The 72,089-nt window shown below is 36.9% G+C and overlaps 1 protein-coding gene and 1 pseudogene across 2 annotated transcripts; both read right to left on the bottom strand.

Moving 5' to 3' along the window:
* Positions 1–34,251: 34,251 nt before the first annotated feature.
* Positions 34,252–69,088, bottom strand: LOC131073256 (delta(7)-sterol-C5(6)-desaturase-like; annotated as a pseudogene).
* LOC131073255 (uncharacterized) lies at positions 40,827–45,980 on the bottom strand. 2 transcript variants are annotated; one of them, XR_009112857.2, is made up of 3 exons: positions 42,462–45,980; positions 41,636–42,332; positions 40,827–41,511 (listed from the first exon to the last, which is right to left on the bottom strand). XR_009112857.2 is itself a non-coding variant. In XM_058009662.2 (2 exons), the coding sequence occupies exons 1-2, from the start codon at positions 43,647–43,649 to the stop codon at positions 42,054–42,056; spliced, it is 1,467 nt and encodes a 488-aa protein (XP_057865645.1). In that variant the 5' UTR covers positions 43,650–45,980; the 3' UTR covers positions 40,827–42,053. The 2 variants fall into 2 exon arrangements, 1 of the variants encoding a protein (XP_057865645.1); XM_058009662.2 differs by having other exon boundaries at positions 40,827–42,332.
* Positions 69,089–72,089: the final 3,001 nt, after the last annotated feature.

Genomic DNA, 72,089 nt, shown 5'->3' with positions numbered 1-72,089 from the left:
CGATACGAAGGACCAAAGTGGAATAACACATTTTTACCAGTCTTAATTTTTGTCAAACCAGCAACCGGCATTTTGTATGAACCAGTAATACTCTATGATGAGTTAACAACCGGCATTTTGTGATGAGTTACCATCCACCGATTGTTTGACGGTGCCGACACATTAACGGTGCTTTTTGTGTCGTGTTACCAAGCTAGTCCAGGTTCATTGAGCCTAGGAAATTGTAATGTAATCCTATCGGACCGACATGAAATCAGTTTCCTTTATAAGGACATCATGTCTAGGGTTTTATGTTGTTGATGTTGTTGCTGAGATAGTTGATATTGTGGCTAGGGTTTAAGGTGGTTGAGGATTTGGAGAGATTATGAATGTGTAGAAGACTAAAGTAATGTTGGAGTACATTAGGAACGAGCTACCAAGGATCTAACCAAGCAGTCTATGCAACTAGCTTGATCAAACACTTGTTGATTACTCACATCTTTGACAAGTCTATAGCCCTTAACCGGGTAGGCCCAAAAGCCTTTTGTAAATCCTCTAACAAGGTGGTTCACATATGTGGATCTGAAATCCTCTAGAAAGGTAGTCTTTAATCAAACTTATCTCCTAACAGAGATTGAGATTCCTAACAGGATCTATTCTGGTAAAGAACATTGTAAGACCTTAACCGGTTTGGTTCCTATTCTGTAGATAGTTACTTGTGAGTTCCATCTCATCTTGGTTTTTCCCATTTGGGTTTCCACATCAAAATATATTGTGTTATGGTGTTTGTGCTTCTATGGGTGAATGCATTATTAGCTATTTGGTTTGCATGTTTGTTAACTGGTTTGTCTGTTAATGTGTTTTACCGATTTACTGTTAGTCTTGCAAAGTGTTTAAGTGCAAAGATTTTTGGCATACTAATTCACCCCCCCTCTTAGTATTCATCAATTAGTATTAGAGCCTATATTTCTATAAGTTTAACCACTTGGAAAGAGATATGGGGGAATACACTTTGAGGTAACTTACCCACTGGCTCACTCAGTCTGAGCAAGCCTATGATGATCTTATGGTCAAATACAAGGCATCTCAAGAAAAAAGGAGAGAACATGTAGAAAAACTGATGGAGCTATTTGAAAATAGTTCTTTAGATGAAGTAGACATGGAAGCCCTAATTGCTGAAGTAAATAAGTTGAATGAATCAAACTCCAACCTGAGAAAGGAGTTGGAAGGACTGACTATCCGGATGTGTCAAGAGCTTGAGAACCAGAGGAAAGTTGAAGATCTGGTGAAAGAAAGAGATCATGAGATCTCCAAGCTGAAACAAGAGATGAGTGCCCTAAATGCTCAACTCCATGCAAGCAAAGTGGAAAAGGAAGACATGCAAGGAGAACTGAACACTGCCATCTCTAAGAATGAAAACCTGTTGGAAACAAGTGCTACTATTTCCAAAGAACTCTTTGAGTCAAAGGAAATACTTGCTAAGTTCAACAAGAGCATTGTCAAGCTAGAGAAAAAGCTTGAATCTGCCAAACCGGTCAAGAATACCAATGGACTTGGTTATTCCAGTCATGAGGAAGGTGAGACCTCTGGTACAAATGTCAGAACATCAAAGAAACAACTAGCATCAAAGGATAAAGGTAAGCAAAATTTTAAACCTGTTTGCTTTAACTATCTTAAAGAAGGACATACTACAAATGTGTGTAGGAGTAAGGCTTACAACAATTTTCCTTATTTCCTAAATGATAAGCCTAGATCCTATAGATTTGATGGTAACTATTATGTATGCAACAAGTATGGGCATAGAGCATCTGAATGCAGGTCTGTTATGAATAACACTGGAAGATATCCTCATAGGACCCAAGGAGCTAGTCATGAACCTTTTGTGAACCGGAATCACAACCGGTTTAATGCCTTCAATCATTAGCCAAGAAGCGGTGGTTATCAAGTGGCAACCGGATGGAGAGAAAATTGTATGATCTTTCATGGTCATGGTCACACTGCTGCAACATGCAGAAGGAAGAATGGAAACCTGAACAATGGACCTTGGAGAGCACCTGGATTGGTCTGCTATCACTACAACAAACCGGGTCACATTGCCAGATTTTGTAGATCAAGAAGGAACATATCTGATGATATACCGGTCACTCCGGAAGGAAACATTGATGTTGACACTATTCAAGCGGACATGAACAAAATCTGGAAGCAGAAACCAGCAATGTTACAAGAGGAACCGGTTTCTGCACCTAGTGTGGAAATCACGGAACCGGAAAACTAAGCTTCAAAAAGCTTAGGGGGAGCAAACAGCGAAATGTTTCGAACCCCCAGTTTACACCGATAAAATTCCTTAACCGGTATGTGATACCTGTCGTTTGGCAGAAGATCAAAAATAGTAAAAAGGCAAATTAGGGTTTACGCCCTAATGGAGGAGCATTAATGATGGTAGGTGAGGAATATGTTTAAAAGCATTTTTCAAATCATTTCTCACTATCAGTTTTTGAGCACAGAAAAGTTTTTCTAAGAGCGGAGTGACAAAAAGGTGATTTGAGAAGAAATTTTGAGAAATTGAGAAACCGAGAAGGAGATTCAAATTCAAACTGGAAACGGTCAAGTGGAGAACACAAAGCGGTGATTCAGCAACCGACAGAGTGTGAAGTGAAGGAGAATCGGCAAGCCCTAATTTCACGTGTTTCAAAAGATATTTCTCAAGTTCTTAAGATTTCTAACATGGCTTCCACATCTCATACCAGTTCTAGTGCATCTGTCGAGTCTGCAAGTTTTATTCAAAGGAAGTCTAAGTATAATGCCCTATCACAAGTTCTGACTAGTGTGATAGTAGAAGAGGGAATTTCTGACTACATAGATTGCAAGATAGAAGACCTAAGGTCTCTAGCTATCCACACCCAGTTAGGTTTATTCTATGGAAAAGATAAGAAGATCAAATTGGAGTTTAATATTTTGGAGAAGAAAAAGCTCCATAGTGTTGTTTACTTCCTAGAAGATTTCACAGAGGATCATATAAGGATCATTCTGAGCAGAGTCCATGGTGATAAGATGTACCTAGAGAGAACACATGACATCATATCATAGGCAATTCATGTAGTCATTGGATTCTACAACACAGGGGAAGTGCCAGCCTTGAGGATGGTAAGCAAAACTGAAATGTCCAAGCTTACTGGTTTAGTGAGCGACTCATGAGGCATGACAGTAAATTCTATTAAGGATGATCTGGTTAAGTATGCATGTATGGTGATTGGATACTGGACATTCTCAGCTAGCAAAATTAACTCTGTATCTGCTGCAGTGGTAAATGTCGCTTACCGGATGATAAAGGAGAATGCATCATTTGATCTGTGCACTGGTATGCAGAGACAACTCCTGTTGAATCTAAAATCGATCAAACAGGATAATGCACTTTGGTTCAAGTTTGGACAACTACTGGTTGGGTTGTTCTTCTATTTCCAAGGCTACTTTCCAGGAGTAGGATATGTCCAATGGTCTGGTGACCAACCAATGACCAGGTAAATCAAGGAAAGCATTGAAGCAATTGGAACCGGCTACCCTAATGTTCTGAACAAGTACTTTGATGAGTTCAGAAGGAAAATGAGCCAAAGAGTGAGGATATCAGGTGACATCGCCAAGAAATATGAAAATGATATCTGCTTCACCATCCAAGTAGATCAATGCATAATGGAGGTTGTTGAGCCTAGAGAGGAAGAAGTGGAGCCAATGGGCTATGAGGTGATGTACGATATGCTGGAAGGGTATGCCTCTACCCTTATTGCCTCACTGCTTGATCCTAAGGCAAAGAGAACCGGCACCTATCTAGAGAGGATAGCATCGGTTGAGGAACCACCAGCAATGAAAGAAAAAGAACTGGCAGTAAAGAAGGCAAAGGCAATGCCTGCAGCATCTACACCGGTTATTACTGCAACTCCAAAAGTGATCAAGCGGTCACCAGCCAAGAAGAAACCGGAAGTAGCACTGGCTAAAGTGTTCGAGAGGAAGAGGAAGACAAGGAATACCTCTCCAAACTCAGAAGAAACTGTGTTTGCGAAAAAGCCAAAGAAAACACGTCAAGCAAAGAGGAAGACAAAGAATGAACCGACATCTTCTGCACTGGTAAATATAGATATCTCTTCCTACAAACCTTTGACACATTGTTAAAGAACAATAAAGAATATTAGGAGGAAATTGCTAAATGACTTAATTGAGTGTTTTGACGACTTTAATGATGATGAAAAGGAAGCGGTTGAAAAGGAAATAATTCAGTATTTATGTGCTAATGACCGATTGCCCTCAAAGATTAAGTCTCAGACACCAGATTCTTTATATATGTCATTAGATAATAGATGGCACATTTCCATAGAAAAGGAACAGGAAATCAGGGAGAAAGTTTTTGCACAATACTTTCCCAACCTATCAAATTCTGAATTGTTTGATGTTATTGACCAAAATAAAGGACTCTTCATCACTAGAAGAAGAAGACTCTAGTTTTTAGAAGGTAGAGTTGATGATGTCGAAAAAGACACTCATTTGTATATGAGAACTATTGTCCACTCACAAAGCGCATCTAGCCAACTGGCAAGCTGAAGAAGAACTGGTTATATCTAAACCAGACGAAGTATTTGATGATGAAGGAAATCTAGTTGTTGAACCGATCGATACCATTGATGCCGATGCTCTGGACGTTGAGGATGTTACTCGAGAAACACCATCTGAGGCAACAGGGCATGAGCAATAGGCTAAATAGGTTGATAAGCAATCCAAGGACAGACAGGAAGCAAAAAAGGATGAAGAAGAGAAGAAGAAGAAAGATGAAGAGGAGAAGAAGAAGAAAGATGAAGAGGAGAAGAAGAAAGAAGAAAAAGGATGAAGAAGAGAAGCGAAAAAGAGATGAAGAAGAGAAGAAGAAGAAGGATGAAGAAGAGAAAAAGAAGCAAGAAGAAGAAAAGAAGAAGAAGGAAGCAGAAAGGAAGAAGAAGGAAGAGGAAGATAAGGAACAAGAGAAGAAGAAGGAAGCAAAAAGGAAGAAGAAGGAAGAGGAAGATAAGAAACAAGAGAAGAAGAAGGAACAGAAAAGAAAAAGGTTGAGGACAAGGAAGCAGAGAAGAGGAGAGAAGAAGAGAAGAAGAAAGCGAAAGAGGACAAGATAGGAGAAGCGGAGAAGAGCACCTAGATGGAGACTCTGAAGGCAACCGGGAGTCAAGCTAAATCAGCTGATCTCACTAGTCCTATCAATCTCCAGTCTACAAGTGAAACGAAGCTAATGCAGAGCATCAAGGTAGCTCAAGAGCGCCTTGAAATCATTCGATGAAAGAAGGAGCAGGATGTAATTCAAGCGGTTGTGGATATGCTTACCGATTTGATACCCGGCACAAACCTTCCCAACAGTAATTGATCACTTGCTAAACTCAAGCTCCTATGCACAGTAGTGGATGATCAAGTGCAGAGCCTTGAAGAGGCAGCAAAGGCCAATGTCAAGAAGGAGCATCAAAAAGCTCTTAATATAGCTCTGGTGAAGAAATTAAATGAGCTCCGGGCTGAACTGAAGAAAGAACAAAAGGATATAAGGGACACTCTGGATGAGGGGAATCTGCTACTCAGTAAGATTTGCCAACCCCATCTATTCTATGATGATGTGCTAGCTCAAAAGCAAAAACTTGAAAAGGACTTGCAGTCCTACTTGAGCACATTCAAGTTGCCTTATGATTCCTTTACAACTTATGGGCAAACCGTTCACCGGTTTCACATCCAGTCAGCAAAGATGGAGCAAGAGATCAGCACTTAGTCTAGAGATTTGTAGGAGCTACAACTGGTTCTACTCCCATGATTGCAAATTCTTTAGAAGTGCTATCTGAACCTGGATGCCTTAACTATTACACAGGAGATGAGCACAATTGATACCATGGAAGAATAGGTCTCCCATATGCAGACAGAGAAAGAAGTAGCCACCTCCCTACTTGAGTCCTAGTCTTTGTCGATGAAAAAGTTCTTGCAGGACTTTAAATCCATTTTTGACAAGTATCATTCCTTGTTGTCATAAACTTTTATTATTTTTAATATCAAATGAAAACAGGGTTGTTCAGTTGTACTTTGTCATTGTTGGCAAAGGGAGAGAAGAATTCTATTTGGAGAAGTATCTGGTAATCAAAATTTTGATTATATGCTCTGAATATCTCAATGTTTATACTCTATGTTAAAAAATGTTATACATTGTATTGACAAGGGATAGTGTATATGCTTAGGGGAAGCAATTTTGCTAATGGCATGATTTTGTTGTAAAACACTTAGATGTCAAAATTTTATTTTCCTAAGTGTTGCCATCAATGCCAAAGGGGGAGATTGTTGGCATTTTTTATGTTTATGTTGTGATTGTCATTGATGGACACACACTTGCATTGAGATCCCCTTTATATTTATGAGTTAGAGCACAACCGGTATTTGTTCCAACCAGTATGTTGAATTATAGTCTCTAGACTATTATTTTTTTGAGGAATGTGTTTCCCGATCTGAAGTGGCATGTTGACCCCAAGCAGTTCGTGGATCCCAAGCGGTTCGAAGGACCAAAGTGGCATAACACATTTTTACCAGTCTTCATTTTTGTCAAACCAGCAACTGGCATTTTGTATGAACCGGTAATACTCTGTGATGAGTTACCAACCGGCATTTTGTGATGAGTTACCATCCACCGATTGTTTGATGGTGCTAACACATTAACGGTGCTTTTTGTGTCATGTTACCAAGCTGGTCCAGGTTCATTGAACCTAGGAAATTGTAATGTAATCCTATCGGACCGACATGAAATCAGTTTCCTTTATAAGGACATCATGTCTAGGGTTTTATGTTGTTGATGTTGTTGTTGCGATAGTTGATATTGTGGCTAGGGTTTAAGGTGGTTGAGGAGTTGGAGAGATTATGAATGTGTAGAAGAGTGAAGTAATGCTGGAGTGCATTAGGAATGAGCTACCAAGGATCTAACCAAGCAATCTGTGCAACTAGCTAGATCAAACACTTGTTGATTACTCACATCTTTGACAAGTCTGTAGCCCTTAACTGGGTAGGCCCAAAAGCCTTTTGTAAATCCTCTAACAAGGTGGTTCACATCTGTGGATCTGAAATCCTCTAGCAAGGTAGTCTTTAATCAGACTTATCTCCTAACAGAGATTGAGATTCCTAACAGGATTTGTTCTGGTAAAGAACATTGTAAGACCTTAACCGGTCTAGTTCCTATTCTACAAATAGTTACTTGTGAGTTCCATCTCATCGTGGTTTTTCCCATTTGGGTTTCCACATCAAAATCTATTGTGTTATGGTGTTTGTGCTTCTGTGGGTGAATGCATTATTAGCTATTTGATTTGCATGTTTGTTAACCGGTTTGTCTATTAAACTGTTTTACCGGTTTACTGTTAGTCTTGCAAAGTGTTTAAGTGCAAATATTTTTGGCATACTAATTCACCCCCTCCCCTCTTAGTATTCATCATAAGTTACCTCATTGAATGCCTCAATCAAACTAAGTACATGATGTATTGCACCAGCTCTATGGTCATAGTGGACACCATTCATTTTTGGTGTTGTTGCTAGGGATGGTGCTAAGGTTTAGAACACTTAAGTCTAGGTTTTCTTTTTTTATTTACTTTCTACAATTTCCTTTTCATTATTTACTTTTCAGTTAGGTATTTTTTCAACATTATGAATGTTAAATTTTAAGACTAGTATCAACCTCTTTACTAACAAGTACAAGAAGACAACTTATAAGCTCAACACCTTAATTGAATTCATTGTCAAAGGAGTGCTAGAGGAAGGTTTCTTCCCTATACACCAAATGTAGGAGATACCCTGGCTTCACAAGAGGAGAAAAAGGACACATTAGAGTCAACACAAACATCAAAAGATCTCTTTAGCAGACACATAGATTCTATATCTTCTGAGCATACACAAGAATAACCTACTCCAAAGTGTACACAAGAAACAATAGAAAAATTGGGAGATGTTGAAGTTGAAAACCTTGAAGTACCAGTCACCTTTGTATTTCCAATATCAAACCAAGAGAGGGCAACAACATTGAAGAATACGCCCCCATCTGCTCTCCCAAATTTCTATAGACTAGTCGCTAAATAACCTGATACTTTCTTGTTTGAATTTGATGTATTATGTAAAAACTATGATTATTTTACTAGTGCCCATCACATAAAGCTTATTCTAGACACTTTGAAGGATTCTATACTAAGTTGGTTTATGGGGCTCAATAGCAATGCAATCACTAGTTGGGCTACTATGAAAGAGAAATTTATGCAAAAGTATTAGGACTATTGCAGAGATGGGGATACTAAAAAGGAAGATATATTTAGGATATCTTGGAGAGAAGACGGACCCCTCAAAGGTTACATAGACAAATTTTAATAATGTTTGAAGAAATCTAAAAAAAATAGGCTTACTGGACTAAGTCTCTCAAGTTAGTCTTCCTCTGAGGAATTAATGAAGATTGTATTAACCAAACAATATTTGATGATATTTGAAAGTTAGTGAGGAATTACTCCAAGTCTACCTTGAGAAAGAATAGAATCTCAAGGATGCTTCTTACCACCAAGACAACTACCAAAGTCTCAATGGTGGAATTGAGCAACCTCATGAAGGAAGACATAATAAGTCATTTAGCCACCCAATTGGACACTATTCACATTAATAAGAAACAAGAAGAAGCAAAGGTTTCTCTTGTAGAGTATTTCCCTCACTATAGACAGAAGAGGTCTAATTATAAGTGTTAAAATATCGTTGTCATCTTTGAAGAGAAGTTGGTCTATCCAGAGTTTCATGCACTAGAAGATGAGGATGAATAAGTCTTTTTCATATCACAACACAAGCCATCACAACAAAAAATAAGGTATGCCATCAGACCCATTATCTTACAATCCTTAATTTCTTAGAGTTCAACAAAATCTTACAAACTGGAATTTCTAGCCTTGGAATGCCATGCAAAATCCATAATGGAAAGGTAATGCATCAATTTGGATGCCACAGCAAGGCTCATGTCAACCTCAATACTAATACCCAAGCTATAACCAGTGGCAAGGTCCCCAAAACACATGGTCTCAACCATGGCATAGAAAACAATAATGGCAACAGTCCAATGCTAATTACCCATAATAACAACAATATTTATTCCAATGGCCTACACTTATGCCCAATGCACTTCCTCAAGAGCCAACTATTATCCCCAATCAAAATGTGTTTTCCTCTGCCCCACCAAGAGCACCACAGTTGCATGCTCAACCTACACCCACTTCTATCAATAAGCCCGTTCAATAGTCTTACTCTAATCAAGTAGTTCAGTACTCAGCCTCTACAATTTAGATCAATGATGTCCATCTATGCTCAAGTAAGACTCTTCCTAGTCCTCTATATATGCAAGTCACAAAACTATCTAATGAGGAACCAACGATAGACATCACTAACCATGAACCATTGGAGAAGACTCCAACATATGTTGAGTTACCAAATAAGGACCCGCCTTTTTGTAATAGGTTAGCCACACAAAAATATCAACCTGATTATGAGTTTGACCACTTATTGAAGCTAAATAATGTTTGCGTGAAGATCCCTCTTTTACAAACCATCAAATATATCACCATTTATATCAAGGCTATCAGTGAGTTATACCAAGTAAATATCTTGGAATGAAGAAATAGAACCCCAAAATAGTCCATGTCATTGGATAGTTAACTGACATTATGTTAAGCACATCAATAGTTCCTAAGTATTTAGATCCAGGAAGCCAAGTGGTTGACGTAAACATCAATGGAACTCTCATTAAGAATTCACTGATAGACCTTGGGACAACAATTAACATCATGACTAAACATAGAATGAATGATTTGTAGTTAGAAAATATATGGTCTACTGTGAAACTGGATGGAATAACTGAAGATTTGTTAATAACGGTATATTCATGTGTGTGAGATTATGCTTGAAGAAACCAAGATCAAAGAGACCAATAGATAGCACAATAACAAGAGAGACAAAATATTTGATGAGAATAAACTATATTCTAATCAAGATGCAAAAGAGATCAACTAGATCATTACATACAATGAAAGATGAGCCTTCTTATAAAGGAAAGGTTAAGAGACAAGAGAGCACACAATGATGACATGTGTCCCAATGAGATGTAAAGGTAGGTAGGGGTAGGTAGGAGAAATAGTAAAATATTCCACATGAGGTGGATTACCCACCGAAGGTAGAATTATCATCCCACAATAAGTGGATATGATAATGTAACAACAATATCACACCATAAAAGGTGGAAATTCTCCTACATACACACTCCTAATGTATGCACATCTCCCTAAGTGTCTCATATAAAAACTACAATTGTATGCATGTACCTAAGTAAACTTAAGTAAAGTGTAATTATATCCAAGACTAATAAATAATTACACCAACACCCCCTCTTAAGTGCAACTTAAGGGAATGCACTTAATCCTACAATGCAACTAAGCAATGCAAGATGGATCTCAGCTACAAGGCCATGTTAGGTACCCATGTACAAATGCAAATGCAATCTCTCACAAAGCAAGGAAAGAGAGAAAAACCCAATGGCAACACCCCCCCCCCTCCCAAAACAAAAAAGAGAGAGATGAAAACTATACAAAGAACTCTCAAAGAAGCATGTGAAGGACAAAACCCAATGTGAGGAAAATGTCTCCCCCATATGAGAGAAGAAGAGAAAGAAGAGAGACTAAGTGGGCCCCCCTCAATGTAGAATTCGCACTAATGGTAGAAGCTCAAAAACAAATGAAGAAACTACTCCACAATCATCGAACAATATTCCTCCCCTTGGGAAGAAACAAAACCAAAGGTGTATCCATGAACTCTCCCAATCATGAAGGGAAGATGTAGGGAAAAAAACCATGATAAATGAAGTCTCTAAAAACTACTCAAGTGTCCCCATGTCAATGTTGAAAGTTATCCCCTCCAAAGGTGGTGTATTGATCCACACTACGGAAAAGGGCACTCCAAGATCTAGTGGAGAAGAATGTAGAACATGATCCAAAGACTCACATGTCTCCTCTAAGGATAAAGATACCTCTTCCAACTATTGTACATAAGAATCCACAATCATGTCAAAGTTTTTCCTCGCAACAATCAAAGAAGGATCATATTCATCAAAGAGAAGATGAATATCATAAATGATGTCTCCCAAATCTGTAATGTAGGACTCCACAAACAAACCTATAATGTTTGTCAACTAGTCATCCCAACAAACTGAAGTTGGAAGACAAGATATATCTTGTTGCACTAAATCACAAGAAGGCAAAATTGTCATGCTATCTGCATCATCAGGTGCATGAGGTGATGTGATATCAATAGGAGGAGATGAAATGCAAGGCCCAATAATGGGATCATGTGTGAGAATCCCCAAGTTCAAGTACCCAAATTTCTCCTCAAAATCTGAATCATCATAAGAAGTATGATCATCATATGAAGAATCATCATGTGAAGAATTATCCTCATCAATAGGAACAAAATATGCAAAGGAATACAACCAAGATGCATGATCCACCACCCTAGTTGCAATGATATCTCTACTCTCCAAGTATCCAATGATAACTGAATTAGGTGTGAACTCCACAATTTTCCTTTTTGCCTCATGTGTGATTTGATAGATGGAAAGAAGATTGTTTATCAAATCGGGTACACACAACACATCATTGAAGGAGTTATCCCCAATGGAAATAGATCCTTTCCCAATCACATCCATGTATGTATGATTGCCCATCAAAATTTGTAGCGTGGTGCAAGGCTCAAATGAAGAGAACATAGACTTTGAAGATGCCATATGATGAGAAGCGGGCCCTAAATCATGACTTGTAGTAGCACAAAGAGCTTGTCCTTTTCTTGTCCAAAAAGAGTGAGTCTTCCCATTTGTTTCTGCCATAAATGCTTTCCCTTTCCCCTTTTATTGTGAGGAAGTGGAAGGTGATGAATCTTCCTTCTTGTAGGCATTAGGCAAATCGATGTTCTTTTTGAGGATATGTATGAGCTCATCAATCTTCTTAGAATGGCAATGATGCTCCTCATGACCAACCATTTTACAATAGGCACAAGTTGGTCTCTTCTTCTTTAGTGAGTTGTCCTTCTTGGAATAGGATGAATCTCCTTGTTGTGGAGAAGGTGATGCTTTGTCCTTAAGCTTTGATTGCCCTTTCTTCTTGTTTGAGTTGTCCTTTCCTTGATTTCATTTATTCCCTTGATTTGCCACATATGCTTGAGACTTAGAAGTCTTTAAAATGTCCATGCTTATCAACTTAGTTTCTTACATCATCAAAATGTTTGTGAAAGCATAAAATGTAGGCATTTTGTAGCTTGAACCGATTGTCATTCTATGGGTTTGGAAACTAGAAACAAAGGCTGCATAATCTTGTGGAAGCTTGCCCATCAAAGTGTAGATCAATTGAGTATCCTTTTTAGCAATGCCACAATATTTGAGTTGTGCCCTTAACTCATTTGCCTTAGTGACATAATCTTGTATTATATCAAATTTATTGGGATCTAACATGGTGAGATAACTCTCAATTAGATATCCCCTAATCTCAACCATACAAGTCTTGAAACTTTTGCCAAGAATTCTTAATGAAAGTACATTTTTCAATATGAAAGATGAGATCCTTTGATAAATATTTTCTTAAGGTACCAATTTCCATGATGTTCTTAGTGAGCCAATCCAAGTGACCATTGGGATCATCCTTAGGATTAGCGGGAGCAACATAGTTCTGTCAATGTAATGAGTTACTCATTTTTCCATTAGTTTACTCCATGCATCAATTTTTGAAGTAGCATAATTATGTGGAGTTAAGAGAGGAAACTTAGGAGAACCCATAGCACCAAAATGAAACAACACAAGAGCACAAGAGACACCCCCCCCAAATTCACTCAATCAAAGTACCCCCTTCCCCCCAAAATGATGATTTTGGCACTTTATATGTACTGTGTGTACAATAGGCCACTTGCAAACAATGACAAAGTGGACATCTGATTTTGTTTTACAACTTGCCCCAATAGGATAAGAACTAAAATGAAAAAGACCAAAAGGATAGATCTATGCAATACAAGTGCCAAATTGACCAAAAAGGACCATATGTTGAAAGTAGAATTTCCAGTCAAAATCACTACCAACTGATAGTTGATTATGAAAGTAGATGAAAAATCATGCACTTTCAAAAAAATGGCACCTAAAAAGGAGTCTATATGAGCCAAAATGGAGTCTTGGAAGTTGCAAAAATGGGGATTCGACAGGTATAGTCACCAAAAACAGAATTTTTTGAAAAATTTGTCCACCCAAATTAGAAAATAACACCACCATGTGAAAGTACACAAAGCATTAGCCCAAATCAAAAAAATTTGCATTTAAAAAGGAGCCAAAATGAGCAATATATGGGCCTTCAAAGTTAGGCCAAAAATCAAAACTGCTCAATAGAGAGGGGTCTGAAAAATTTTTTAAAATCATGACACAGGATGATGGCATCATTTCACTATCTTAAAATTGACGGTTGTATGACCGTCGCAAAGTTGTCGCACCCCTTTTGGTTGATCGTACGAATGATGACGTCCATGAGTATTGAGGATGATGACAGCAGATGACGTAGTAGAATCTGATTGGCTATGTACATTACGGATTTGTTGACATGTTTGTTGGTTGAGCGTACGGTCAATGAATTGGTTGTTGACTGTGTGGGTGACGTGCCAGCTGACTGGATGCTGATGTGGACATTGAGTCTGTTGTAGGATATATTATGTGGTGTATGTGTGTGTTGCTGACTGTGTAGGCTGACCTGGCATAGTACACTAACATGGACCAAAGAAATGTTGTCAGGTGTCCTCCTGCTTGGCAAAAAATGGCCGCATGGGATAATTGTTGAGCACCGCATGGCATGGTCTGACGAGAGGCAGCGGGGCCACATGGCACAGTCTGAGAAGAATCACATCAGTGGAGGAGGTGACTATCAGTCAAGAAGGACATCGATGGGAGGGGCTGCAGCACATCGGAGAAGATGTTGGCCAAGGAGGTAGGGCGGTCGGGAGGGAACTGGCGCTAGCGACAGAGATGACTGTCGAAGAGACCGAACGCAGACCGGAGGCCGAGGGTGCCTCCGAGAGTAAGGGCATCAGCTCAATAGAGCCTAAAGGTGAGTGGCATCAGAAATAGCTGGTACGGAGGGTGCCATCAAACCGTGCAGTTGTATAACCAAATTGGCTAAAAAAATTCCTCCAAGCCCCAAAATTGATTTTCTCCAAAATAGGCCAAATTTATAGTCAAAAATTATGGAAATGGCCACTCGAACACAATGGTGAGGTCGGATCTAGTCTAGGATGCCTCTATAAGATGTTTCTCCTCAGGTCTACCTTTTGATCTCCTTCAAAGACACAATAAAATATCTCCAAAGGCTATGCAATGGTACTCCAATCACTCTGATACCATGTGAGATTATGCTTGAAGAAACCAAGATCAAAGAGAGACAAAATATCTGATGAGAATAAAGTGTATTCTAATCACTTAGATGCAAAAGAGATCAACTGGATCATTACATATAATGAAAGATGAGCCTGCTTATAAAGGCAAGGCTAACAGACAAGAGAGAACACAATGATGGCATGTGGCTCAATAAGATGCAAGGGTAGGTAGGGGTGGGTAGGGGAAATAGTAAAATTTTCCACATGAGGTGGATTACCCACCGAAGGTGGAATTATCATCCCACAATAAGGGGATATGATAAAGTAACAACAATATCACACCATAAAAGGTGGAAATTCTCCTACATACACACTCCCAATGTATACATATTTCCCTAAATGTCTCATATGCAAACTACAATGTTATGCATGTACCTAAGTAAAATTAAGTAAATTATAATTATATCCAAGATGAATAAATAATTACACCAACAATGTGAATATCTTGTTGATTTTGTAGTTTTACAACCTAAAGCCCACCTGGTGGATATTCACTAATTATAGGAAGACCATGGTTTCTCACTGTTGATGTTTCATTGGTTGTAGGTCAGGAAACATGACAATATCCAATGAGGATATAACTAAGAAACTAGTTCTCTATCCTCCAGCTCAGCCTCATTCAAACTTGGAATAGTCCATCTAGCCTACTTTGGAAAAAGAAGAACAATATTTTTTCCAAACTCTTATGAAAATAGACTAGACTACTATGATGGAAGTGCAAGATGAAGATGTCTTTCTTGCTATAATTATGTAAAATTATTAAATCTTGGACCTACAGTAAGAGGAGTTCTTATCTTGCCTAACTTGTCCATTTCATAGTTTGATGGTTAGTGAAGATCAGTCCATTTCACAAATGTTCATCGATATTTTGCCTAATGCTTGTGGTGTGAATATTACCAATCTAGACCTTGCCTTTGCTTCAATAGCAACCAATCCCTTGGAAGTATCTCTAGGGAAGACACTCAATATTATCAATGAGTTGACAACATAACATGATCAACTGTTGTATATGCTACAAGCACAATCTTCAGTGTTCACATGGGACTACCATGATATGAGAGGTATTGATCCAAACCTCACATGCACAAGATACATCTCAATGAAGGATACAAACTAGTAAGACAACCACATAGGTGAATGAATCCATCACTTAGAGACATAGTTAAAGATAAACTGCAAAAACTCCTTGATGCCAGATTCATATTCCCAATCTTGGATGGTGAATGGGTCTTGTTATTGGTTATTGTGCCTAAGAACGAGGGAAAGTGTTGAGTACATGTAGACTAGAGAATTGAATGTTACCACTAGGAAAGACCACTTCCCACTACATTTTATTGATCACATGCTAGATTCATTGGCCAGTAAGAGATACTTCTCTCTCCCAGATGGGTTTAGTGATTGTAACCAGATTAAAATAGCCCCTAAAAACTGAGACAAGATAGCTTTCACATGTCCTTGAGGGACATCTACATATTTAGTATTCCCATTTGGGTTATGTAATGCACCAACCACCTTCCTAAAGGCTATCTAAAGCATATTCTTTGACTTTGTCCATGACACCATATAAATTAATATGGATGAATTTGCATCCTATGGTCATACTATGATGAGGCACTAGCGAATTTTGAGAAGGTACTAAAAATGTGTTAGGACCACAACCTCTCTTTCAACCTTGAGAAGTGTTTCATGATGATGGAGGACTCCTTGCGCACTTTGTTTCAGCCAATGGAATTCAAGTTGATCCAGCTAAGATTGCAATAATCTTAGAACTACCAATCCCACAAAAGAATTTAGGGATGTTAGAAGCTTCCTTAGGCATGTGTAGGATACTATAGGCACTTCATCAAGCATTTCAACAAGATAGCTTCACAACCCTTGACATTGCTAACAAAGGACTCAAATTTTGATTGGACTTCTAGTTGCCAAAAAGCATTTGAAAAACTCAAGGCTACTCTTACACAAGCACAAGTGCTCATAGGACCTAATTGGACAATACATTTCCACATACACACTAATGCATCTAATTTTGCAGTTGGAGCAATATTAGAAAAGAATGTAATTTTGAATATGTTATTTATTATGTTAGTAAGAATTTCCAAGGTTTTGATTTCAACTACATATTTACTGAAGAAAAAAAAATCATTCTTTTTGTATATGTCATAAACAAATTTAGACATTACATCATTGGCTACCCTATTTTTATTCACACTAGACATGCACCAATTTGTTACTTCATGAACAAACTGGTGGTCAATGGGAGACTTGTCAACTATTGTTACAGGAGTTTGAAATTTTCATTGTTGACAAGTTGGGCAAAGCCAATGTTGTTAGGGAATTTCTCTCCCAATTAACAAATTCAACAAAGGATTCAGTGGTGGATGACTCATCCTCAAATAGACATCTTTAATCCTTATCAATGCATTCACCATGGTATGTTGATATTACCAACTATCTTGTTGCAAGTTAGACACCTCCACACTTTTCTTAAAAAGGAGAAGAGGTAGTTGGTACATCTTAGCTCATCTTATTCATGGACACTTGGATACCTTCCTACATAGTGCCTAATAATGTCATGCATATGTGTCTGAGGGAGGATGAGACATATGACATACTCAAAGCTTTCAATGATGATCCTTGTGGAGGCCATTTGTAGCCAAGTGCACTATAATCAAAATACTTAATTTTGGTTATTATTTACCTACTATACACAAGAATGCATTCAATTATACAAGGACGTGTGACTATTGTCAAAGAATGGGAAGACCTACAAGGAGTGAAGAGACGCCACTTCAACCTCAACCATCACTAGCACCATTTGATAAGTGGGGGTTATACTTTGTTGGACATATTGAACCCATGTCCTATAGAAAATCCTATATTCTAGTATGTACTGATTGTTTAACAAAATGGGTCGAGGTTAAAGCCTTGAGAAATGCTAGAGATACAAAGATGGCATAAGAAATCAACTCCCTACTATCCAAATCAAATGATTAGGTACAAGTGACAAACAAAGAATTGCAGACAATTTTGACTAAGATAGTCCATGTTCATAGGAGGGATTGGGTTGCAAGACTACTTAAAGTAGTTTGGGCATATAAAAACATAAGTTTCATACCCTATGAGCTTGTTTATGGGACAAAGGGAGTTTTGCCTATTAAATTTAAATACAAGACATTGAGATGAACCACCAGGAATAATTGCAAAGGATTTCTCAATTCCTGGAAATGAACCTTTTGGTTCAACCATAGCCACTACCTCTAAATAACATGTTACACAAAAATCACATGCACACGCTGCACTTGTTTCTTTTTATGCTATTTTGTTTTTCTTTTCAATACCACAAGGGGATGTCTAGTTAGGAGTTGATGCAATATTTCTTCACTGGGACCTGACTCAATGTATTAATCAATGCTTCCTATTTTTCATGCAAACTAATCTTCTCTCTAGTTGCACGCAACAAAAGCAGGCAATACCTCACATGCATCCATTTGTTCTTTCATGGCAATTAACACACTTTCATTTTTCATCTGCATGTGCATTAATTTTGTCTCCAATTTTTAATCCTCCATGTGGCATTACCACGTCATCGTACAACTATCATCAACAAAATCTTATCCATTACATCAATCAAATCTATAACCTTTTGCATGTAATACATATCTTTTTTGTCATCTTTTGTCATCTCATCAAGTGTACTTCAAATCATTTTCAAGATAACAGTCATCATTGTATTCATTTTTGAAAGGGTATTGTTGTCATTATTATCAAGATATGGGTAGTTGATGTGACTATTTATGTTTGTGTCATCTATCAAAATTTTGAACTATTTTGTAAGGTTTGGTAAATTATGGTATTTTTAAACCATGGCTAAAATCAAATACCAATCTTGGCATCACATTTGGTCATGCATAGCTCACCTGCATATTGGGAATGGCAAGAATTGTTGAGGAAACTTGGTCTAGTAAATGTTTAAGCAAAGATAAGTGGATTTAAGTTGTGCTTGAGCTAAATTTCAATGGAATTGAAAAATTTTAGTTGAAAACAAAGGAATTATAGCTCAATTTGTAGTGAAGAAGTAGGACAAGGAAAGAAAAAAAAGTGAAATAGGTGGTGACCCCATTAGAGGGGAGCCTTCATACCACACATTGTTGCTCACAAATGCGACCACTATGCCATTCTTTGAGAGAGCAAAGTGGGTGCACTATTTTCTCAGATGATAGAATATAATGACCAAATGACAAAGGAACTTGTGGCCACCTTCAGGAATAACGAAGCAATTGTTAAAGGGTTAAGGTTCGATGTGTTTAAGGTCACCATTTATGAAGTTTTAGTCTTCCAATAATGGGTGAAGAGTTTTCAATATCACCGGATGCAACGTTGGAAAGTGTAGAGTTTACTTTCCCTAACAAGAAGTTTGATTCATCCTCTCAATCTCTTCCTCCACTTTGGCAAATAGTGGCTTCACAAGCAATGGTAGACATTTTATGCTTCATATTGCTTATTTAAAATTGTTGATTCATCTTTACCAAAGAAGACTGGTTAATGTGCCAAATTTTTTGCATCATTTGTTAACCACAATAGTCATAGAATATAAGAAGATGATGCCCTATTCCTTGTCTCACCATTGTTTAGCTGTTTTATTGGTTAAAAGAAGTTTGTCTCGACAATTTCCAAATGTTAGTTTAGAAGAATTCAAAACATGGGATAATACCTATGATAGGCTTTTTGAGAAATGTTCAAGAACAAAGAACAAAAGGGTCGGGAAGGGCTGAGGGAGGACAAGCAATGATAGAGGAAGAAGTTAAAAACCTTGTAGGAGAACCCTCAAGGGCTAATAAGGATAATATAGACACTTCATCTTCACCTCCCAAAAACCTTAGGAAATATAAGGGAAATAATTTGGAACATGATAATGTTAGTGATGATGAACATGTGGCCTCACCCACAAAATCACTAGAACAACCTCTGCGAAAATTCCCTCTTCATCATCAAAACACGGTCTTAGGTTTTCTACAAAGAAGATTAAAAAAAAGTGTCTCTTCCTCAACTTCAAGGCATAAGAAGTACCTAAAGTAGATAATGTTAGAGAAGAGATACAAGGGGAACATGATCCTAAGACTAAGGATGAGAACCCCTGTGAAGAGATACAAGGGAAACATGATCATAGGACTAAGGATGAGAACCCCTTTCACCCAAGAAAGATGCCTACCAAGTCATCTAGCCCAAACGAACAAGGGATTATTCCCCCTATAGAAGAGTACAGCCTTGATAATGAACCAAAATGTTGTCCTAAAATTTTAATAAGTCTTGAATATAGTCTTGAAGGAAGAAATGAAAAAGTAGAGCTGCAAGCAAATCTACCAAAGATAAAGCGATTGGAGCAGTAGTTGGTTTATTATAAGGAGAGAGAAATGGGGTTAAAAGGAAAGATACAAGAATTAAAGATATAATTAACCTTGCAGTAGCAAGAAGGGTTTCACTTCATAGGTTAGCTAATTTGGCCATTATAGAGTTACACAAGAAAGGGTGCCCAGATGTTGAAGACAAGGATGAATCGGCACCATTAACCATAGTTACTCATGGAATTACTTTATGGAAACAACATTTAAAATTTGAATGGCATAAAAACCAATGGGTGAAGGAAAAATAGACATTGTAGGCAAAATATGAAGCAGCATTAGAGGAAGAGAACAAAGAGGTCAAGAAGTTGATCGTTAATTTGAAAAAATGGTTGACTTAGCCAATCAACTTAGAAGTTGTCGTCTTATTGCCCGAGTTTATGCATTTGCAAGAAAAAAAAATTATGTTTTTAAATTAGCCAACTATTGAGTAACCCACCCATTTCTATTTTATAACCAAGATCATTTTTAATTTCTTATTCTAAGGCCACTTCAGAGACACAAAACTAGATGTGTGAGTTTTATCTTCACAATCTCGCAATCCCCTAAACACTACTTGGATCTATGTGTTCTAAGTGGGAGGTTTATAGTTGAAAAAACTCACATCCTACCTTAGAAATGAGCAAGAAAGGGAGAAATCGTATCAACTCTATGAGGACCAAAGAATACACACCTATCGATGATCATGGCTAAATGTGACAATATGAATAAAATTACAATGGAGTGGTTCAAAATGACTAACATGCCAAAGGTTGTGATAAGGCTCCATGAAAGCAAACAACAGGACTACCAAACATTCAACACTTTTATGTGTGAAATAGAAAAGGAGAAGATCTAGGTACATTATCAATATAGGTGGTTGGAACTATTAGATGCAATGACAGTCCCAAAGACACTGAGAGGGGGGGTGAATCAGTGTCTAACCGGTTAATGAAATATTTAAAGTTATTTATAACTTTGCAACACAAATCAATGTACTGGTAAACAAGAAATAGTGTAGTAAAGAGAAATAACAGAGACAGCATAAATGCACACCATAACACAAAATATTTTGGCGAGGAAACCCGATGTGGGAAAAACCTCGATGGGATTTGTGACCCACAATATTTACTCACTAGCCAATATGAATAAACATTACTGACAACATGGGCCTGCACATGCAGGAAGGCCAACAACCTAGAGCTCATTGCTCAAAAGAAGAGTCTCACTGACTAAAAGATGGATAATTAAATCCAATACAATGTACTACTCAAAATAGCATCTCTATTGCCTGGTTCAGTACCGGTTTAAGCTTGGTCAAATACCTTAACCAAAAACCTTTCGTTGTCTTTACATAATATCCTTCTATTCCATGCTATTACAAAAATGTCCTATGTGTGTCAAAATGATCTATAAGATCTCATACATATATGAGTCTTTAAAATACATCATGTCGGCTTACAAATAATTAATTACATTTACAATACAAACAAAACTTTGTCTCATGTCGGCCTCAGAGCCGGTATACTTCATTACTGGTGTAATCTGGATGTCGTTGAATGTGTCTGCCAGTCTATGATGTCGGTGCCTATGTAGAAACCTGTTACCGATTGGTTGCCATAAATGACAACATCAACCATATTCTCATAGAATGTAGAATGCCAATAGGAACCATCCCAAGAACTCAAAAAAAGGGAGCCACACTCTACAACTTTATTGCCTTAGAGTATTAGGAAACTCACAGATACTGAGAGGGGGGGGTGAATTAGTATCTAACCGGTAATTAGAATTTATCAACTTAAAACATGCAGAACATATTATAATAGTGTACTGGTATGCAAGAAATAATGAAATAAACAGAATTAAAAACATCCACATGAAAAGCACACCATAACACAAGGATTTAACGAGGAAACCTGGTGTGGGAAAAACCTCGATAGGATTTGTGACCCACAATATCCACTTATTGGCCAATAAGAGAATATTACTTACAAAAGAGGGGCCTACACATGCAGGAAGGCCAATTGCCTAGAGCTCACTGCTCAATGGGAAGTCTCACTAACTTACAATGTGGATTATACAAATCCAATATCTTGTACTGCTTTACAATAGCATCTATAATGCCTAATCCAGTACCAGTTTCTGCTCTGTTCTTTACATAAAACCTTTAACCTATATTTCGCATAGTAGGTCTGCCTAATATCTTGCTTTTTCACTTCCTTCCCTTACTTACAAAATGTCTACAATGATCTCTCTTATATATAAGAGTCATTTTACAACTTGCCAAGTCGGCTTACAAGGTTTTTACAATAATAAACAAAATGTAATATAACAAAAATCTTGTCGGCCTCTGTGCCAGTATGCTTCCTTTCTCTATGTCGGTGTAGAGTGTGATCTGTTGATGCTGGTGAACTATCTTGCCGGTGTAATGCCTTGCCAGTGTAATGCCTTGCCAGTGCCATAGGATTGTAAGGTTGCCATCAATGACAAAACCTTCAATCACCTACAATGTCTCATTAGAGTGTGCATATGCCAACAATCTCCCCCTTTGGCATCGATGGCAACACTCATGAGAAATTTCAAAAGTGTATCCAAAAATGTAAAGTCCAAAAAATGTTACAAAAAAAAATGTGTGCTCCCCCTGAGCATATGATTCCTCTAATATTGAATTTTCTCATACCACTACTCCCCCTTTGGCATCAATGACAAAGGTTGTCAAAATGTCAGTAGAGTTTGTAGTTTCAACCTTGTAACTGGGTAGTTACAATTTGAAATAGATCTGCCAAAATCAAGTTTATACTCTCCATAAACTTGTTACTATCTCTTATTGTTGTCTCTGTTCTTTTAACTATACCGGTGAGGTGCTACAAATGCTCTGTCAGTGTTTTTTGTCCTTGTATCAGTGCCTCAGATATTTCCTTCCGCAATGATGTTAGATAGTCCAATCTTGGACTCAGTTTTAATCTTAGATGCTTTGCCTTATTCACTATTCTCTCCTTTTCTCTTTCTAATTTAAGTAACTATTCCTCAAAATTTGTTATCCTTTGCTCAAAAACTGATAATGTATCAGGTGAGTTAACAAAATTATCAGCAAGTTTATTGATTTCATCATGTACCTTGCTTATTTTCTTATCTATGTCTACAATCAAAAAGTTTGTCTTATAGGTGTCTTTGTATAGAGTTTTGTACTCTTTCAATAAGTTACACAGTTCCAGTAGAAGTGTGTCAAAATACCTAGTACACTTCTTTATTTGATCTTCAAAGAATTTTTTCTTTTCAATTTCTACTTTATCCTTCAATGTCCCTTCCTTTATTTTCTCAATGTTTTTTGTGATATATTTACACAAGGTATCAAGTTGTCCTAAAGAATCTTTATTGTCTATATTACAGTTAGGAGCAATTACATTCAAAATTGGGATTGTGTCATCTATAGCTTTGTAGGCCTATGAACTACAATCTGTTATCCTTTTGATTGAATCCAAAAGTACTTCAATTACATTTGTTGGTTTGTGGCCTACTAAGAAGGAACCAACATTCTAAATTCTGTCGGTGGAAGAAGTAACCAAGCTTGTTGTGACCTCTGGTAGGTCTATTTGTGTTTGCATTTCTTTAAGCAATGGTTTGTTTACTTCTCCAGTTGTCGGTGGCACTGTTTCCTCATGAACCTGTTCTTGTTTCTGTTTCTTTTCTTGTTGCATTGTCTCAGTCTGAGCTTCTGCTTGTTGTTCTTTGTCATCTGTCGGTTTCTCCTATGTTTTAACAGTTTGCTCAGCTACTGGTGGCTCACTAGCCATTTCAGTCTTACTAGTTGCATATGTGTCTACCACAATGTTGATCTTTTGTGTATCAACATCTACTATGTATAAGACTTCAGGATTAGGATTGACATCCTCTACTTCCATACTTTCAACTGTCAGTTGATCTTCTGTAGTTGCTATTACCGATAATGTAAAAGAAGGTGGGGATAAGTTGTCTTTTACTTTAATACTCGGAGGTCCACCAACCTTTCCTTTTCCCTTGTCTCTTTCTTTCTGATATACCTTTATTGATTTGGGGTTCCGGTATTCTTCCTGTTTTTCTTTTTCAACTAGGAATATATCCCATGCATTTTTTGTTTCTTTAGTCACCTCATTGACTCTCCCAACCATTAATACAATGTGTCGATGTGCAGTAGAGAATACTGACCGGTTGGCTTCAGCAATTAAATCAGCAATTTCTTTGGGTGAGTTCACTGGGTACACAGCAAGTAGCTTTTCTATCTTGATTTTCTTGTCAAGTTCTATTACTGCTTGTCTCCTTGCTTCCAGTCTTTTGAACAGTTCATCTGGTACTTCATCTACAACTTCCATCAAAAATTTCTTATACATGTCCATATGCAATATAACACTGTTTTCTACTTGTTCTTTTTCATCTGTTGTCAGAGTGTCATACAGTTTCTATATATTCTTTAGTTTCCCTTCCTCTGTAATTTCATTCAATAGTATATCAAGAGGAGCCAGGTTTTGTTTTGTTCTCTTCTTCTTCTTGGGTGTCAGTTTCTTCTTTGGTGTAGTCTTCTTAATAGGAGACCTTACTGCTTGTTGTTTATGTCTTGTCCTCCTATGTGAGGGTGTGGTTGCGGGTGAGGGATCTCTTTTCCTTACAACTCTTTTGAAAGTTGCAGGCATGTCACTCTCCGAAGAAGTGCCTACCGGTGATAGATGAGTCTCAGGCTGTAGAGTTCCTAGCTCATCCTCAGTGATGCCGGTTTGTTTTAACACATCTTCTTTAATAGCCTTTGCCTGTCTAGAGCCTCTTCTCACAACTGCCTCAACCTTTTTCACTCTCTTCTTAGATTGTATTTGTTTTTCTATAGTCTCAACACTACCAAATACTTCTTCCTTTGGTTCGTTTGGTGCTTCCAAAAGTGCTTTAGCATAAGTCTCAATTATATGATCATCTGTCTTGTAGCCCATCTCTGTTACCCAGATTGTTCTTGGGATGACTGCTTCCATCCAGATTTCATCCTTTTTTATTACAAAACATATTTCATCCTTATATTTGTCAACAATCTTTTGTGATAATCTGATTCTCTTCTTCATTTTGGCCTTAAGTGCTTGAAAGAAATCATGGATATTGCTTTCCTTATCTTCTCCCATATTGTTGAATAATTTTGTTAGTTGTTTACCTACCGGTATATCAAATCCAAGTTCTTTGTAACCTATACCAGGAACTTGTTTGGTTATATGTAGCATCAAACATACTAGCAGATTTCCAAACCTAAAAGTTCATTTCTTATCCTTCTTAATCTTGCCTAAGTTGTCAAATAACTCATCCTTCAACCATTCACATATATCAATCTTCACAATGTCTGTAACCATATCATAAGCACTCTTAATGCATAAACTTGAAACTGAATTGAGTCTATTTGCATGAGTAGCTTTATACCCTAAAATCATGCTAACAAATCTCACATGTATATTTGTTACATCATTTACCCTCAAGGACCTTCTGTCGGATGTTGCACCAATTAGGTTCATAACTAGGTCATTGGAGACCTTCTTAGTTTTGTCTGGCCTTTTACCGGTGGTCAGTAACCCTGTGACAGCTTTCACAGCTTCCTTGGTGATTTTGTGAATTGCATCTAACCAGAAAAATTCACCATGTACCCTACTTAAGACTATCCTGATCACATCCTTGGGAAATTCATGAATGCAGAGGATTTTAGTAAATCCTAGGGTTTCAATAATTTTATGTTCCAGTTTCACATTTCCGGAGTCATCACATATGATAGTTTTATACATAGTTTTGATCTCTTCATCTCCCAATTCCTTTATGTTGCAGTGAATGTAAATTATGGGGTCTTCAACATAAACAACTCCTTTTGGTATTTGTGAGAAAGCACCTACATTGTCATCTTTCTTTGCTACTTCGGGAACTAGTTGAAATACGGGCCTAGGGCGTTTTATGACCTCGACTACAATAGGGTTTGCTATATATTCAAGTGCAGAGGTGGATGCCATGATGATAAATACCTTTTTCTGCCTTTGGATGGATTGATTGCTTGAACTGTTTCGCCTCTTTGCTCGAAATCCCTTAGCTCTACAAATTTTGCACTCTACGAATGTTTGAAATCATGGTGAAATGAAATGGAGCCAAAACCACAAATTTATAGTGTTAATTTGCCATCTACCACATTAAATGCATGCCGGTTAAGTATTCACTTAACATTGTCTGTCGGTAATGAAGTAATTTCCAACTTCTCATCTCTAATCGAGGGAATAATAGCACACGTGTCATTAGATCGCCAAACCCTCAAGGAAACTTTCTTCAATTCGATGAAGAACTTCCTGCCGGTGGAGCATCACTTTGTCCTGCCGATGAAGCATCACTCTATCCTACCAGTGAAGCATTGACTGGTTCTACCGGTGGAGGAGTATTCCCAATATTTAGATCAGTTTTTCTAATCCATTGTTTTGAGAATTCTTGCTTAACCTCTTCAACTTTTTCTTTACCTTTCAAGCTAGAACTTTTGTTGTCTGCCGGTGATCCTTTACTTCTACAGAATTTTACAATATGCCCAATCTTGTTACATGCATAACAAGTTACATTATTCTTCTGAATAGCTTTCCCATAACCTATGTCGGTTTGTGTTTTGCATTGATTACATAAATGTCCAAATCTTCCACAAACATAACATCTCACATTCATTCTGCAATTCTCAGAATAGTGACCAACTTTGTTGCATTTAGAACATTAACCGGTGGGTGTGTTGATATTCTGATAATTTCTAGATCTACATTCATTTGCTCTATGACCATACTTATTACAGTTAAAGCATTTTCCATTGAATTTATAAGCATTAGGTTGCCTTACTGGTTTGTTGTGATCCTGTGTGTTTGCAGTACCAGAGCTTTCACCAACTTCAAAGCCAATTCCAGAAGTGTCACCTTTAGGTTTTTGATTCTTCAGTAAGTTACCAAGTTCCTCTGAGCTTTTCTTGATTTTTTCTTTATGTTGATTTGCAGTTTCTAGTTCTCTTTCTAAGACTTCTTTCTGCCTCATCAGTTTATTGGAGTCATTCTGAGTGTGCATCAGATCTGTCTTTAATAGATCATTTTCATAGCTAAGTCTTGTGTTCTCATTTGCTGCATCACTTAGTCTTCTAGTCAATTCTTCTTCATTCTTCTTCCTATCTTCAATCTCTTTACAAAATCTCATAGTCATATCCTGCATCTCATTCTTTGTAGTTATGTTCTCCAATTTCAGCTTACTTAACATATCATTAAGTGATTCCTTTTCATCATTCTCATTTTGCATCTTTTCACAAAGTTCTCTTCTCTTATTTCTTGCAATAGTAAGATTCTCTTGAAGTGCCTGAATGACATCCTGAGCTGCTTTTAGATCATCTTCTAGTTTGATATTTTTCAATTTTTCTGTATCATAGTCTGAGAGAACTGCTTCAAGTTGCTTCATCAGATTTTCCATCTTTACCAGTGTCAAGATCTTCCTCAAGCTGTTAGGCTTCTAAAAATAGAGGACCAAACTCTGATACCAATTGTTAGGAAACTCATAGATACTGAGAGGGGGGGGTGAATCAGTATCTGACCAGTAATTAGAATTTCTCAACTTAAAACATGTAGAACATATTATAACAGTGTATCGGTATGCAAAAAATAATGAAATAAATAGAATTAAAAACATCCACATGAAAAGCACACCATAACACAAGGACTTAACGAGGAAACCCGGTGTGGGGAAAACCTCAGTGGGATTTGTGACCCACAATATCCACTTACTGGTCAATAAGAGAATATTACTTACAAAAGAGGGGCCTGCACATGCAGGAAGGCCAACTGCCTAGAGCTCACTGCTCAATGGGAAGTCTCATTGACTTACAATGTGGATTATACAAATCCAATATCTTGTACTGCTTTACAATAGCATCTATAATGCCTGATCCAGTACCAGTTTCTGCTTTGTTCTTTAAATAAAACCTTTAACCTATATTTCGCATAGTAGGTCTGCCTAATATCTTCCTTTTTCGCTTCCTTCCCTTACTTAAAAATGTCTACAATGATCTCTCTTATATATAAGAGTCATTTTACAACTTGCCAAGTCGGCTTACAAGGTTTTTACAATAATAAACAAAATGTAATATAACAAAAATCTTGTCAGCCTCTGTGCCAGTATGCTTCCTTTCTCTATGTCGGTGTAGAGTGTGATTTGTTGATGCCGGTGAACTATCTTGCCGATGTAATGCCTTGTCGGTGCCATAGGATTGTAAGGTTGTCATCAATGACAAAACCTTCAATCACCTACAATGTCTCATTGGAGTGTGCATATGCCAACATAGAGCTCAAAGCCAAGAGATACATGAAAGCCTCTAAGGATGCAAGAATAGCATGGATGTCACTTAGATTTCATCCTCCACTCCTCTACCCAGTGCCACATTGGTCAAGACACCAGATGACCAATCAAGCAAAAGAAAGGGGACATTGGGAGAGGATTGCAAACGATGGTGGCTTCTACTTAAATTAGCTCTTAGGAGTAACCAATTCCATAGATTACAAATTAGACATTTTAGGATTTAATCTTAAGAACTGGTTTTCTTGAAGACAAGAAAAAAGGCAAAGTTAGGGGGTAATGATGAGTCCTAGGAATGTCTTAGTTTGATTGGTTTTCAACTACTTTATCAACCTTTTACCAATTTATTATTAGACATGTTTTAATCATCCTCATATCTACATTATCATCTATTTATAATATATAAATGATATGTTGATATGGAATGATCTATGTGGTTTAATGATTGATATATTGTTGAATGTTATGGATGATAATTTGTGTGGATTATTATTTGTTGTAAAGGACTGGCATGGAGTTTGAAGGGAGCCTGAAATCACTCGCAACATAAAAGATCTCTTATCCATTTGCAACCAAAAGAAACATACTTTGTTGGTCCATGTGGAACTAATCAAGGAATGGCAAGAGAGTTGTGTTTGCATGGAGTCCTTGTTGACTCTCTCTTCAACGAGCATAGAAGGTTTCTAACGTCATAGAGCATAGGGAGGTTATACTTCATTAATTTAGATTTAATATAGTGAAACACGTCTCTGTTTTGTGCCACTAGGGAATAAATGAGTCTAACTCAAAACATGACCCTTTTAGGCTAGTTTTTATTTCCTTTTGTTGAATGAGTCATCTTAGTGTAAGGGAAGTGCAACATCTATCTAGGATTAGTTAAAAGAAGAAAGGATTCACTTCACATGATTACTTTAAAAAGGGTAAGTGTTGTGTCTATTATGATCTTTTGTTGTTGTCAAGTTGTTTTCAATTTTACCAATTAATTGATGTTAGAATAACAATGCAGACAATGGTTATTGCTAAACTTTTTGTTTAGTTGTAATCTTGTTGTCTTGGATATGAACTTATGAATGAGAATAGACAATGGTTGTTACTTTCTGAGTTAGTGTATTATTACTCTTCGAATATTACACTCCTCAAGCAAGGGCCACTTGAGGCAATGCAATCCTCCTTTCTCTTTCTATTATTAGTTATTTATGAATGCAGAAGCTAGATTACTATTAGTTTCTTAATTACTGTCAAACGCCTTCTTATGTTTTGTTAAAATTGTCGTAGTTAGAATCTCAATTGCAACCAACTTGTTACTTGTAATTAGTTATTAATCGTTACCCGCAACCACCACTGAGCCACTATTTAAGTCTTTCGTAGCAAATGTTGTATCAGATAGCAATTAGTTCAGCACTATATGTGTTTCCATTAGTTAGTGTTTCTACATTCAACGATAGGAAGCTTGAGAAATCCTTTGGTGCACATACAATGCCAATACCATCTTTGAAGAATACGTCCCTAGTTGATAATTAAGTGAACTTCCATTTAAGACATTTACTCCATTGAATGCTCAACAGTTGAGTGCATAATGTATTGCACCAACTTTATGGACATAGTGGAGACCAATCGATGTACCTAGAAGAGGACCTCATAAATGTTTCCCCTCCTTGTATTTCCTTACTATCCCTATTATGGTTGATTATAGCATTTAGAAATATAAAGAATTGTACATTATTGCTTATATTCTATATATAAGAGATTAAATAATAAAATTAGATTCCTAGATTGCATACGTATTGATCATAAGTGACTAATTATGAATAATATTCATTAAGTTGTGGTGGAGGGTCATGGTCTTCTCCTTGGGTTACAATTGTTCTTAGAAGAGGCGCCTCTTCTTGTTGATCAATACGATTTTGCAAATTGTGTTTAGCTTTTAATAATGCCTCTTAACTAATCCTCATGATCTGACTTCTCCTTACTAAATTGATTGACTTGTAAAGTGAGATCTTACATCGAGGATTATACTTCAACGCCTCCTCAAGGTTTACATTCTTTAAACACCTCCTACAATATCTTCGACTTATTGTAGATTTTTTTATTAATTAAGTTGTGAAGTCTTGCATATTGTAAGACAGTTTCATGTGGCTAGGTCATTGTTTATATAATGTGAAATCAAGGGCATCACAGATAGAGTAAAGACCAATCAAGGGAAATGCAGAAAGATGGAATTGGCTCACTCGTATAATTTCTATTACTAACGGCATCATTCACAAAACATTCATGGCACAATTTTAGAGAGCTCAAAGATAAAGAAGCATTTGTAGAAGCAAAGAAAAGAAATCGTGGTCAAAAAGAAGAGACCAAAGGCAAGAAGAAGATAATCAACTATGCTTGGGAGGAATCCCTCAAATCCCTTACTGAAAATCAGAACATGATAAAATGATTTATGTTTTACAAGATATGTTGCTTTCTTTTATTGTTTTTGTTATAGTTGTATCTAAAACTTAGTTATGGCTTGCAATCCAAATCGATATAGCTCAGGTATGTGCTACTCTAGTATTGCGTAGTTTGATTTGTTTTAGGTTCGATACTGTGTGTGGCTAGTATGTGATTTTGATTTTAAGTGAGGCCTATTTGGCTCACAAGTGCTTTTGATAGTTTATATTTCATTCTAACTTGGGATCAAGGCCCTTTCCCTACTTAATATATCAAAAATATATCCAACTTAAGATTTGTAAAATGTGCCAAGTGACCATAACTTAATAGATGATTACCTCAATATTTGAAAACTAGATGTCTATACTTTTGATCCAATTATGCACATACAAAATCAACCTTCACACTTATAGAACTACACCTTGCATTTGGATCTAAACATTTCACACAATTCTAAACTATGTTGAAATTGATGTCAAGAAATCAATTGCCTTGATATTTAGAACTTGTGTTTGCTACGCTACGATTATTCTCATTCAATCAAACCTTTATTATTAAGTCAACGGCAAAATGATTGAAGACAACAAGCGGTCCTGCAATATGACAAGGATATTGATGTCATGTTAATGTTGTTCTCTAAATGTAAACACAATGTGTAATAGTGCTCGTGAACAAGATTATAGCTGATCAAATTGAAATTTGTTTTTGTTCTTTTATACAACACCCTAGCATGCAATTTCAAATATTTCGTGCTTTAATCAACTCATAACAACTAGTGGGAAAATGAACCCAATTTAAAATCTAAAATCTAAAATTCTGAAGGTCAACTATGCCCCTACAAAACTAACCCACAAAGGTAAGGAATGGATAATACAAAATCCAAATCAATACCTAGGGCATGTAAACATAAAATAAGAATTAAATTATTTGTCAACTTCCATGCAAGAATAATTTGTTTTGTACACTAGTCATTACATTGTGAACAACCTTCTCAAAATGAACTCAAAATAATGAGAAAATTGCAATTTTTCATGTTTCCCAATAGTATTTTGCTCCCCCTTTGAGTTGGATGTGAACTATTATGAAGATAAATGTTAAATTTAAGGAGAGATAATATGAATATAAATATTCAAAGACTCGGAAAAAGATACAATTCTATGTACTCTCCTTTGAACAAGCTCCTTTTACAACTAAAAGAGGGTTAAAGGTTTATTCAATCAAAGAAAGAGATACAATGCAAGAAGAGCCACACACCCAACAGAGAAAAGTTACACAACTCTCTCAACATCCACTAAAATATCCAACAAATGAGACATCTATGAAGATAACTGCCCCTTATATCCACTATATTCCATCCTTGCCTATGATCAGAAGCCCATTTGGCCAAACAATCAGAAACTCCATTCCAATCCCTAGGAATGTGACAATAAAATAACAGATTCCAAAGAGTTGCACAAGCAAAGAATCTACCTAATCACCACAACTAAATGTCAGCTACCTCATCTAACCAATGCTCATTCAGCAAAGTCACCACCACCTGAGAATCTGATTCACAAATAATCCGATTCTAGCCAAGAATACAACTACACTCCACCACAGGCAAAATGGTTTAAAAATTGGCATAAACAAATCTGCTGAAACTATCTTTAGGGGAAGAGAGACAGAGACAGAGACAGAGTAAAGGTGAAATGACTCCACCTACAACATAAATAGCAATACGACTAGATACCTAAAGTTAAAATAATAAGATCGTATGCCTAGTAAAAAAATAATAGGACTTTGTCTCTAGAGCAAAAATATGACTCCATCCTTGAGAAAAATTAGATCTCTATCTAGAAAATAAATAATCATCATAACCATGAATTAATCACTTCAATCATAATCAAAAAGAGTGCCCTCTCCAATTGGTTGCATACAAGAGTTACAAGGAACTGGAGCAGACCAAAAAAAAAAAAGGATATAACCATGTAAAACTTGATAAACATGTAAATAGTTGTCAAAGATGATTGTGATGATCATGTAAGCACATGTATGAAAAGGCAGGAATGTGCTCCCAATAGTGAGCACAAAGCCACAATAATCATGTGTACATCTCTCAAATAAGATGTGAGCATGTAAGTGTAGACACCTAAGTATATCCACTGAGATGTAAACATCAAAAGGAAACATGTCAAAAAAGATGAGAACACATGAATAAACATTAAGTGTACCCAATAAAATGTAAACATCACAAGGAAACATGTCAAGTAAGATGTGAGCATGTTAGCATATCCAACAAGATGTATACATGAATGCTCATTTAGTGCTATCAGATTTCCACAATCCATGCTATGGTTCAATAATTTCTTCTGGATTCGATTCTGTATGCCAATTTTTTATCATACACAATCGTATTCAGAAGCAATTATTGAACATGAATGCTCGTGACACATGGAGCAACAGGACTACTTAAAGACAGATGAAATAGTAATGGTACAGAGTTGAAAAAGAGATAGAAGTACAGATAGGCTAAGATCATCTGTTAGAATCTAAAACTATCCTCCATAAAACCATTACTTGTTTCAAATGGAACCCTATATAATCATAGGAATTCCTGTAATGTAATAATCTTTGTATATGTCATCTCTAGCCAAAGAGCTAATTAAAAAGATTGATCCCCATGGGAATCTGTAAACAATAACATAACAAGATCTGTACCATGTAAACAAGACTAAACTAGTACTCCAGAGTCATCTATTCTTGTCGGCAGACCTTAGTCAAGCAATAATATGAACAAACTGATTTATAAAGAAGTACATCGATCTAATATAAACAAGACCAAGTAGAAAATATGGTCCCAATAAAGCTGACATTCTCACTAAATGAAACTAACTTGTGCCAGAAAAAATAACAGTAGAAGGTACAGCTAACCATCAGTACACTCTTAGCAGCTACAGTTCACTACCTATAAACAGTTAGAAGATGTGCCACTGTTTTAGATTAATGATTTGGATGCCTATTTTTGGCATGACCATGCCAAGGAAAAATGTCTAATTGTTGTGATGAGACCAAAAATGAAGGTATGATAGACAACAATATGAACAAACTGATTTATAAAGAAGGTAGATCAATTGACTATCACTAAATAGGAAACATGCCCCCAACAAAGCTGACATTCTCACTAAATGAAACTAACTTGTGCCAGGAAAAGGAACAGGATAAGGTACAGCTAACTATCAGTACACACTTGGCAGCTATAATCCACTACCAACAAACCGTTGGGAGATGTACCACTGTTTTAGATTAATGATTCAGATAGCTATTTTTGACATGACTATACCAAAGAAAATGTCTTTGTCACTAGACCAAATTTGAAGGTATGATAAAATAGCTGGTTGAAATTCTATAAGGTTTTCTAGCCAAGCTCATGCAACATTACTCTATATGCTTAATACTTCTGAACTTTTATGCTTTCAGGCTACCTTTCAAACATTTTCAGACATTGATTTGGAAATTTAAATTTATCATCCCACAGGAAGTCCCTGGCAAAAACTTCTCACAAATGAGTCGCAACATTTGTTATGCAGCCCCATACATGCAAGCACGCAGACACTTTTATAAGTATATATACATATTATAGTAAAATGATACAAAATTAATTTCAAATTTAAGCAGAAAAAATAGCAATGTTTTTCAGAATAAAGTGGGCAAAAATTTTGCCAAATGTACAAATCTACACCACTAGATTGTCCTGAGTCATGATACAAATTTATCTCGGGGGAGAATTTTAGTCACCATTAGCATATTTGAAACCAAAACTTGAGTACGTCACAAATCATTTTCCTTTAATACTATATTCAATTTTTAATACTTAATTGACGCAACCAAGTGAGACAATCAATTCCCATCCACTTATAAGAGAGCCAAGCATCACATTTCCTTCAAGTTCTTTGCATCAAGAATTGGATCACAAAGTGTTCCAAACATCCAGTCCATCCAAATGGTGTAGTGACCATAATTGTGTCGATATGTTGTATGATGGATAGTGTGATAACCAGCCCCCATAACTGGCCAAACTTTACCATGTATGCAGTCATGGATGTTGGTTGTCCAAACTCCCTCACAAAATAGAAGAAACTCGTGAGAAAAAAAGTGTACTGGAATTATAAACAAAACGATCACATGGGGAATAGCCTGCAAAATCCCATCAAGAGGATGGAAAGCCAATCCTGGCAAAAAATATTAGCAGTTAGAACAATGTTTCTTTTAAATATCACTTAAGTCAGTTCATACATTCATCATATTTTGAGTCTGCACTCAAAATAAAATAAACTGTCCATGGTAACTGGGAAGAACATGGACACAAAAAGATAAGACAACAGACACAAGAAAGCATTGACCATTTCCAATATTCAACAATTAGACCAAAGAAATTCCACCAGAAATAGGACTGGCTGAAAATGACAAGGAAAATCCAATCTCAGAAGAATATATTTATCTATCATATAAATTTTGCAATGCTCATTCAAACAAGAATATTTATATTCTGACATGAAAAGATAAACACCAAAAAAGAATGTGGCCAAGCATAATCTGATTAGAAAGTAACCTGAACAATTAAAACAAAATGACTTTATTAGGCACAGAACAAATTCAATGGAAAGAATAGTTTTAATATGACAGCATTTCCCCAACAACAAGAATATTGACCCAAAATTAAAAAATTCAAATAATATTCATTAAGATTCAAAATCTCTGCTTTGCATAGCACACCATTTTCAGTATATAGGCCATTGGATATGTAATGTAACTATAGGTGTGTATTTGAGTATGTCAATCAATAAATAACTTCAAAAAATACTTGCACTAAAAAGTAGCAAAAACTCTGGAAAGAAACTTCCTTTTCTTAAGAGATTTTCCGTACAATAATCGATTTGTTTTGCCCTTTCATATATGCCTGTCCTAAAGAAGAGAAGAATTTACTTCTTAGAAAATATAGATTCCAATAGTTGAACTTTTTGTGCAATAATTAGAAAAAAATTATGGATGTACACAAGTCAAAACACACTACACATGCATGCACACACAAAAAAGTCAAAGCACACAAAGTAGTAGAGGAGAACTATCACAATAAAAACCCAGGCTCAATCACCCCTGGGAACTTTTTGAAAAGCTCATGTTGCCTTAATGCAGCTAAAAGTGCACATTAAGCATGCATGGGGACCAGCCCCCTATTTGTATCACATGAGCCAGCAAGCCAATAAACCCTTATGGACCAATCAAATGTGTCTGTCTCCATGTGTGTGAATACTCACATATACAATATATATTCCACTAAACCCCCTTATATAGGAGATGGAAAATGCAAAATCATGGAAAGGGGATGCCATATGGGGAACAGAAAATGCAGGAGTGTGAAAAGTGTATGCCTAGAAGCATCCCAAATATTTTAAGAACAGTATCTTGACAAGCAAGAAACACAAGGACAGAAAGGCAAAGGTGGAGGATTTAAAGGTTAGAATGTGCTCTTATGGAACATAAAATTGAATATACACGTGCCTCAAAGTGCAAACTTCTTCTCAAAAATTTTCCTGTCATTTTTTGTTCGGTCATTCTATGCCTGTAGATTTCATTACTATCTGCTATTTTTAATGATTTTGTAGAGCTACTTGTAGTTTGCATGCTTAATCTTGTACAACCACTTGGAAGATACAACAAACTCCCCTTTCGGTCTAGGCACAATATCCCACACATCATTCTTGAGAATGGATTGATATTCCTCATCCATTGCATCTTTCCAAACCTGTTGTTTTGAGGCTTCCTCTACGCTGGAAGGTTCAGACTCAATAAGATTACACATCAATGCAACATAATTAGAGAATCTCTGTGGTCTTTTACTTTCTCTGAATGTGCCTCTAGGAGCGGCAAACGGTTATGCTTCCCGCAAAGTGTTTCTTGCCCAAAGAAGTCTCTTTCGAGACACAACAATATCTCTATGCCCATCAGTGGGATCCAAAGGTTCAATTGGATCATCATTCATATCAAGTTATGTAGACTCCCTTTGAATCTCAGGAGCATGATCAACATCCATGTCTTGAGGAGTCTCATCATCTATCTCCATGCATGAACCCTTTGAGTTCCTGAATGCAACATCTTCCTCAAATGTGACATCCCTGCTTACTTCTATTTGCTTCTGACCAAGGATGTAAATACGGTAGGCTTTGGAGCTTTCACTGTAGCCCACAAATATCCCTCTCTTGCCATAAGGTTCTAACTTGGTCCTTTTGTCCTTGGGAATATGAACATACATAGGACAACCAAAGATTATCAAGTGACTGATATCAGGCTTGATCCTTGAAAAGGCTTCTTCAGGGGTCATATTTTGTAATATCCGATGAGGATATCTGTTCTGAACATACACTGTTGTTCTAGAGGCTTTTGCCCATAGAAAAGTCTAAAGGTCTTGATCATGAATCAAAGCTTTTGCAGCTTCAACAATAGATCTGTTCTTCCTTTCTGCAACCCCATTTTGTTGAGGGTTGTAAGGGACACAAAACTCTCTCTTGATCCCTACCTCAATACAGAAATTACGAAAGCTACCTGAGGTGCACTCACCTCTATTGTCAGACCTTAAAGTTTTAATTTTCTTCCCAGATAAATTTTCTACAAGAGCTTTAAACTATTTAAACCTATCTAGGACTTCATCAAACTCTTTAGACCTTAAGAAATAAATCCAAGTCTTCCTAGAGTAGTCATCTATGAAAGTTGCATAATACAAACATCCACTTGGGGATGGAATTGACATTGGACCACATAAATCTGAATGTACAAGATCTAGTATTTCTTTAGACCTACTTTCACTGCTATGAAAAGGACTCTTAATATTTTTACCCATAACACAACCTTTACAAGTACCATCATGTACATGATTAAGTTTAGGAATGCCTTTTACCATCTTCTCCAATGATGGAAGAGCCCTGAAGTGAAGATGTCCAAGTCTTTTGTGCCAAAGTTCGCTGGAACTGGAAGAATCGTGAAGAGCTTGTACTGGAGGAGTGAAGAGTTTATACAAACTCTCATGTCGATTTCCGATTACACGAGCAGTCTTGATGCTGGAGTTCTTAGGCCAAGCAAGAACTCTTCCTTCAGAAAATGCAATTTGATATCCTTTATCCTCCAAGGCTGAAATAGACACAAGGTTTCTTTTGATCCCCAACACGAACAACACATCACTTAGGTGTAGAGAAACTCCAGATTCAAGGTTTAGAGATGTAGCACCAAATCCTCTTACTGAATAGCGTGCATCATCTCCAATGATAACTTGAAAATTTGACTCTTTTTCCACTAAATCAGAAAGGTGCTCCCGATAACCGGTGATATGTCGAGAGGCTCCACTATCAAATTAACCAGGTATCACTGTTCATAGGAACATTGCTTGATAATGCTGATATGAAAAGAAAACCATTGGTGTTATCTTCAACCTCCTTTTGAGATGAGACTTCATTGATGTTTGCTCCTTGATGATTAGGTCTTGTCAAACAATCCCTTGCAAAGTGACCAAACTTGTCACACCTAAAACACTGGATGCGAGAGAGATCTTTCTTCCTCTTCCTAGAATCAGGTGCAAAATCTGATTTCGAATCTCTATTCCTTTTGAAGTTGCCCTTCTTCCAATTCTTACGTTTCTTGGTAGATTGAGTGGCAAGAACATGTGTATTTTCATTTTGAGAGCTCTTGATAATTCCTCTAGCGGTCAATCTTGATTCTTCTTGAATACAATCTGCACGGAGTCGATCAAACTTAGGTAATTTGGATCTTCCACTTATGCTTTGGATAAATGGCTCCCATGAATGAGGCAGACCATTCAAGGCTAGCATGACAAGGTCTTTATCAATCACTTGATCCCCAATTGCGCCTAGTTGATCTCTCAATTCTGAAATTTTCATGAAGTAGGTGATGACCGAATCTCCCTTTGCCATCTTCACTTAGTGGAGTTGCTGCCTCAAGGCAAGAGCCCTACTTACGTTGTTAATTTCATATAAATCTTCCAAGGTTTTGAACATATCTCTCGCATTTGTCATCTTGGAGATGAGGCACCAAGTGATCCCTCACGGAGTCGATTAATATCTTCTTTGCTTTGATGGCATTTTTCTTGAATTAAAGCTTCTCCTCATGATCTTCAAGTTCGGATAAATCCTTTTCCTCCATGAATTGAAGAAGATCATTTTCTTCAAGTGTAATGAGCACTCTAAACTTCCATGAGGTGAAGTTAGATGCACCTTCAAGCCTATCTTCGACTTTAAGACCGTTCACCATTTTCAAGACTTAGAGAAACTACTCAATGGAGAGAGAGAGAGAGAGAGGAGAGAAAACTTAGAAGTTGTAGAGAATCTGATCACGATTTTCTTTCACTGTGGCTCTGATACCATGTTAAATTTATATGATCAGCTTAAATAGAAAATTCACAAAAAATGCACAGTGAATATCCTGGGAAAACCTTCCTCTCGAAGGTGAAAAACCCAGCAATAATGTTCCTTATTGTATTATCAATATAATAGATGTCTTTACAATGAATTGGCTTCAGTCTAGAAGCTGTATATGAATGATAACAATCTACAATCTGCTATAAGACTCAATCTTCCTTGATTAATTCACCAACTGCTGTAGATGAATATTAATGGACTGCTGAGTTAACTGCTGTAGAATGAATGCGCTTCGATCTGCCAGAGAAGGAGCACGATCTGCAGAAGTGAATGGCTGAAGATGGAGAACAGTCGATTGCTATGATGATGATTCGATATGTCTTTGGAGGAGAAGAAGAACCAAACTATATACCCACACATTTGGATATGTCAACCAGCACGTCTTCCTTCAAGAGTTGGCTCCTTATTAACAATCATATCTTTTCGCATATATTTAATTAACACGACTTTTTGTTAGAGAAAGTTTATATCTCAATACTTCTTATAATCCAAGGGTGGTGGATTAGACGTAACACACATAATTGACACATTAGCAAATTGCTATGACTAAATTGTCTAAGGCCGATAGGCCAATTAGATAATTTAGTTCTCTATGTCGGCCAGAAGGATACTGAACAATGCTATTACATTAACACTTATCAACATCGTGCATTTGCCATACTATTTCCAAGATAGCAGCTCTATCAGACATAGTGCCATTGTAGCAGAAGACACCCTTATAACTGTGCAGTTATCATTAAGAAAACAATCACCCCAATTGTGACACAATGTAATTCTTGGAACAAATGCAAGGGTGAGAGGAATTTGGTAAAGTTTTATGTTATTCTCTTCCTCTCATGCCCAAGCTTATTCAAAACAAAAGCAACAAAGAAATCCTCAAAATTGCAACAGTTAGCACTAGAGCAATGGATATCCACGTGCACAGCCCTCATCTATTTCAGCAGTATATGTCCTTGAGTTACTTAATCTAGAACAAGTCGCACACCTAATGCATCCTCCCATTCTCCAAAAAATACGTGCAGCAAAATATGGCATAATACAAAATACCATCTGAAGCTGCAAGAAGCTTCACTTCTTTTGAAATTTACCATTTTTTTATGCACAAGTTCTGCCATAAGTAAACCATTATCAAATAACATATTCACATGAGAAATTTGGACATTGGTCACTACCATCACCAAACCTGTTTGAATTTGCTTCTTGTATTTGATGCCTAGCACTTGGCAAGGTGCTGAAAACGTCAGCCTGAAGTAGCCCTCAAATTTATCTAAATAAAAAGGCTCCAATTCATCTTTTTGAATAGTCTCCAATGGCCTTGTATTCTTATTTGCTCTTCACCTATGATCCGGAAGTCATATCACTCTATTGATATGCATGTCCTAGTGATACTCTTAGGCTAAGTTACTGGTTTGGGTTCGGGCACCGGTTCAGGTTCGAAGAACCCAGTACGCCAGTATGGCAAAATTTTGAAAAGGGGTTTGGGTTCGTTTGGGTTCGTTAATACAAAAACATGTAAATTATATATATATATATATATATATATATATATATATATATATATATATATATATATATATCGATATTTGTGAAGCCTATAAGCATGAATTAAAATTTGCATGTCACATAGCATCATATAAACAACAAAACAAATATAAACTTGTAATCATAGCATCATGATCATACCATACTAGCATCATATACATCAAGTTTAATCTAAGTTGCCGGTTCGGATTCTGGTTCGGATTCTGGTTCGAGATTTTGGTTCGCAAATTCGTTCATTTTTTGGGGGGGGTGGGTTCGGGTTCGCTTTGGGTTCGTCCGTACAAAAACATATAGAAACAAAAAAATAAAAATATATACATATATGCAGCAGCAAATAAATAGCAAAATACACCACCATATATATTAATGTTGTAGACTTTTAGTCCAAATGGCAAATAACATAGCAAAATGCCAAAATACACCACCATATCAATGTTTATGTTAAAAAATAATAATGTCAACATTAACAATCAGCCATCACTGATCAAATATCATCAAAAGTCATCAAACATATCATCATCATCCTCCTGTGGCAAATTAGAAGCACAAACAGTGCCACTGGCAGTGGTACTAGCAATCTCAGCCTCGGGAGCAGCCTCATGATCACTAAGTAGCTCATCATTATCATCATCAACTCCAAGTGCATTAAGGCGGGCAATTGAATCATCCAACTCTACATGCTCTGGTTCAACATCCCAATGCTTTGCCTCCCCTTGTTTGTAGTTATTGTCTTTGTGTGTTAGGAGCCTCAAGTTTGAATGCACATAGACCAAGTCTTCCGCCTTCTTGGAATGTAGTTTATTGCGTTTTATTGAGTGTATGAAGGAGTATGTGCTCCAATTCCTCTCGGATGATGATGAACTAGCAACCTATCAAGATTTTCAATTTTGAAATCAGAGTTAAGAGTTATCAGTTATGATTCTATGAATCATTGAATACAAATTTTAAGAATGAAGAAATTAGAAATTAGAACCTTAAGAGTTAAGAGCTTACTTGTGACAAAACTTTGACGGCAATGGGTTGTAGTTCTGGTATATTTCTCCATGGTAGTACCACCATTTATGAGCATCAACATTTGCCTTGTCTTCAAGAGCCTCAATACCGCAATCATCCGTGCTTGTGAAACTCATGACTTCAGCCCTCACCACAGCCCGTAATGAATCTAGAAAAAGTCTACGAAGGGCTGCCTTGTACCCAATAGCAACTTCATGATCTCTATATGGGGCAACTCTAGTGCTACTCTTATTGAGGACCTCCCGACTATAGTATTTGGGGCTCAATGCAAAGGCAAGGAGATGCAAATGGGTAGTCATTTTGTTCCATCTCTCCACCATGATTTTTTGTATTTCCTTGAAGAATTTTTCTTCAGGATCTTGCTCTTTCTGATTTATGATTGTTTTCATATCCTCGATCATGGAGTCAATGCCATCATATACCTCACCCAAGCAAGGCCTACCATGTCAGTGTATCGGATCATGCTCAATATGGGCTCCGTAAATCTCAGGAGGTACTCAGCAAGATCCCACCAAGAGTCATCTAGTATCATTGCCTTAATGGGAGCTCCCCTTGTACCAGTAGATTGCCTCCATATGCTCCAATTAGCACTGGTTACCATTCTAGACAATGCCTCTTTAACCTTCACAAGACGTCTCAAAACAATAGTTTGGGAGGCAAAACGGGTCTCGGCAACCTTTTTCAAAATCAAAACCAATAATAAATTATAAATCAAAATTAAAATTAAAAACTTTGAAAGTTTACTAAATAGTAAATACGAAACTAAAGTCTAAAACATATTTAAATTTTAAATAATTTAACTTACCTTCAAGAGCTCCAATCTCGAGAATTGTCTAAATATGGCTTGTGACATATGGTGATTCGTGATGAACATTTGGATCTCTTGGGCATCACCATACATTTTTTTGATCCACTCAATTTTATTGCCAATTTTTTGCAGCATTAGGTTGAGTGAGTGGACAGCACAAGGTGTCCAAAAAATGTGTTTATAACGCTCCTCAACCAATAACCCGGCAGCCCTACAATTTTTTGCATTGTCTGTTATCACTTGAACAACATTTTGAGGGCCAACTTGCTCAATGGCTTGGAAAAGAATGTTTGCAATGAATGGACCGTCCTTCACTTGCCCTTCACAATCCACTGCTCTCAAAAACATTGCACCTCTGGTGGACACTGCAAGAACATTGACCAAAGGGCGATTTCTTGCATCTTTCCATCCATCTGATACTATGGACACACCTGTTTCAATCCATGAATCCCTAATAGGCTTCAAGGAATTCTCTACATTTTTCACCTCTTTGTCCAATAAAGTGGTGCGCACCTTCTCATACCCTGGGCCCTTGAACCCCCTTGGAGCCTCATTAATTGATCTCACCATTTTTTGCCAATACTGTGAGCGAACAAAATTAAATGCCAATCCATTTGCATAGATGCATCTACCTATGTCTTCCTCGGCAATGTCTCTAGCCTCATTCTGAAATGACATTTCCAAGGGCCCCTTTGCTCTTTTATTTGTCACTGGTTGTTCAAGAAGATTCAAGAACGGATGGCCTTCTACGAATTGTTCATTGGAAGTTGAAGACATAGAGGCCTTTGTTGCTTTTTTACTTCTAGACCTTTCCAAAGTATGAGTAACTGCATTCCCAACTGCTTCATTTGCTTGTCTTTGCTCTTCAATATATTTTAGTACAATATTGTTTGCAAGCAAGGTTTTAGGTCTAGGCTGCCCTGGAACTTTTGACTTGCCTGGACAAAACTTGATGCCTTTTTGAGGGATAAAGCACAAATGTGCTTTCACTCTACTATAAGAGCTTTTATATTCCCCTTTGCAATGCCTACAAATCCAAAGGAAACCTCCTCCACCTGGTAGTTGCTGAACCATTTCCACATATTTCCATAGTGGAGAGCCTAGCTCTGTTCTAAACCGGGAGTTCCCAGTGCTAGAAGCACTTGCCATTCTATGAATGTTGAATCTATAAACATTAAACAACATACAAATCCACAAACCAAAATGAAAAAATAAAATAAAAGTAGAACTAGAGAAATCATTTCATTTTGCAAAACAATGTAAAGAAAAATTTAAAAAACAAAAAAAATCAACAAAAACCTACCTCTTTTGGTGAAATCTTCCTCTTCAATGTCTTTGAGGAGTTCTCAACACTTGCAACTACGTAGGAATAACTCACAAACCAGCTCAAAGCATGCAACTATCACCCTTCAACACTCCTTCAGCTATGGCAAGCAAACAAGAAAGTTTAGAAATGGAGCCAACGAGTTTTCTTTTTCATTCACAAATACACAAATGAGAAAGGTTTTACCTATTTGACCTTTTTAGTGGTCTAATTTAGGGTTGGAGGGTCGAATAGACTAATCAGGCAAAAAAAAATTTTAAAAAGTTAAAAAAATGTCTTTTTCACCCAAATTCTTCCCGGGTTCTGCCGCTGGAACTGAAATTTGTTCCAAATACGCCAAAATTCGGCCAGGGTTCCTCTGAGAGAATTTGGGGAGAATTTGTAACGGACCAGTATTTGGTGCGAACCGAACCAGGACCCGTGGGAATTTTTACAGAATCTGGCAACTTAGAGTTTAATATCAAAATGACAAAATATTCAAGTATCATTGTTTCAACTTTCAACAATATAAACTTAAAGTTTAATCATCAAATGGATCATCCAAAAGTGACTTTCTTTTCCAAAACCAACACGACACCCCTACCTTGGCATATACGGGTTTTTCTGTAGAAAAGAGAAATCATTTTCCAACAAATGACGCATTAGCTCTGACAGACAAAAGAAACTGCAGCGCAAAATTGTTTCAAAAAGAAACGCATAAAGCAGAAATTGGCGCTGGAAAGAACATTTCTGACAAAAAAAATCATCGAACAAACTCACAGCCACAAAAGAATAACGCATATTACTTGGAATATGCGCCATTTAATATGTGCCAAATATAACGGCTGCCAAAAAGAAACGAAGCACAAGAATAAACACAAGGAATCGACAGCTCCAGACCACACACATATAGCTGTCAAGATAAACACTGCTGGGTTCGACCTGGGTCCGCCTGGGTTCGACTGGGTTCAACCCCGGGTTCGACTGGGTTCGACCAGGGTCGAACCACCTCTAGGTTTTTCGAACCCTAGTCGAACCCAGTTCAAACCGGACCCATACCAGGGGGGCCCAGAGGCGAACCCGGTAACCTAGCTCTTAGGGATAACTGTACAAGGCATATTTAATGACTTGCCTGTAGATTCAAATTGAAGGTGGTTCTAACCAACTCTTTATTAATTGTGAATATAACTCTTTTATTAGTACCCTTAACCTCCCTGTTATTTGGATCATAATGCTTGCATAGGCAGCCTAATTGGTATTCATTCAAGAATGCAACTTGGCACAATAAATTTGGCTAGGTCAAACCTCCATGTATTATTCAAAAGGCTAGGTTTGAAGTATTTCTCAATGAATATCAAGCAATTTAAAAGGAGCCAACAGAATATAGACAGGCACTTGATAATTGATCCAACTCAAATCAATTTGGATATGCAACAGTGCCAAGTGCTGATGGGACAGGAGCTTAGCAGCTGGCAATTTTTCTGCTGTAGTAATCATTACAGTTTCTTCTAATTTTAGTCATTTGATGCAGTTGGTGAGGATGTACCCACCTAGAATATTTATTTCTATGATTTATACCTCAATTGTAAGGGGGCAGGGACGGGGGGCAGCAATTTCACTTTGCAAAGACTCGGTTAAAATTTCTACAATTTTAGGAGATAAAAAACAGTTATTTGAAATGTCAACTTTTGGATTGAAAACATGTGCATGGCAATGCTTCCCAGCCTCTCAAATTTGCTGAATTTATACTGTTGTTTAGTTTGAACTTTGAAATAGATGGGTTTTTGCATGTTTATCAAAATTATACTACAGCAAGTGTTAGAAAATTCATTTTCACTTGACTTTAAAACCATTTAACAATAATTGATCTAATATTCATTTGGGCTTAGCATCATTTCTTCTATTTGATTTCTATTACTTATGTGAGTTACAGTTCATGAGATCTGAAAGGAAATCCCACAATTAAGAATATCATCCATGGATCGAATCTTTCTTCCTTCTTATCCCTATTTCTGTTTTCAGTTTGATTTTTAAATCAAGTATGAAAATGTATTATAATTGAGTATTGGCATTTCGTTTGTTTTAATTTCTTTTAAGTTTTGGTTTGGCTTCTGTTCTGAGTAACTCAGTCTTAGGATGGTGATCCAGCAATTCATACACTGGAAACTAGGATTCCTCAAACAAGAGGAACTTGTTACATTAACTGTGCTGTATAAATCCTACATCAACACCACCGAACAGAAACATCCCAAAGTCACCATTTCCAGTTTCTGGCCCAAGGGCCTGGTATGGGTCCGGTTTGAACTGGGTTCGACTAGGGTTCGAAAAACCTAGAGGTGGTTCGACCCTGGTCGAACCCAGTCGAACCCGGGGTTGAACCCAGTCGAACCCAGGCGGACCCAGGTAACCTAGCTCTTAGGGATAACTGTACAAGGCATATTTAATGACTTGCCTGTAGATTCAAATTGAAGGTGGTTCTAACCAACTCTTTATTAATTGTGAATATAACTCTTTTATTAGTACCCTTAACCTCCCTGTTATTTGGATCATAATGCTTGCATAGGCAGCCTAATTGGTATTCATTCAAGAATGCAACTTGGCACAATAAATTTGGCTAGGTCAAACCTCCATGTATTATTCAAAAGGCTAGGTTTGAAGTATTTCTCAATGAATATCAAGCAATTTAAAAGGAGCCAACAGAATATAGACAGGCACTTGATAATTGATCCAACTCAAATCAATTTGGATATGCAACAGTGCCAAGTGCTGATGGGACAGGAGCTTAGCAGCTGGCAATTTTTCTGCTGTAGTAATCATTACAGTTTCTTCTAATTTTAGTCATTTGATGCAGTTGGTGAGGATGTACCCACCTAGAATATTTATTTCTATGATTTATACCTCAATTGTAAGGGGGCAGGGACGGGGGGCAGCAATTTCACTTTGCAAAGACTCGGTTAAAATTTCTACAATTTTAGGAGATAAAAAACAGTTATTTGAAATGTCAACTTTTGGATTGAAAACATGTGCATGGCAATGCTTCCCAGCCTCTCAAATTTGCTGAATTTATACTGTTGTTTAGTTTGAACTTTGAAATAGATGGGTTTTTGCATGTTTATCAAAATTATACTACAGCAAGTGTTAGAAAATTCATTTTCACTTGACTTTAAAACCATTTAACAATAATTGATCTAATATTCATTTGGGCTTAGCATCATTTCTTCTATTTGATTTCTATTACTTATGTGAGTTACAGTTCATGAGATCTGAAAGGAAATCCCACAATTAAGAATATCATCCATGGATCGAATCTTTCTTCCTTCTTATCCCTATTTCTGTTTTCAGTTTGATTTTTAAATCAAGTATGAAAATGTATTATAATTGAGTATTGGCATTTCGTTTGTTTTAATTTCTTTTAAGTTTTGGTTTGGCTTCTGTTCTGAGTAACTCAGTCTTAGGATGGTGATCCAGCAATTCATACACTGGAAACTAGGATTCCTCAAACAAGAGGAACTTGTTACATTAACTGTGCTGTATAAATCCTACATCAACACCACCGAACAGAAACATCCCAAAGTCACCATTTCCAGTTTCTGGCCCAAGGGCCTGGTATGGGTCCGGTTTGAACTGGGTTCGACTAGGGTTCGAAAAACCTAGAGGTGGTTCGACCCTGGTCGAACCCAGTCGAACCCGGGGTTGAACCCAGTCGAACCCAGGCGGACCCAGGTAACCTAGCTCTTAGGGATAACTGTACAAGGCATATTTAATGACTTGCCTGTAGATTCAAATTGAAGGTGGTTCTAACCAACTCTTTATTAATTGTGAATATAACTCTTTTATTAGTACCCTTAACCTCCCTGTTATTTGGATCATAATGCTTGCATAGGCAGCCTAATTGGTATTCATTCAAGAATGCAACTTGGCACAATAAATTTGGCTAGGTCAAACCTCCATGTATTATTCAAAAGGCTAGGTTTGAAGTATTTCTCAATGAATATCAAGCAATTTAAAAGGAGCCAACAGAATATAGACAGGCACTTGATAATTGATCCAACTCAAATCAATTTGGATATGCAACAGTGCCAAGTGCTGATGGGACAGGAGCTTAGCAGCTGGCAATTTTTCTGCTGTAGTAATCATTACAGTTTCTTCTAATTTTAGTCATTTGATGCAGTTGGTGAGGATGTACCCACCTAGAATATTTATTTCTATGATTTATACCTCAATTGTAAGGGGGCAGGGACGGGGGGCAGCAATTTCACTTTGCAAAGACTCGGTTAAAATTTCTACAATTTTAGGAGATAAAAAACAGTTATTTGAAATGTCAACTTTTGGATTGAAAACATGTGCATGGCAATGCTTCCCAGCCTCTCAAATTTGCTGAATTTATACTGTTGTTTAGTTTGAACTTTGAAATAGATGGGTTTTTGCATGTTTATCAAAATTATACTACAGCAAGTGTTAGAAAATTCATTTTCACTTGACTTTAAAACCATTTAACAATAATTGATCTAATATTCATTTGGGCTTAGCATCATTTCTTCTATTTGATTTCTATTACTTATGTGAGTTACAGTTCATGAGATCTGAAAGGAAATCCCACAATTAAGAATATCATCCATGGATCGAATCTTTCTTCCTTCTTATCCCTATTTCTGTTTTCAGTTTGATTTTTAAATCAAGTATGAAAATGTATTATAATTGAGTATTGGCATTTCGTTTGTTTTAATTTCTTTTAAGTTTTGGTTTGGCTTCTGTTCTGAGTAACTCAGTCTTAGGATGGTGATCCAGCAATTCATACACTGGAAACTAGGATTCCTCAAACAAGAGGAACTTGTTACATTAACTGTGCTGTATAAATCCTACATCAACACCACCGAACAGAAACATCCCAAAGTCACCATTTCCAGTTTCTGGCCCAAGGAATCCATTATGAACATGGTAACCAATTTTCGGTTCATGATAGTGTTGAGGTGTATTTTGTACACTATCAAACACAGAATAAAATACCTAAAGGTACCTTATCCTCTCTTGAGTAAAGCCTCTGATTGATGAAGATATCGCGAAAAAGGATCAATCAGGATGACTTCAAGGTTCCTGTATGTAGGGTCTCTACGTGTGGATAAGCTCCAGTGGTATGATGTGATTTGCTGGAATCACAAGGGGACTTACATCTGATGATTGAACTTCCGATCTGCTTTGCTGGAACACAGGCTCTTACTGGCTTAGATTTGAAAAAATGGAAAAAGGATGAGGGCGAAGAGAAGATCTAATCCTAATACTAAGAATGTAGGAGCAATGATTTGATTTTTTGATGAAACTCTAACTAGGTCTTGTTTTGACATCAATGGACCATCTCCACAAGGCTAGTGCGATCTTCTAAGGGAAGCTTTATGATGTTCAAATCATCACCGCAGGCATAGACACCATCAAGTTGATGCATATCAATGAAGAAGCGACAAATTGAAATTGAGCTTAAGCTGAATGATTCCAGTTGACTACACAAGGCAAGTCTGCAATCAACAAACTGCTAGTAGTATGGATATACGAATTCCACCATTAATCAATCCCATTTCCTCCATTCATCTAATCATCTACCATCTAGGATTGAAGACTCAACAAGAAACCATGCAAATTGCAAGAAACGACACACTTCACCATTACTTCAATGAAAATGGAGTTTGTTTACAATCAATGGCAACAATTTCTTGCCTTGTCCTCCTATTCTACTCTAATTACTATTCTATCAATTTCTAACTACTCTCGATCTCCTAACTGCTTTCTATTATTTACAACTCTCTCTAATCCTTTTACAAAATGAAATGTCAGGGCTTATATAGTGCCCACAATACAATTTGATGGCTTAGATCAATTCAAGATCAATGGCCAAGATTCAACAATGAAAACCCTAATTAGGGTTTGTTACAACCATTACATAACATTTAATGCTTGACCAATGATAAAATTGTATTGCTTGGACACATGTCCTCTCTAGAAAAATCGACCAATGGTAGCCGGGGTAGGTACATCGGAGTTTGTGCCACCTTCCATGAGTTAGGTACATTGAATCTGGACATGCTGAGGTGGACCACACTGACTGGAGGAGTGATGACTGGGATGCCACCTCATCTGACACTTGTAGCTTGCTAGATATTCAGTTTGATGTCGTTGAGAGGCTATCTTTAATTAACTCTTGTTCTAACTCCTTTTGTCCTTGATGTGCAAGACGATTGATGTACCTTGCCTTGTAATACTGGATTTGGAAGAGGTCGCCCTTGTCCTTGCTTGATCGTCCCGGCGAAGACCGTCCTTGATCCGGCTTGATTTTCCTTGATGAGATCTCCATTTGATGCCTACACAACATTTCAAAATTAGTAACATGATTTTGCAATGAATAACTAGATTAGAGATTAAATTCAGGAAACTTCATAATAAATCCTTGAGTTATTATTTCCTAAAAAACGATTGAGCTATTACAATTCAAAATTCAAAATTTAAGCTATGACGATCAACGTTCAAAATCAAAACAATAAATCCATATCGCCATACCTCTCTTGAGAGCTAACACTAGAATGCAAAATGAGGAATTTGCCTAGGCAAAATTAACGTTAGAAGCCTTCAACGTGATCTTCAAGGATAAGGAACGTCCTCTTTATCAATTCGCCACCCTTGGAGTCTTTGATGTGTTCTTCAATGTCCTTGGCAAGTTCGCCTAACTTGAAACTCGAACTCCTTTTATAATGCTTGTGCCTTCCTATTGATAAGACTCGCACCTTGAACACAATTCGCACCTCCTCTTGAATGATAATTTCGCACTTCCTTTGTATACTCCAAATCGCATATGAAAAGATGATAAATGATGATGTGAAAATGAAATAAACTACTCCTCCTTTATAGGCGCTCACCTTCATATTTACCCTAGGCCGACTTTGGTGAATAAGGCAAATTTAAAATAAACTTAAAGGCCGACCCTTGTAAAATGAAACAAATTTTAAATCAAGCGCCCCATTTTTATTTATAATTAATTAATTTAATGCCTATAATTTTAAATAAACTCGATTTTTAAAAGGCAAAAATTAATTAATAAAGGCCCATGCGCTAATGTTAAATGCTAACTTTAATTGGATTTCAAATTTATCGATTTTTTCCTAGCATTTAATAAAATCTAAAGAATGTTTTAGCACCAAATTTGGAAGAGGTAAGGACACAAACCTATCGCTCTGGTCCCTGACTAAGGGACAGGAGCGAATTTGATGTTTAGTCTTGATTCTCTTGCCTTTTATGTTCAAAACCTCCATCCTCACGTTGAGACTGGCATGTTTGCCAAAAAACTCGAGCTTGATCGTCTTGATTTGGTGGATGAATGCCCTCTAAGGTGGATATCGCCCTGGTCCCTTGGTGAGGGACAGGAGCGAACTTCATGCTCTGGCCAACATTTGCTATCTCTCAAGCTTTACTCCTTGTTCGTCACCTTGCAAATGATATCCTTGATCTTGCGAACCTTGACTTTGACGTGATCTTGAAGGAAAATGAGTGATTTAGCTAATATTGCCCTGGTCCCTGACTGAGGGATAGGAGCGATATAGGTCCCTTGGTTCAATTGATGACCCTTTGACGTTTGAAACCTTTACATATCGTTTTCTTAAGACACCTTTGATACTTTGCAACTTCGTATAATCCTGACTTGGCATGATTTTTGCATGAATTGGCAATTATGGTGAATATCGCTCTGGTCCCTGCCTGAGGGACAGGAGCGAACTTCAATGTCCTGGGCTCATGCTTGCTTCCATCAACTTGTAATTACTTTCATAATGTAGAATGAGGTCCCTTTGATCCCCTTGGACACTTGATACTTGTTAAACCTTCAAAATCTAGGCCCTTATGAAAATTTCGCTCTGGTTCCTGCCTGAGGGACAGGAGCGAACTGGGATATTTGGTGCAAATCCTTCAATTTGGCGGTCTTTGTGACTTTGTTTACCATCGAGATACCTCAAAAATGTCCTTGCCTCCACGTATCCGGACTTGGAGTGGTCTAAAACTTGGGATGAAGGCAAGATAACTAAGATATCGCCCTGGTCCCTGGCTGAGGGACAGGAGCGAATTTGTACTTTCAAGCTCAACTACACTTTGCCACCTTCAAAAATTATCTTCAACGGCTTTGTTGTGTATCCTTTCATTCATCCATGGCTTGGAATTCATTCTAACTTGGCAAGAAATTTGTCTAAGGCAAAAATCGCTCTAGTCCCTGACTGAGGGATAGGAGCGCCTAGGCCAGTTTGGAGTTCATCAGGTGTCTTGCAATCTTCAATTTTGTCTTCAACGAATCCGTAACACCGTCTTTGCTTGCCTCAAACCTAAAACTTGCTTGCTTTTTGCCCAAAACATGCCTCATGAAGAATTTCGCTCTGGTCCCTGGGAGAGGGACGGGAGCTACAATGGATTTCGCCCTGGTCCCTGACTAAGGGACAGGAGCGATTTTGCATTTTGGTCTATTTTTCCTCATGTTTGTGCCTTCAAATTATATTCAACTGGTAAAAAGCACTTCCTTGGTTCTCCTCAAGTCGTCAAATCGTTCAAATCTTTCAAGGACAAGGAAATTTTGGATTTCAAGCTCCGGTCCTTCAATGAGGGACAGGAGCAATTTTTGTCCTCCAGGCCCAAATGCTTCACTTTTCGCCATGAAATGTCTTTGCTAGGGAAGATATCATCCTGCCTCATGCTATGAATAAAAGTTAATGTCCAAAAAAGGTCTAAAATTGTGCATATAAAGAAAATCGCTCTGGTCCTTCAGTGAGGGACAGGAGCGAATTTGACCTTCTAGGCAAAAACTTCATCATTTCATTGTTTTTGATCAAGACTGGATGCTCTATCATGCTCATTTCGTCCTTCACCATGCCTTTGATGTCTCAATTCGTCCAAACACGGTCAGGAATGGCTCAAATAAGTATTATCGCCCTGGTCCCTTGGTGAGGGACAGGAGCGCTTCGCCTTGGTCCTCCTGAGAGGGACAGGAGCGAAATTCGCTCTGGATCCTCAGTGAAGGACAGGAGCGAAATTTGACTTTTCGAACTCTCTATCAGGATAACTTTTATGGAATATAACATTTAAGTATAAGTGTACTTTAAGTTGTATTCCATAGATACTTTCAGGATGTTTGAGAGTGGTTTCAGACCTCCAGGAGTTATATTGCAAAATCTAGTTTTTGGAGGTTTTTTCAATTTCCAGACTTAGTCAAATTTCAGGATCAGGACATTCCAGACTTAGCCAAATTTCAGGATCAGGACATTCCAGACTTAGCCAAATTTCAGGATCAGGACGTCACTCAAGCCGGACCTGCTTATCCATGTGATCACCTGGGCGACACTCAAAATGCAAAGGCTAGCTAACAAAACCCTAAAAAAACCCAAAGAACAAACCCTAAAAAGCAAAAAAAAGCAAGGGTCCCCATTTGCAATGGGGCGATGTGTGAAAACGTCACAACAGATAGTTGTTCACATCTCAGTATTCCAAGAAATTATAATCGTCACACTAGAATACAGACATGGAAAAATTAAGAATGAGTAAAAATTTGGCTGCTGATAGGTTCATAGCAGCCCTAAGTAGTAATAAAAATTGTAATTGATAATATTTGTGAACTAACATCCCCTTCTTTATGAATACCTGCAGTGCTTTTCCAATCCTTCCTTCCCCACAAGCCCAAGCATTGAGCCAAAATGGCACCCTATACATGGGATGTCCACATGCCCACAACCATAACTAGTTATCCATCTCTCATGCAGTGATAATTTAAATGACACACCCTTTGAAAACAGGTCTTTGAATTTTTTAAATCTAGGTCTAAACTATACTAAAAACGGCTCAATGTCAATTCTTTGACTGGGTATTCCTCTCTCTATGCAAGAAAAAAAAAGAGATCGATTGGGGAATCTTACTAAACAGGATTTTATTCGTATGTTTTCTCACTCTTTGGGTTCTGCTGGGAAACAATTTTACCACTTTTGGACTTATGCACCATCTCCCTATTAAGAGAGAAATATCCTAATCCAATTCACTAGTATAGGGAAGAACTTCTCTGAAGTATTTTTGGAGTTTGCTTTGGGCAGTTATGACAGATGCAAAACTCTAAAGAATAACAGCAACCCCTTTCCTGGGACTGACGACCCTATTAAATTATTAAAAGGAACAACACCAAATCCTACCAAAACAGGCCCGAAACACAGAATGGAGCAGAAAAAACTAGCCATTATATTACTTGATTAATCTGCCGATCCATTTTACCTAAAACAACTGGTTCATCTGTTACAAATCATTATCAAATACTCATAAATCCATTGTAGTCTTCAGATTTTAGTCCAGCAAGATTAATTTTAATTCTATCCACTATCATCCTCATCTCAAAGCATCTTTTTTATAAGATCCTCTGCTGTTAAGGCGAATTGTCCTCTTGCACATCCATTCCATTTAACTTGGTTGCAATATTGTACTAATGTTTGTAAATCTGCTTATCCTAGCTCAGAACACAGGATCACTTGAAAGTATACACCATGTACCTTATATTCATTCTACTATAAACACTTGCAGACAAGTAATGTTAAACTAGATGCCAAAACTATTGCATTTTGGAAACAAATGCAGCTCTTCTTTGAAATCAGGTAACAATCTAGTCATTTTAGTGTTCAGATACAGAAAAAATAATTATGTTAATGTAAAACTTCAGAAAACAATAAACTAAACAAATCAAAACTGTATACCAGCAAAAGGCGATAAAGTATTCCGCTTGTTGTAGATGTGATGAATTGCATGAAGATGCTTGTACAGAGGTTTTATGTCATGCAACTCTCTGTGCATTCAGTAAATCCCAAACTCCACCAGTATTAAGTATAACACAATCAATGCAATATAAGTGGGCCAACCAACTTCACTTACACGAGCATAACACTTTGTCCAACCATGTTCAATCATATATTCTGACACCGTGGGAAGAGCAGCATACAAAGGCATGGCCTTCATAGAGACCGCTATCTGCAAGAAGATGGGTTCTTTTGAAGGTATATCCTCTGAAAAAGAATTGAATATTAACGTTAAACTTCATATCCTCCCATCAACCAAATATATAAAACAAATACTTCACATACCTTTAATCATAAGTGCAGATAAAAAATGGCAATAACGTTAAACTTTATGGAAAATGAATAACCAACTTCGGTTAAAATTTCTGAATAACAACATGTTAATAAAGTTCTTTGACAAACGTGAGTACAAAAGCCTCAATAATATGATCAAGAAACCACATGTACATATATTTGAGTATCATAGTCATCTGGAGATGTGAGGGTATTGATACAGGACTGGGGATGCCAATAAGGGATGGGGATAGTTTAAACTTTGAAGTAAGAAATAGCAACTGCAATGATAATGCACCAAGAAATATTGCTGGGGAACTTGCACATTATGCATGCACGTCAATATATTTTCTGTTCATCTATGTAATGTGGATATTGATACTACAGAGATTATATTTTCATTCATTGATAGGACTTGAATTGACAATCTGGTTTGCCTTAATATTCTATTAATCATTTTTTGTGTTCTCGATTTTAAAAACTTTCTTACAAGTTATTTCATAAGATTTAGCTTAGGTAATATGTCCATCCACTATTTTACATTGATTCAACATCTTTTATTATGTTTGAAAGGTTAAAACATGATAAATGACAATACATACACACACACACACACAAACACAATTCTTTAAAGATTGATATTACATTTCAATATATAACTGCCATCCTTGGTTCAGCTGGTCATCCAACCATGATTTCTAATTAAAGAACTTTACATGAGCACAAAAGCAACATCATGAGGAGAACTATTAAGTATCCTCCACCTCTCGTAGTGAAATACCCAAATGAAGTCCTTCACCATTTGCAAAACACAGAATTCTCTAAAGATTGATAGTACACATCAATATATAACTGCCATCCTTGGTTCAGCTCATCGTCCAACCATGATTTCTAATGAAAGCACTTTAATTAAGCATGAATGCATCATGATAAAGAGAACTACAACTTACCCTCCATCTCTTGTATTCACATGCCCAAACAAAAATCTGCCATTCACCCAAACTAAGTTCTTCATCTCTTGTAGACATTACTAGCAAAACAATATTTGTAATTATTTGTGCCACATATTTTTCCATAAAAAAATGTTACTATTGTATCGGTAGATAGAATATTTACATATGCCATTAGCTTGTTATGCTTGTAATGCATCTTTAGACAAAACTTCTTATTAGATTGTTATGGGTCACTCAACCGGTGCTTGGGCACTAAACACAGAAAAATCAGCCTTACTCTTTTATGACTTTTCTCATTTAGCTGAGCATCAATTTCTTAGCTACTAGCACTTGCACCAAAGCAGGTGCATATAAGGTTTCCTTGTTCAAGAGAGGATGGAATACTTAGTATTTTATTTTGTGTTGGCAAGTATCACAAAACACACATCAACACGATGGAAAGAAGGGGGCATGATAAAGCAAGGGAACCACTATGCCAAAAGCCTAGAATGGTAGTGAATGGCAACCACCAACGTTAAGAATGAGATTTTCTTCTCACTAGCATGCTAGTGCAGGCCAACCCCCTTGTGGACACATGGCTATTGGTCCACCATCCAATTCCAATACATGCCCACCAACATGATGGAGGAACATCCGTTAGGGTTTAGCCATCATAGTGGGTTTTCGTCCAATAAGGACATTACATGCCCATTGTTCTCTACAAGGCTCAACCTGGAGACCTCGGCTATGATAGCAAGCAAAGCAACCACAACACCAAAGGCCCAAACTGATAGTAAATGGCTCCCACCAACATTAAGAGTGGGGTTTTCGTCCCACCAAAGTGTTAGCACAACCCAATCCCCTCATGGACACAAGGATATTGGCCCTACCATCTAGTTCAAGTACACACCCACCAACAAGATGAAAGAATGCCCATCAAGGTTTAGCCAAAATGCTAGGTTTTCATCCAACGTGGACATTACAAGGGCAGAGCCCTTGATGGGTTCAAGGGACAACATGTGCCATTTCACAATTTTATCATTATTTTTCCTACAACACCAAGTCCTTACTATTGTTGAAACTTGGGAATGATTTGAAATGAGGCTTAGATGCCTATTTATAATTTTTTGTGAGTGCATAAGGTTTGGGTAGTGCCCATTGACCATCAAGGTTAAAAGCTTGTGGCAAGTAGATCAAAAATGCTTTTTTTTTAAATATTGGCTTTTTCATTTTCCTACCAAGGGGGATGTGTTGTGACGTTTTCACACATCGCCCCATTGCAAATGGGGACCCCCACTTTTTTTTTGTTTTCTGCGATAGTTGTAGAGTCTTATTGCTATTAGCCTTTCATTTGGAAGAGGTGTAGTATCTCAGGTGGCTAAAATGTAATCAAAACAAGGCTCTCTCTTTAGGATAAAGTGAGGTACAACACTTCCTTTGCCCTCCTAAGCCTTCAACCTGCCCCTCCCAAAACTACCAATGGGTGCCCAAGCCCAATCACTTCCATTTCCATCTCCCCTCATCTTCATTCCCACTTCTTCCCATCTCACTCCTTCATCCCACAACTCTTTCATCTTCTCTACTTTCCCTTCCTTCCTTACACCCCTCTATGCCTTCACCACACTCTCCTATCCTCCATCTCACCTTCCTTCCTCACATTCACCTCTACTTCCTACCTTTCTTCCATTCCTTATCACCTCTTACCCTTCCATCTTCTCTCCATTTCCTTTCACCATTCCTCACTTCTTTTCACCTTCCTACCTTTCTTACCCTTCACCTATCATCACCACCTCACCTACATCTTCTATCCCTTCCTCCCTTTCACCTTTCTATCTTCTCACTTCACCTTCCCCCATGCTCCATCCATTCTACATTTCTACTTCCCCTTCACTTCCTTCCATTTCATCCCATATCTCTTGCCTTCCACCCATCCTTCTTCCTTAATCCTCTTCCATCCTTTATCCCTCCATTATTTTCTCTTCCTTCCATTACCACCTCTTAACTATTCCATTCACCTTCCCATTTCCTAACTTCCCTTCCCTACACCCACCCTTCCTTTCATCTACTATGCTTCCTATCCTCCCACCTTCCTTTCCACCCATCTCCTACCCTATGATGTCCCCAAACTAGACCTCATCAAATATTGTTGATATTGATTGTATTATCTTTATAATAAAGTTGATGTAGTTGGTTCAAAGACAAAGAATTAATAATGATCAAGATTATTATCACAGCGATCAGCATAACCAATAAGGGATTCACATTCAGATCAATCAAGGCATATTTAAGACTCATCCGATGAAGGACAATGATATTTATGAATTCTACTAATATGAAGAGGAATTACATACACCGATGGAGGAGACTTGTGAGCAACTATTAGATATTGCATCTCGACCATCAAGATTAAGCATTGACATGGAACAATAAAACAAGCATATTGATTATATATGAAGACGTCAGGAGATGAATGAATTCGACATTATTCCCCATTCAAATACATAAAACTCGATACAATACTCCACCCATTGTAATACATTCGAACCAATATGATTGGGTCCTTCTAGGATCACCTTTCCGAATACGAATAGAAGTTACGACTCAATAATTCAAACCCGATATTGGATGAAGAGGGATCCACGTCAAGTCGGAATGATGAATCCCGCAAGGCTTGTGCAACGAAGGCAACATTTCAACACCGATATCAAGTTTCTTCAATACTGAGGTGATTCACACATCTTTCTTATTTGAATTGAATCGGTATAACAAGTATCGCTAATATTGTTGGATGGCACAACAAATAACATTTGTAGCCAACTCAATACTTCCTTGTTGTAAGAACACCGATATCAAGTTTCTTCAATACTAAGGTGATTCACACATCTTTCTTATTTGAACTGAATCAGTATAACAAGTATCGCTAATATTGTTGGATGGCACAACAAATAACATTTGTAGCCAACTCAATACTTCCTTGTTGTAAGTTGACGGAACACACAAAAGAATAAGTATTTCAAACACAATACGACACCTTTCACCTCCCAATGATTCAGATGAACAATGAGAGTGTCTTCATAACGTACCCGATATTTGGTGTTATCATAGGGGATCTTGACCAAATATAAGAGTAGATAGCCCTCATTGCAAAACCATTGGGACAATTCAAAATTATTATTAAGAAAGCTCGATGAAGAATAAAGAATGGAATGGTGTGATTTGTATATAGCTCATTATGATTTGAGTGTCTTCCCGATATAAGGCATGATAGTTTGAGAGGCCATCTTTCTAAAAAATAATGATCTACGTGGCAAGGTTAACGATCGAGACACTATGAATGAGATGACAATATTGATCACTTATCGAGTCGCTGCTAAGAAAGGCGTTCATCGATAGTACCAAGATTATCGACTAGCAACACATAATAGCAATGGGGTTCAAGATAGCAAATCTAGTAACAAGCATCAATCATTTCAAGGCACGATTTGTAAATGAAATTAATATAACCACTACTGCTAGCATGAGAGTTAGTAAGGTGCGGTCAAAGAATATTGACCAAGGCAGAGTCGACATATGTGATAATTAAATACAACGATTATAATAAATTACCAATATGTCTAAAACCGATCTAACTAAAGGTGGCAACGGTTGCTTTTCATACAATTCCGCAGCAATCATAATATGAAGTATAATTGGTATCCTTTGGAAGTAAACCAATGGTTATGAAGAAGTCTAATTATGACAAGAGATGTCTCATCAACTTTAAAAGGATGTCATCTATTGGTTTGAGCCATATAAGAGCAAGTTCAAACACACTCAAATGAGAGGAAGGGATAGGTATGATTATTATAGTGAATAGCAAGGATTACACTATATTGCTGATTAAGACCCAAGAAGTACGACAGAGTATGCATTAATAATTACCAAGCCAGCAATAGGAGGAGAGATAATACGAAAGTGATTTAGAATAATGAATAATCAGGAGATAATAAATGACTATCAATTAAGAAAAGGAATGATTAATTGTGAAGGAACGTGACCCCAAGAAATGTCGCCCTTCAAAGATATATATATATATAGTGAATAAAACATCCATTTTTGGAATTATGAACTGAAAACTTATCTCTTCTTTTTGTCCATGTTTTATTTAAAGTCGGATCTAGCAATTAGATTAATGCCCCTAGTGAGCAATGTCATTGGCACAACATCGTGTGCACAATCTTATCAATTTCCAATTTGGAGGCAGCCCTCTAAGTTATGAATATATCAGCTGTAATCAGAGGAAGCTATCAAGATAAGTCCTATCTTCTGAATTGTTCTTAGAATTCTGTATTAAATATTATAGTAAAATATCTTCAAGATTATTAAAATTATATTTACAAATGTATTACAATTCTCACTTAAGTTGGAATTGTTGTCTCAGGGAAAAATTAAGGTAAATCCCAATCGGGGACATTAAATACCCCCATCCTACCTTAGCCTATCCCTTATACCTCCCTATCACCCGACACCTTCTTCACCACTCCCTTACCCGCTTTACTTCCCTTTCCTAACCTCACATCCCACCACAGAATTTATTTTACCCCCGTATCCCTTCCTTCCTACCCCTGTGGCTTTTCCTTACTGTATCCCCTCATCCTTTCTTGCCACGGCATCCCCTCAAAACCCATTCCCTTCATACCGCACTCCCCTTACACCTTATAACCTTCAATTCTCCTTCCAATAGCATGTCATTGCTTGGGCCCCACCAAAACCTTTGGAATGGACAGTGAAAATGTTTCTAAGGTATTTACAATGCCACATAGTAGAGGCCAGCCATTCCTTTGACTATTCAAAAAGCAAATTAAACCTTGCATTTCCAATTGGGCAAGCTAAAACAGCAACTTAAGGGAATACACCCATCCTTAGTCAAGGTGAATGTGCGACATAAGCAATACAAGCCCGTCCTTAGTTCATAGAAACCAGCAAGAGGTGAGACCTATACTTGCAATGATTGGGAGTCAGCGATTCATCTATAGATTGCCTAATTGGAAATTAGGAATTTTGGCTAAGGCATGGAATTCCAAGGATATTTCATATTGGAAATTAAGAAAATTTGGCTAAGGCATGGAATTCCAAGAATATTTCATATTGGAAATTAAGAAAATTTGTAGAAGGCAAGGAATTTCAAGGATATTTCATCCTTGTGCCAGGGACATTTCATCCTTAAGCTAAGGATATTGGCGACTTAAAGAAATCATGCATCCTTTGACCAAGGACATCACATCCTTTGACCAAGCACATCAGCGCATTAAGAATTTTGTGCCTTCCTTGTCTAAAGGATATGTCATCCTTAGGCTAAGGATATTTCATCCCTAGGCTAAGGATCCTTAGACAAAGGATATGTGTGATACATCCTCCTTGGGCAATGACAATCAGCAATCCATGGATTAGCACCTCCTGTGCCACATGAAATCAATACAGATCAGACCTGTCTCGGACCTAAAACTTATCAAATCAGGCATATAAAAGTGAGAAATTAGACATAAATCAGGCCCGAGACGCAAAATCAGACTTAAAATCAGATGTTTTTGTGATCATAAAATTCATTTCCAGATTGTAGAGAGAGTTTTTATGGTGCAATTGTCAATGATATCAATTGGATTTGAATGCAAGGATTTTCAATTTTCAATTTCTATCATAACTAACTTCAGGTTTCATCTTTCTTCCAAGGTTTAAAGTGTTTCCTTTTATCTAATCCAGGTTTGATGCAAGCAATCATAAGACATAAAGGAGGAGCTTCACCACTTGAAAGTGATTTAAGATATACAAGGGATCAGCTCATTGTGATTCAAGGAAATGGATACAAGAGGGTAACAATGTGAAGATGGACAGCATTCACACTTCAAGGTACTAAAGATCTCAACATGAAGATATACATTTGAAGGAGATACCAAAATGGAGCTTGACAACATCTAGGATGAAAGGCTCAAGGTTTCAAATAAAGAAGGCTTCTATCACACCAACCTTATCAAGCATAAGGCGTCAACATCAAGCATTCAAGGAGGAATTTTCACAATCTTGAATTTCCTCCCGAAATCCAAGAAGAGTGCTAGTACAAAGGAGTTTCCACACAAGACAAGGAGAATGCAAGTGATCAAGACAAGGGATAATTTCAGAAGAGTTAATCAAAGTTAGAAGATCGACATGAACAAAGTCATCATCACATGAGGAGCTTAGAAATGTTGACTATCAAGAGATATGCCTCATTCATTTACAACTTGTAATGAGTTACAAAGATCAAACAAGCTGAAGTGGCGTCTAATCTTCACTTATCAAATCACGTCCCTCTAAGATAAGGCATACAAATTCAATGAACCTGACTCATCCATCAAAGAAAATAACTACCACATGTGGGCACAAAGTCTGAGGCACTTACCGTCGTCATTCATTGGTTGAATTTTCAGAGGACATGTGTCCCATCAAATGTAATTTTGTCATTGATCAAACATTAAATGCTTTGCAATGGGTGTAACAAACCCTAATTAGGGTTTCTATCTTTCAATCTTAGCCATTGATTGTGAATCAATCTAAGCCACTCAATTGTAATGAGAGCACTATATAAGGCTCCACTTCTTCATTTGTAAAGGTTAATAGATAGTGAGTGGAAAATAGTTAGAGTAGAGTAGGAGGAGAAGGCAAAGATTGTTGCCAAAACATTGTTGCAAAAGGCATGTAAACTTCATTAAAGATAAAGTGAAATTGATATGTTGATTCAACAATTTGCATGATCTCTACTTCTCATATTGTTTTCATGTTGTTTAGATGAATGGAAGAACTTTGTATATGATCAATGATGAAATTCGTATATCCATACTACTAACACTTGTCGATGGTAAACTGCCTTGCATAGTCAATTGGATCCATCTTAGCCAAGCTTAACTTCAATTATCAGCCCTTCATTGGCATGCATCAACTTGATGGTATCTATGCTTGTGGTGATGATTTGAAAATCATAAAGCTATCCTTAGAAGATCCCACTAGCCTTGTGGAGATGTTCACTACATGTCAAAGCAAGACTTAGTTGAATTTCACTAAAGATTGTCCATTGCTCTTAAATTCCTAGGAGTTAGATTAGATCTCTCTCAACCCCTATCATTTTTCCTTTTTTTTTCAAACCAAGTTAGTTTCCATGTTCCAGTGAAATTCAAAGCATTCAACATAAGTCCACCTTGTGATCCCAGCAATATCACATCGCATACAACTGAGTCTATCCAAGAGTACAACAAAACCTGACATTCGAGAACCTTGGAGTCGTCACATTTGATCACGCAACTTAGCATTTGGGGAGTCTTTGTTCAAGAGAGGATAGAATACTTAGTATATTATTTTGTGTTGTATTGTGCATGAAAACACCATCAACGGGATGCATGTAATATCCCTTGCTAAATCTGATTGAAAATGTCTGATTTAAATGCTCAAGGAATATTGTCAAACACTTGTCATGAAACTTTTGTATTTGCTGATTGTGGTTTCTTTTTGATATTCTGATTTATGAGATGATAATATGCATTCATTGAACTCAAAAGGTCATATATCAAAGTCTGAAACTAAATGAGAATGCAATGTAACACCTACCACTAACCTTTCAATGACAATGTGTGACTGAAATCATATGAAATATGCATCTACAGCTGCTAGACATTTCTACAAACATTTGGCATGCATTCTAAGAAACCAAAATACACTTACAGCATATTGTCATTAACACAAACACTTGTCATATATGCATATAATTCCCACATGCCAATGAGTGGTACTAACAGCAATAAATGTAGCCTCCAACAATCTGAAAATCGCTTTTCAAACCCCTTTGAATTTCTGTAGATTAACTCTTCTAAAGTGCATTAGTACTGTAGCGATTTACTATTCATGGGTACTGTGGCGTCACTATTCATGGGCACTGTAGCAGCCGATAAAAGCCTGCAATCTGCTCTTTAATGGCTACCATGTAGAAGCCACAAGTCTCTAATTGATCAATCTTTAAACCCCTTCAAACTCTTGATAAAATTCTCCAACTTTAAGCACAAATAGAACTCCTGGATGAAGCTCTCCCGAATGCCACAATTCAGTGGATATTTCACCACTTCACAGCAGCTGCAACATTGAAGAGTATCATGTTCTCCAATGTCCTGGAAATTCGAAACCCTTGGCTTCTTCCTCTCCAAAATTCTTCAAGTATCAAAATGCATAATTCACAATGAGGTTCAAGTTCTTCAAGACAACATATATATTTCCCTCACAAGTTCGATTTCTCCTTTGCTCATTAAATGATAATAAATGATAATAAAATTAGATGCACTTTATCATTTAATAATTACCTTGATTTGAGAGTCTAATTAATTAATTCCAATGGCCCCAACTTATGATACCTTGACCCTCACTTAAGTTATATTATAACTTAATAATATAAGCTCAAAACCATTAATGTTTATTTAGACTAAATAAACATTAATATCTCCATTATTACTCATCCTTTTTGAACGTCGTCTAAACTGGGAGCTGACATGATGAAGCTGCATACGACCATACCCCATTACTAAAAATAGCAGGGGTCCATCTCTAACATCTCTGACTTACTATAAATAGTAAGTAATGCATACGGAGTCCAAATGAAGGCGAACGAAAGCCAAACCTACAAAACTCTGACCACTGGAGAAGCTGCATCCCTCAAAGGACCCTCTATTCAATCTTATTAGCCTACGAGGGTCAGTAATAGGCTAATCCCATTGAATATCTGATGTCAACAAAAAGGGGACATCACAATGCATAGAATCCCAAGGAAATTTGAGAGACTTTTGGAACTCCCCTAGATGTCCCAAGGATGTCTAGAAGTCCCCAAACCAAGGGGATGTCCCTAGAAGAATCCCCTCTTTGAGGAGGGTGTCCCAAAAAATATCCATGGGTGGATAGCAAAGGTGGTGGGACGATGAGGGGGCATTTCCCCCAAGTTCCCACATCCTAGAAACCTCCCCATCCCAAAAACATGGGGATTTTGGGGGAAAGGGGGGAAAGCATCCTCGTGCAATATTTTATGCAATACTTCACTCCACAATTCCCCACTAATAAGATTTTCGAGGTCATGTTTCCAACATCACTTTCAATAAGAAAAAGATTTAAAATATAAAAACTGCCTACAAATTAAGAAACATTATACTTATAAGTTATAACCCACAAGTACCCCTTATCAAATTTTGGAGGTGACATTTCCAGTGTCCTGTAGTGTCAAAAAATAACCTAAACTTTCCTAGAGACAAGTAGCTTAGAACAAAGGTAGTGATTCACAACTTTGCAAAATATTTATGCTCAAGTTTATTAGATATGGATCTGAAGCATATATCTTTAATTTAAAATTTATTAACCAGGCCACGAAGAAATTCAAGAAAAGATCACAAAATTCTGAAAATAACAGTCACTAAGAAATTTCTGATTAATCATAAGATTTTGGCAACATTCTCTTTTTTTGCTATATATGCCCTCTGCCCTGCGGTTTTACCCTCATTCTGCATTTTCTTTTTTAAAACTGCAACACTGAACACAACATCCGAGTATCTGTACTTCCCCCTGCTTCTTTTTGAATCAGTGTTAGTTTTTAATCATATATTAGCTGGCTAGTTTCAAACTAACTATAAATTCCTATTTTGCTTATTTGGATATGTACTTTCAATTTTAATAGATTTTAGCTTGGCTAGCATCTTCGGCTAGGTCATTGTAACTGTCCCCTGCAAGCATGTGCTTGGCCAGGATTTTTGAATTTTATAACTTTTTTTATATATTGAACTTTTCTTTACTAAATAAATAAATTTACCTTTAAACACAGATTTTGATTAACATAGGCCTTGGGTTATTTATTCCTAATTTATTGCATTGCTTGTTTGAAATTGTATTCTGTGTATATTTTTGGCAATCAGGTGAGAAAACATTTTCCTCAATTGAGGAATGTAATCAAGGAACGGTGGTCTTCCAAGAAAGGCTTTTCATTTCATCTACAACTTTTATACCTATAAAGACAACACTAATTATCATGTACAACAGCTCTTTAATTCATGCAAGCTTCATTATTCAGACACATATCTTCTTTAAGTCTCCACTCTGTTGTTAAATCCATATTGCTCCGTATGAAGGGCATCAATTGATATCAGAGGCAAAATTCACCTTTCCTCCATATTCCAGTTTAAAATTATACTTTATCAGTTGACATTTGTATTTTGTAGTTTGTAATCGATTTTGAGGTTCTGACTTTGAAGTAGAACCATGTAGTAATGCACTAATCAGGAATCTCGAAATTAATGAGAAAACTCATGGTGTACACTCTCCTTTCCTTTCACTCTCTCACTCTCTAAGCAATCAGGATGACTTTAAATATAAAACCGTCAGTTATTTCTCCTTTTTGAATTTTGTTGCATTTTTTGGGTTACCAATTTTATCCCAAGAAATCGAAAATATCTTTATCTTTTGGTTTGCCGGTAAATCCCCAAAAAGAATATTTGCCTCATGGGATGAATTAAAAGAATTAACACCACCAAACCAGAACAGCTAGTGATGTCAGCTTGAGACTAGGGTGTCAAGGGATAAATTTCATAGCCCCTGAAAACTTCAAAGTCTTTTCCAAATTTTATAGCTTCCTCAAAAGAAAAGGTAGATGGCACTAAGACTTTCAACTGTTGATTGACATTGACTTTAATCATTTGGGGAAGTGAGCATTATCCAGAGACATTGAATAACACATACTCCAATTTTCTGCTAAAACAAGTACCTAGTTGGATTTCAGAATGTAGTTATTTGGGCAAATAGATCCTTCTTTCAAAGAATTATTCCTCGCTTCCTCACAAGTAAAGCCATGTGGCCTTGTGACTTTCAATTGTCCTGACTATTCGTTGATTTCACTCATTTGGGGAAAGCGTCTTGTGTCCAGTGACAAATAAAAAGGCACTACCCTAATTTAAAAACTGCCCTAATTCTCTGTTATTTAAATAGTGCGTAACTAGATTTGAGTATGTACCCATTTGGCTTAACAGGCCCTTCTTTCACGGAAATGTCCAAGAAGGATTTCCTTTCAAGCTCTATATACTCAACCCTGCTGCACAAACAATTCCCATTTTATAGCAGATCTCAAAATATGTCCCTTAGCTAAATGGATGAATTCACAGAGCTATTTGCAATTTTTCTTTATTGATCAAGTTATTCTGCTGGTGTCAAAAGATTTGGGGACTTATATGTAAGCTAATATTGCATTTAGAGTTCAGCTTCCCCAAAAAAAGATGCAGGATTATAGAGGTTCTATATGCTCAAACCTTTTACACTAGCAATTTATTCAACCACAAAACTCAAAATATTCCGATCATTATGCTGAAATGAACAGAATTTAAAAACTAGCCTGGAAATACACCTCAGTGGCTATGTGGGTGTGGATAACAAGGGAGGTATCACATTTAGAGATGACAGCTAATGAGATTTATGCATTTTAAGAAATCAGTTCACTTCTTCCAAAATAAATACACGAATTATAAGTTCTATATGCTCAAACCAACCGTAAAAGCAATCTATCTTCATGACAAAATGCAAACTATGCACATTCCTTAGCTGAAACAAATAGCACTTGCAAAACTAGCCACAAATGAACCTTTATGGGTGTGCAGCCCAAATAAGATTTGTACACAGATCTCTCAGAAAATAATGCAGCCACAGAGAAGCTTTTCCCCAACTCTAAAAGAAATGGAAAAAAATTAAGATCTACGTAGGCTTGAGATTGGAGGAAACTATATGGTTAAGTGCACTTGTACCAGAATAGTACTGGGATGGATGATCTCCTAAGCAGTTCTAATTGTGCCAGCGTCACATAGCTGCAACGAGTGTTAAGTAGACTATTTATGATCAACGAGAGATGGGTTCCGATGAACCATTAGTCATGTAAAATGGTGACGAAGATTGACTTGAAATGATGCAGTTGAATCTATATGCTCAATCATGTTGAGCGAGCAATCCATCTTAACAACAGAACACAAGATATACACACCGAATAGCTGAAATTTAAAGGTTAATAGAATTAATCACCAATTTACCTCAGTTGTCATGTGGATGTGCAACCTAATAAGAATTGGACCCTCATAAGTTAATTAACAATACCTTTTCAAAGAACCAATTCATCTTCTCGCACAAACAAAATCTGCTTACTCAACCCTACGGTACAATGAATTCATGTCCCGAACAAAACCCAGATTATGCCCATCTCTTTCGCTGGAATGAATATCATTCATAAAACGAGCCAAAAATATGCATCTTATTCGCCATGTGGGTAGGCAGGCCTAATAAGACTTGGGCCTACTATGACAAACGCAAAGGAACAATTCAAAAAAATACTACGAGCTTTCTGAGATCCAATCTTGTTTCTTAGAGATCGAACTTAAATAAACTCTAGTATTCAGATACTAGGCAAATGAATTTTTTTATTGAGATGATTTTAAGAAAATAGCATGCCTGCAGGTAAATAGGCATTGCGCTTCCAGTAATATATATAAAAGCACCAGAGTCCTCCGCTTACGAAATAAACAAGAATCCCAGCAATGTAATTGCGCAGCCATGTCTGCAAATATTTAGGCAATGGCGACCAAATGTGCCTTGGCACAAGTGGGCCCAACACCAGGCTATTATACCAATCTGTCTCTTCCACAAACATCTGCAAGTATTCAGAGCTCCCCTTGCCATTTGCATTCCATAACTTCTCGTCAGATGAGGAAGCATTTGCAATTACAGACTGAGATGCGGCCGAAAAATCCAAAAACGTTAAGCTGAACACTACGAAAACAAGGATACCCAACTGAAATCTGTGAAATCCCTTCATGATTAGCGATTTGGGTAATGATCAAAATGAATCAAATCTACAGAAACTACAATGTGAATTTAAGCACACTAGCTTTAGAAAGGACAGCATGAGGTCGCAGTTTCAAAGCATGTAGAGCAGTAGCCATAGTATCTATTTATACAAAATCAGCCAGCCACAGGATATGTCTAAACCAGGAGGTTTTAAGTTCAAAACAGCATCCTGCGGCACTATTAAATACAAGTATAAACTATATGGTTATCTTTAACAACTAAGTTATTATGATATCTGGGCTGTGCAGGATGGGTGTTTGGATTCAGGGTTATCGTTATATTCGAACTGGTTTACCTAGATTTGGGGAAAATCTCGGGCACAAATTATAGGTTGCCATCTAGGTTTCTTATAGAATATCTATGTCCATCAAATATATATCATACATGAATGCGTAAAAATCAAGTTCAAGGATTTGAATTTACATAATAGTGATTAGTATATTTATATTTTAAAAAGTTTATTTAAAAGATAAAAGATAAAAGATAAAAGTTTATATTTTATAAAGTATATTTATATTATATTTATCTTTACCTTATGTTGGTCTTTTAATATATATATATTTATATTATATTTATCTTTACCTTATGTTGGTCTTTTAATATATATATATTTATATTATATTTATCTTTACCTTATGTTGGTCTTTTAATATATATATATATATATATATATATATATATTAAAAGACCAACATATATTTACAATGATAAAGGTAAAGATAAATATAATCATTGTAAATATATGTTGGTCTTTTATTTTTATCTTTACCTTTACCATTGTAAATATATATATATATATATATATATATATATATATATATATTTAATATTTTGTTTTGTTTTTTGTTCGATAATACATAGCGATGCTACAAAAGTATTTATATTAATATTAAAAGATGATTTATGTATATATTTTAGTAGGGTATCGAGCAATGCTTCGGGATTGTCATCCTGAGTACATGTAGAAGGGTAGCGAGAGGTATGGCATGCATATACCTCAAGCAACATGTTCATCATACTACATATACATACTTAAACAGAGGCTATTTATATGTTTTGTATGTCTATAAAAGATAATAGACAAACTTGCAGTAGTAAATAGAAATCAATAAGAGTGGAGAGACTAATCAGTTGCAGGTGTCTTACCCTTGTCCACAGCTTGGCCCAAGTTGCTCAATAACGACCACGTTTGGCATCTTTTCCCCCCAAAGTCATCGTCCTCATCCTCACTTACAAGGCCCTCGTCTCATTTATATTCTTTAATCCAGTCACCACCTTCATTCAACTTCAACCCCAACAACTAATGCAAGAAATATACATTCCTTTTAATAATGAATTTTCTAATCTCAAAGACCTTCAAGTCCCATAATGTGACCACTGACATTTTTGGCACTTCTTTGCCTTGGTGCCTAATCACAAAATAGTCATGTGGGTATGGGATTCTTAGTTATTCATCCACGTTAGCCATTACCAAGTCCAATTCACCCAGGAAGGATTCTTTGAAGATCTTCTAACATAACTGCTTGCCTCCAACCTTGGACTCCCCCATCGTAAGAATGGTTGCCAAAAAAGTTGCAGTGATATTTGTGTTAACTTTATAGCGATGGATAGAGAAAATGAACTCCCCATCCAGAATCTTCCTCATGGCATGAATGATCAACTCATGAGAATAATTTATCACAACTTTGAGTCTCTTCTCCCTTATTTTGCCTATAAAGGATATTTTCCTTCTGTTTGAAATCAACCTAATAGGGAAACTTATGGAAGTAATATATAGAGTCGAGGGCAAGAATGAAAAGGGAAAACCAGAACCAAAGTGTGTATGAAGCTTGCTTAAGAGTATATTTATAGAGAATGTGCCTCTCATTTCACCCTCGTTTCCTCGAAAAGGAGACTCATAAATACATCATTATTTCTAGGTTAGTTGTTATCCTCCTCGTCCTCCATCCAAGTTGATTTAGTGTTGATCATGTGAATTTTGTTAGCATTACTCACTCAAACTCTTGTATCCTTGGATATGTTTTAAATAGGTTGGCATATGTGAGGGCCACCACCAATTTGACGAGATATGATGTCATTTTTAGTTATTGTTGTCCCATTTTCTGGCATACAAGTTGCCTAAAAAACATCTTCAAGATTTTGTCCTAATTGCTTCATGTATTGGCGAATTCATTCTTAGATATTGACATCATTACTATAAATTGCTCTTTTCTCAGCCAAGAAGGGATGACCATGTCATGATGGTGGCCAAAATTTTGCACGTATTGATCCATATTCCAACCCGTCAGTGTCCAGATTGGCAAGCGTGGTAGCCTCCTTATTTGCGTCTTTATAAACATGATTAATAGTAAAGCTTTTGAAAAAAATTAGAACTTCCTTGACCATGTAAACCATCTCTCCTATCTTCCAATTTGGCATTTCATCTTTTCATATAGCATTAACTACTATTTCCAAGTCTCCTTCGATTTCCACTTTGTTGATCTCAAGATATTTGCAAAATAATAATCCCTAAATGAGAACAGAGAATTCTGTAACATTATTGGTGTCTTCCTTTAGTGAGACAACCAATCTACCAACAACATTCTCATCCCATGGTCTAATAATGCATCCAAAACTGGATGGGCCAAGGTTGCCTCTAGGAGACCCATCAAAATTTAATTTGAACGAGCCTCAAGTCGAAGGCGTCCATCTTGACTGGTCTCTTGCATTTTGTGCCCCTGATACACCTTCCCTAATGAATGGGGGAACCCTCATTCCATTCCATCTTAGTCGCATCTTGCCATCCCTATTTGAAAACTTGTCTTTCTTTGGATGCATTGCCATTTTGCTATTTGTAGTTTCCACTATAGTAGCTTTGACCTTATTTAGAAAAGAGTCTATATTCATTGAGCTTTATCTTCAAATTTTGTTTTGTTTCTTTCTTTTCATATCTCCCACAGGAGTAAGGTGGGATTGATTATCCATAAGCTTCCTAGTAAACCCATTCTTGTTTTAATTGGCTATCCTTTCAACAAACTCATAACATCATTAGGTAATGTTGTCAGTCAACCCAATTTGGCACATAGTCACATCCAACATTTACGAGAGAATGGGCATCCCAATAGCAAGTGATCCATTGTTTTGTCATTGCTCATGCATAGAACACATCTGGATTGTCCAGCAAATCCCATTTTCCTTAAACCTTTATGTAGACACCTAAAAATGTCTCATCACTAACACACTAATTATTCGTCTTAATTAATTAAATAATTATTTAATTAAGCTAATTTATTCTTTCAATTAATATTTCTTCATCTTCTCTAATTATTCAATTTCTCCTTAATCAACTGGCCATTTAACCTCCTTTTCTTATATTAATTAA

Source organism: Cryptomeria japonica, chromosome 2 (genome assembly GCF_030272615.1).
Source record: "Cryptomeria japonica chromosome 2, Sugi_1.0, whole genome shotgun sequence".
In the NCBI taxonomy this organism is placed as follows: Eukaryota; Viridiplantae; Streptophyta; class Pinopsida; order Cupressales; family Cupressaceae; genus Cryptomeria; species Cryptomeria japonica.
The sequence above is the reverse complement of the archived record's forward strand: the minus strand, read 5'-3'. Positions and strand labels throughout refer to the sequence as shown.

What these genes read in the sequence shown, in the direction of transcription:
- LOC131073255 (XM_058009662.2), bottom strand. Translation starts at nt 43,649, where the DNA reads ATGTTGTTTAATGTTTATAGATTCAACATTCATAGAATGGCAAGTGCT. An exon ending in CGAGATTGGAGCTCTTGAAG is followed by an intron (nt 42,333 to 42,461) that starts GTAAGTTAAATT and finishes ATTTTGAAAAAG; the next exon opens with GTTGCCGAGACCCGTTTTGC.